The 68436-nt window shown below is 33.9% G+C and overlaps 12 protein-coding genes across 14 annotated transcripts; 6 read left to right on the top strand and 6 right to left on the bottom strand.

Annotated features, from left to right (window-relative positions):
- On the bottom strand, nucleotides 1600-2284 carry LOC108662951. Its single transcript, XM_018125062.1, has one exon. The coding sequence runs from the start codon at nucleotides 2079-2081 to the stop codon at nucleotides 1809-1811; it is 273 nt and encodes a 90-aa protein (XP_017980551.1). The 5' UTR covers nucleotides 2082-2284; the 3' UTR covers nucleotides 1600-1808.
- LOC18593806 lies at nucleotides 3707-4416 on the bottom strand. The gene has a single exon (XM_018125060.1). It carries the CDS (start codon nucleotides 4182-4184, stop codon nucleotides 3897-3899), a length of 288 nt encoding a protein of 95 aa, XP_017980549.1. The 5' UTR covers nucleotides 4185-4416; the 3' UTR covers nucleotides 3707-3896.
- LOC18593805 lies at nucleotides 6536-7391 on the bottom strand. The gene has a single exon (XM_007021181.2). The coding sequence runs from the start codon at nucleotides 6947-6949 to the stop codon at nucleotides 6677-6679; it is 273 nt and encodes a 90-aa protein (XP_007021243.1). The 5' UTR covers nucleotides 6950-7391; the 3' UTR covers nucleotides 6536-6676.
- LOC18593804 (diacylglycerol kinase 5) lies at nucleotides 7406-14586 on the bottom strand. The gene is made up of 13 exons (XM_018125031.1): nucleotides 14069-14586; nucleotides 12644-12851; nucleotides 12414-12536; nucleotides 12123-12251; nucleotides 11496-11581; nucleotides 10587-10710; nucleotides 10390-10438; nucleotides 9498-9580; nucleotides 9065-9129; nucleotides 8304-8378; nucleotides 8092-8179; nucleotides 7838-7954; nucleotides 7406-7756 (listed from the first exon to the last, which is right to left on the bottom strand). The coding sequence occupies exons 2-13, from the start codon at nucleotides 12836-12838 to the stop codon at nucleotides 7424-7426; spliced, it is 1467 nt and encodes a 488-aa protein (XP_017980520.1). The 5' UTR covers nucleotides 12839-12851; nucleotides 14069-14586; the 3' UTR covers nucleotides 7406-7423.
- LOC18593803 (transcription repressor MYB6) lies at nucleotides 23567-25312 on the top strand. Its single transcript, XM_018125040.1, has 3 exons — nucleotides 23567-23789; nucleotides 23937-24066; nucleotides 24325-25312. Exons 1-3 carry the CDS (start codon nucleotides 23657-23659, stop codon nucleotides 25127-25129), a joined length of 1068 nt encoding a protein of 355 aa, XP_017980529.1. The 5' UTR covers nucleotides 23567-23656; the 3' UTR covers nucleotides 25130-25312.
- LOC18593802 (probable serine/threonine-protein kinase abkC) lies at nucleotides 27801-32445 on the bottom strand. The gene is made up of 5 exons (XM_007021177.2): nucleotides 32266-32445; nucleotides 30437-31775; nucleotides 29930-30199; nucleotides 29120-29275; nucleotides 27801-28200 (listed from the first exon to the last, which is right to left on the bottom strand). Exons 1-5 carry the CDS (start codon nucleotides 32301-32303, stop codon nucleotides 28081-28083), a joined length of 1923 nt encoding a protein of 640 aa, XP_007021239.2. The 5' UTR covers nucleotides 32304-32445; the 3' UTR covers nucleotides 27801-28080.
- LOC18593801 (ubiquitin carboxyl-terminal hydrolase 14) lies at nucleotides 34960-41882 on the top strand. 2 transcript variants are annotated; one of them, XM_018125013.1, is made up of 20 exons: nucleotides 34960-35190; nucleotides 35579-35750; nucleotides 36370-36482; nucleotides 36590-36923; nucleotides 37175-37269; nucleotides 37811-37944; nucleotides 38027-38083; nucleotides 38193-38270; nucleotides 38594-38648; nucleotides 38733-38768; nucleotides 39162-39242; nucleotides 39536-39734; nucleotides 39854-39911; nucleotides 39985-40107; nucleotides 40294-40382; nucleotides 40465-40554; nucleotides 40775-40945; nucleotides 41031-41155; nucleotides 41269-41404; nucleotides 41491-41882. In XM_018125013.1, the coding sequence occupies exons 2-20, from the start codon at nucleotides 35606-35608 to the stop codon at nucleotides 41667-41669; spliced, it is 2298 nt and encodes a 765-aa protein (XP_017980502.1). In that variant the 5' UTR covers nucleotides 34960-35190; nucleotides 35579-35605; the 3' UTR covers nucleotides 41670-41882. The 2 variants fall into 2 exon arrangements, with proteins under 2 accessions (XP_017980502.1, XP_007021235.1); XM_007021173.2 differs by having other exon boundaries at nucleotides 34960-35221.
- On the top strand, nucleotides 42461-43924 carry LOC18593800. The gene is made up of 2 exons (XM_007021172.2): nucleotides 42461-42942; nucleotides 43210-43924. Exons 1-2 carry the CDS (start codon nucleotides 42688-42690, stop codon nucleotides 43774-43776), a joined length of 822 nt encoding a protein of 273 aa, XP_007021234.2. The 5' UTR covers nucleotides 42461-42687; the 3' UTR covers nucleotides 43777-43924.
- On the top strand, nucleotides 44898-49598 carry LOC18593799 (tRNA (guanine(37)-N1)-methyltransferase 1). The gene is made up of 9 exons (XM_007021169.2): nucleotides 44898-45751; nucleotides 46237-46335; nucleotides 47034-47153; nucleotides 47269-47435; nucleotides 47609-47679; nucleotides 47843-47985; nucleotides 48375-48486; nucleotides 49012-49124; nucleotides 49264-49598. The coding sequence occupies exons 1-9, from the start codon at nucleotides 44951-44953 to the stop codon at nucleotides 49405-49407; spliced, it is 1770 nt and encodes a 589-aa protein (XP_007021231.2). The 5' UTR covers nucleotides 44898-44950; the 3' UTR covers nucleotides 49408-49598.
- LOC18593798 (protein SPOROCYTELESS) lies at nucleotides 54901-56730 on the top strand. The gene is made up of 3 exons (XM_007021168.2): nucleotides 54901-55530; nucleotides 56093-56290; nucleotides 56412-56730. The coding sequence occupies exons 1-3, from the start codon at nucleotides 54970-54972 to the stop codon at nucleotides 56622-56624; spliced, it is 972 nt and encodes a 323-aa protein (XP_007021230.2). The 5' UTR covers nucleotides 54901-54969; the 3' UTR covers nucleotides 56625-56730.
- On the top strand, nucleotides 59370-62958 carry LOC18593797 (universal stress protein PHOS32). 2 transcript variants are annotated; one of them, XM_018125054.1, is made up of 4 exons: nucleotides 59370-60286; nucleotides 60611-60687; nucleotides 62458-62505; nucleotides 62617-62958. In XM_018125054.1, the coding sequence occupies exons 1-2, from the start codon at nucleotides 59629-59631 to the stop codon at nucleotides 60619-60621; spliced, it is 669 nt and encodes a 222-aa protein (XP_017980543.1). In that variant the 5' UTR covers nucleotides 59370-59628; the 3' UTR covers nucleotides 60622-60687; nucleotides 62458-62505; nucleotides 62617-62958. The 2 variants fall into 2 exon arrangements, with proteins under 2 accessions (XP_017980543.1, XP_007021228.1); XM_007021166.2 differs by lacking the exon at nucleotides 60611-60687 and having other exon boundaries at nucleotides 59376-60286.
- Nucleotides 64584-66313, bottom strand: LOC18593796 (YTH domain-containing protein 1). The gene is made up of 2 exons (XM_018125043.1): nucleotides 65718-66313; nucleotides 64584-65092 (listed from the first exon to the last, which is right to left on the bottom strand). Exons 1-2 carry the CDS (start codon nucleotides 66258-66260, stop codon nucleotides 64802-64804), a joined length of 834 nt encoding a protein of 277 aa, XP_017980532.1. The 5' UTR covers nucleotides 66261-66313; the 3' UTR covers nucleotides 64584-64801.

Genomic DNA, 68436 nt, shown 5'->3' with positions numbered 1-68436 from the left:
TCGGTGTCAAATTGTCAAAAAAAATGAAATAAAGAGAGTTGAGAAGATTTGAAGTTTTGCTTCGTAAGTAATAACAACATTTTAGATATTAAAGTGTAACAAAATGTTTTTGAATATGACGTGTAACAACAGTATTTTTTTTTAACATGATGTGTAACAACCTTTTTTAATCATGACGTGTAATATGTTTTTGTACATGACGTATAATAACAGTATTTTTTTAACATGACGTGTAACAACCTAACCATGGCGTGTCATATTTTTTTTACATAGCATGTCACATGTTTCTGTATATAACGTGTTATATGTTTCTGTATATGGCGTGTCATATGTTTTTGTCTATGATGTGTAACAACCTAATCAGGACGTGTCACATATTTTTACACATTACGTGTAACAATTTAATCATGTTGTGTAATATATTTTTGTATGTTACGTGTAACATCTTAGCGTATAATTTTATTAATAATAATTTTATCTAACTTGATTAAAAATAATTAAAATTATAAAAAAATTATTTTTAAAAATATTTTATCTTTAAGAGTTATTTAAAAAAATAACCCTTTCTTATATAGCGAATGATGTGAGAGATGGTGGGGGGTGGTGGAGAAAATATGGGAGGCCAAAACCATAGGCAGTTTTATCAACAGTTTGGGAGACACCCATATTATTATTCTAGGAGCCAAGTCCATTTTCAGGAGTAGTTTATTTATTTATTTCTTCAATATCATGTCTTTGCACCTGGACAGTGACAAGGAAAGAGACAAAAGTGTGAATGGAAAAAGAAAGATACAGTGACTAAACACTGACTCAACTAAGGGGTGGCCTCTTGTTTTTATTGTCTGGCACCTGGCAAGTGCAGTTTCATGGAAGCCCCTGATTTAGCTTCGGAAAAACCAAATATAGTTAAAACAGGATGTTGTCATTTGTCAGCCTGTAAAGGGGAGGAAAAAGGGGGCAAATCTTCCAAAATCAGCTTTCAGAGATTTGAACAAACTTCAGAAGGATAATGGCATAATGTCATCAGATTCACCTAGACACTGTTGCTTCTGTAAATTTTGATTGGTAAATTAGCAAATCTTCTAGTTAAATTTGGTGAATTTGTCTGATCATATAAATAATCAAGCAATTCAGAGATCATAAGATTTTCCTAGTCTTTTAAGTCTGAATAACATGATTTCTTAAGCTTTATGATCTTAAAAAAAGTGTATATTAGGACTGTTGTCTGTTAAAAACAATACTAACAATTCTTTGTCCATGGAAATGGTAGTACTAAAGCTTAAGATGCAGCATTGGCATTGCAGCTGAAGTTTCTAATAATTTGATATTCTTCTCATTGTCTGCATACACAATAGGAATCGAACTATGAAATTTTGGCTGAATAGTCTTGAACCCAAAGGGTTCTTTCTTTTTCCTTTTAGCCTTCTGATTACAAACAGAACTACAAATCTTTTGTTACATAAATAGAGCACCTTGCTGTTCTTTACACCCAAATCCACTGCTAAACTTGCTGATCTATGAATGGTATGCCTTTAAATCCTAGTAAGTTTCAAGCATATTCTTTGCCTGCTGAAAATAATTTTGGGTCTATCCATGAACTTACCATCCAAAACCATATTCAATTTCATTCCATTTCTGGCAGCTGGGCTTTCTGGCCCTCAAGTTTTAACACCAACAAGCCAAATCTTGAACCAACCCCTACTCATCCAATATCCAAAAGCTGAACCAGTAACAAAATTGGGGAGGCAAGGAAATATATTCTACTACGATAATATTTAACAATTTTCATTACATGAACATCCACAACACTAAAATCTAATAGTACTAGGACCCCAACAGCTCAAATCCATGACTTTTCTCATTCTCTCTTCAGATTTACTCATCAACTTATTTGAAGCAGCTGCTGAAGAAGAAGGAGAAAGCATCTTGGCCTGATGCTCAAATGATCTGATACTGTTCTTGATATGTTGATGCAGTGACCTTATAGTATAATTCCACCTACATATCCCTTGGTCTTTCAGTGCCTCTACTGCACCTATTGTGGCTGCCACAACCCAGACTTTCCTTTCTGCTCCACTCATTGTTAGAAATTCCTTTGCCTGCAACTATTGATTTGCAGAGGGTTGATGTTTGTGTTGAATTGTTGATATTGAGATGGAGAAAAGAAACCGGGTTGTGTTTAGTATTTATAGAGGAGCAGAGTTTGAAAAACAGTAGGCGGTTTGAGCCAGAGATCAGGAGGTAGAACTGTGGAAAGGGCCCCTGGTTTTTGGAGACAAATGATAAAAAAACCAAGTGCTTGCTTTCCCTACATTTCTTTTTAGTTTGTAATCATTAAGTTTGGGTTGCGGGGCAAACCTTAGACTTTTTCCAGCAGGAAATGAGGTTGGTGGGCCAGTTTTTTATTTCTCTTAAACAAGAGAAGATTTTAAATTTAATTTAACGACAAATATATTTTTTTATTAAAATTGTTTAAATTTAAATTTTATTTTTTAAAAATAAAAAATTAAGATCTAAATATTGTTTATAGAAAAATGAGATCTTAATATGATTGCTAATTTTTTTATCATGGTTTAAAATAATATTTTGTGTCAAAATTTTATATGATTGTGATATTATTTATTATACGTAAGATCTAAATGTAATTATTAAAATTTGTATAAAAATTTAAATTGATGATTATTAATACTTGATTTAAACTTAAAAAATTACTGAATCAATTATATTTTGAGAAGTTGTGAAGTAAAATATTATTTTTTTATTTTTCCATTACAATATTTAACTTGTAAAATTAAAGCTTAATCGTTCATACAAAAAAAAAAAGCAAATACTATTTGACTTTCTCCTAATTGTTTGGTACGTAAAGGGGATTGAGTTAATAGCCTAATTAATATCGGATTAGATGAACATTAATTCTCAGAAAAATAAAAGAAAATTAAGAGATAAGAATTAAATTTCTTTTCTTTTTTTTTGAAAGGCAAGAATCAAATTTCAGATGTATAATTCCTTGATTAAGAGCCCAACTCCCTAATTAATATTGCTACTAATCAAGTGAGCCAGCTATAAGAGTAGTATTTATTTGTTAGTATTTTTTTTCACTTTTTAAAAAGTTGCTATAAAGAAATAAAAGGTAAATATTAAAATCATATGATTGATTAAAAAAATAGATAAATTATTATAATTTATAGTATCAATTTATAAATATAATTAATCTATACAGAAATGAAAATCATGTACATTAAATGGAAAAACAATAGGCAGTTTTATTAACAGCTTGGGAATTGGTAGAAAGTGGAATGAAATCCCTGGTATTTTAAATACCAAGAAAAAGCTTTCCTGCTCATTTTGATGAATTAGTCAAATAACTCAACACCCTTTTATGAAGAATTTTTCAATAGTAAGGAAAATTTCAAGATGAAATTTCTAGAAATTTGCTCATACAAATTGGCATTAGTTAGCTCAAATATCAAAATTTTCATCTCTTTTTATCCAAAATTTTAAGCTAATATTAATAGAAAATGTAAAGCATTTTTCTCAGAGCTAAGAAAATTCTCATTCTAGAACCATGGTTGAGCTTGTTAGCAAGTATTAACATCTGATCAAATCAAGCTCTGTCTTCAAGTAGAAGACTTTGGGTTTGAGTTTTGGAATGAGGGAGTTGCTCTCAACTTGTGTAGAATCCAATCAATGGAGTAGAAAGATCAGATAAAATGAAAATGTTTAGACTGAATTTCCATATATTTAATCACTTGATCTCCAAATCAATACATAGAGCCAAATCTTGAAACCATATATGAAAAACATAAAAAAGAAAAAGAAAAATTAAATACATCCATAGAGAATTGAGATTGTCTCTCTTCGTTTCTCTCTGCCAAAAATTTCTATGATCCCAAACATCAGAATCTAACAGTATTAGGACCCCAACAGTTCAAATCCATGACTTTCCTCATTTTCTCCTCAGCTTTCCTCCTCTTCTCCTCCCTCAACTTACTTGAAACAGCAGCTGAAGAAGAAGAAGAAGAAAGCATCTTGGCCTGAGAAAAGGACCTGATGTTGTTCTTGGCATGTTGATGCAGTGACCTTATAGTATAATTCCACCTGCATATCCCTTGGTCTTTCAGTGCCTCCACTGCCCCAATTGTAGTTGCCACAATCCAGGCTTTCCTTCCTGCAGCTGCACTCATTGTTAAAATGGGTTTGATACTCTTCTCTGAAAGTTTAAAAGATGGAGATTTCCTCAGGTTTTTTTCCTGGTGAGGTTCTGATCGAGCTTGGGTTGGAGGAATGAAAGTTTGGGTCCTTTTATATAGTTGGGAAACTACAGGCGGTTCAAGCAAAGCGAACAAGGAAAGAGAACCCGTGGTTTTTGGAAACAAAACCAGGTGCTTTGGTGGGCTTACTGCTGTTACTAGGGTGGAAAGTACTTTGGGATTTTCGATGCTTTCACTGGCATAAACTAATGGCTTAAACGTGTGACTGAAGGTTCAAGGAAATCTAACTTTCCTTGCAGACCAAACAAAAGAAAAGTTGTGTCCTCTTTCCCTGCTTCGGCGTTTTCCTTTTATAGAAAATGGCTATGTTCTAAACCTAACTGTGCATCAGGATTTGGACCATCTGCTTAGGTGGATTTAGTCAGTAAATCATGGAAAAATTTTTGAAGGTTTGGATTGTGCCCTGTATTTGACATGGGTTTTCTTGTTTACTATTTAATATATAGGTGTTTTGTTCAAACTTGAATCAATCAGTTAGAAATATAATTTTGACTCCAACTTAAATTTTCTTATTAACCTGCCATGAACAAGACAATTTTGAGCGACACACTGTTAAAAAATAGGATTTTTCAACTGAATATTTCGTCGACAAAACTCAAAATTACCTCGATAATGCTTTAGATATATGGTGGCTCGATGTATAATTTAAATCCAAAGCCAAACTCAAATTCATTTCAATTTTTGGACAGGTACATGCCAAAGGCTTGAATAGAATCCTTCTAAACCATGAAAGTTACATTAAAATCTAACTGTAGGAGGACCCCAGGAGCTCAACTCCATCACCTTTTTGATGGACTGCTCAGATTTCTTTACCTCAGGTGGCAAAGATGGAGAAGAAAGCACCCTGGCCTGATCAGGAAAGGAGCTAAGATTGTTCATGGCTTGTTGGTGCAGTAACCTTAGACCGTAATTCCATCCACAGATTCCTTGGTCCTTCAATGCCTCCACTCCAAAAATTGTAGCAGCCACAATCCATGCTTCCTCTGTTGCACTCATTGTTTCCCTTTATAAGTTTTTAAGTATGGTGATAATGAAATGGGACTGATCATGTCCCTTTTATATGGGTTGGTGACCAAATATATTATTACATAAATGAAAGAGTACTATAAAACTATTGGTAGGTTGATTTACCGTATTTGTCAAACACTTTAGGGAAAAGTTACTTTTCTCCTTTTAATTTTGGACACAAAATCAAAAACTTATCGTAAAGAGGTAGTGCCTTTTTTACATACTCAATAGGTGATTCATCTAATCTCTTCTTGATGTGATATTTATTAAAAGATTAAGAAAAGTTACCATTTTCCTTTTTATTTGGACACAAAACTAAGTGTTTATGTTTTTCTAATATATTTAATAGGTGAAGGAAAGTTTATATTTATATACTTATCTCTTTCGGACATGATATTTGTCAATAATTTAGGGAAAGTTACCTTTTTCTTTTTTATTTTGGACACAAAATCAAATGCTTATGATACAAATTTATGTTTCTAATGTACTTAATAGGTGGAGGAAAGTTTATTTTTATATACCTAAGTCTCGTCTTGTCTCTTACTGATATAATATTTACCAACAGTTTAGGGAAAGTTACCTTTCACCCATTTATTTTGAACACGAAACCAAGTGTTTGTTTATGTTACAGGCTTACTTTTCTCATGTACTTAATTGGTGGATGAAGGTGTATAGTTATATAATCCAAATCTACCTTTTTGATATATTTAATAAATGGAGAAAAGTCTATATTTATATACTTGAGACTCGTCTAATCTTTTATTGATATGATATTTGTTAATATTTTAGATAAAATTACCTTTCTCCCTTTTATTTTGGACACAAAGCCAAGGGCTTAACTTGTTTATTTTAAACCAGACCATTGGTTTATTGCATCTAATTAAGAATTGAGGAAAATTCTTTTTTCCTTCATAAACCATGTGGTCTTAACCTTAATTTTGTTAATTAATATAATTTCAATTCTTATGGTAAATAATATATAGTAGAATTCAATTGGGAAAATTAGGAAATGAAGCAAAAAACTAAATTTCTTTATAGTTAAATTAATCTTAATATAGAAAATAATTAATTAACTAATCGGTATGGGGATTTTTAGTCTTGAATTATTTTTTTGTGCTGAATTTTTATCAATTTGGAAACAATAATATGGGGATTTTAAGTCTTTACCTATCTTCATGTTAATTCACTAAGAGTTAAATTCATGATCAACAAAAATAACAATTATATAACCAAATTTATCCCAAAAGGAAAAAATAAAAAAAAAATATGCAGAAAGTCCATTCTAATCTCAAACTCAACATTTGAACAATTTTTTTTAATTGTTCAAGTAATGTAATATTTAGTGCAAAAATGGGCATTACATATATACAAAAAATAAAAAAAGATTAAACGGGGGTTTAATTAGGACCCCAACAGCTCAGATACATGACTGTTCTAAGTGATTCCTCTGACTTCTTCAACTTCTCATCATCCCTCAGCTTCTTACACAAAGCAGAAGAAGATGAAGCAGGAAGTTTTTTCTTGGCTTGAGAACATGATCTGATGTTGTTCTTGGCATGCTGTTGGATTGACCTTAGAGCATGGTTCCATCTACAAAAACCTTGATCTTTCAATGCCTCAACAGCTCCAATGCTAGCTGCTGCTACCCAAGCTCTTGTTGAAGAACTCATGGTTTTTCTTTTCTATGCCCTTTTGAGAGTAATTTGAAAAGAAAGTGGAAATGGGATCTTTTGTTTTCTGGTTGTTACTTGATTTGTTGAAGGAAATGGGGGGTGGGATGAGAGTTTCTTATATAGAGGAAAGTGTTGGAGAGAAAACCAGAGATGGTATTTGCCTAAACAAAAGGCTAAAAAGCCAGCCGATGGTATAAGGCTAAACAAAAGGCTAGTGGTATTATAATAAAATAAATGGCTTATCTGTATCCGACAATGGAGACAATAATGAGATAATGGTGGGGGTAGGAATTGCTATGGATAAATCCCCAAGATAAGATTGTTGGCTTGCTTTTCTAGTTTCTTTGTATATGGGAGCTGAACCCTTCCCATCCAAGTCATAACATTTGTCCTATTCTAACAAGGTAAGAGTAAAAATCATCCCATCAACTAGAAGATAAAAGCAGGGGCAGTAAATCAGATTGGAGGAGCTTAACTGAGGTGAGTTATGTCAAATTCAGTAGGAAATTTGAAAGAATCAGCTGCCCCGAACTTTCTTTTTTCTTCCCAATCATCAGGAGATTCTCCTTCATCAGTACTATCTTCATTATCCTCGTCGCAGCAACTGGTAGGTGAAGAGGGATCGTGCACACTTTCGGATCTGCAAAATGGGGTAGCAAGCATGCTTACTTGACCAAAGTGAGATATTTCAACAACAACTGTGTCATCATCTACTGGGAGGGGTTGTTTCCATGGCTCTCCATCCATCCTCATAAACATGTGATCGGCTGCTCCCTTGTTGAACTCAAAGCGGACGGCGTTGGCCTAAAATGTAGACAGATCCATCAGATGGGGAAAACTAAGATCAGAATGATGGAAGGCAGCTACAATGGCTTGGCATCCTACCTGTGCTAAACGAGTCCCATGTCCGTTTGGAGCAAGCAAAACAAGCCCATGAAATACATTTCTAAAACCGACAATCTCAATCATGCCATCATCCACAAAAGGAGGAGTAAAGCCTCTCTGTGAACCAAGAATTTAGCAAAATTGGCAATCAGAACCTTCTGGTGAGAAATCAGTCCAAATCTAACTACAATTTCAGCTATGATTATAGTTCGGATTATAGCAGAAGATATAGGAAGTGAGGAATAAGAACAAACATCACGGTATTTCTTCCTGTATGGTTTTCCCCATGGATTGAATCCACCAGAGAAACTAGGCAAATTAAGGCAGACGATAGACTTGATGCTGTATAAGAAAGAAATTACAAGTATAAGGAGAAGTAGGACTACAAATGAGAAATCAAAATGTTGATTATAATTATAACAGTGTATCCAGGCTATACATATGAAAAGAAACACATAGTTTTGACCTGCGAGGTATGTTGAGGTCCTCCCATTGGCCTTGTTTCTTCATAATCATAACCTTTGTTAGCTGAGCTATGTTCCTGTATTGAAATTAAGCCATTCTCAAACTCTGGCAACCAAACAGAGGGCAACCATGACTCGAAGAATGAATGACATCCTAGGGCGCAAGAAGCTTACCCAAGAAACAAAAGAATACAAAATAATCCAATGGGAGCAAATAGAGATCAAAGTTGAATGCTCAGTAGTGACAACTTAACCAGGCAATAAATGCACTAACAGAAAGCATACATGGTATCATTCAGCAGAAAGACATGACTGATAAGCTTATGTAAATAAAGCTCTAAAAAACTGAAGACATGACTGATGAGCTAGAAAATAAAAAATATCTAACATATATGAAAACTTCATGGAGTAGAGCGCAATAATCTAAATACAAGACCAATGATACAACCTTGCAGCATCATAAAACTAGCAGGACCTTATTAACTAGATAAGTAGTTAGCCAAGTGACATGACCAATAAAAACAGAAAGGCACACGAATCATTTGCTTGATACTGAACCCACAAATTGATTATCAGTATCTTCAGTTCTTCACAACTGTAACTCATATGAATACTATACAATATGGTTAATTTTCCCCAACAAGCATTATCAACAAAATTAAAATAAATAGCCAGCTGAGAAGCGTTAAATATCAAGCCATCATGCATGTTCTTCTAAACAGGATGGGAGCTATTATTGCCAAACATCTGTAAGAAGACTCACAGTGAAGAAGGATGAAAAGGAGACGAAAGCCATGATTGAGTACATCCAAGCTTTATGTAAGTACTCTGCTTCACCACAAAGAAATGAGAACTCATATAAGTTACAGAATAATCTTGAGGATAACGATACAAGGGAAAGGAAACTTATAGATAGCTTAAAAGAAAAGATCCTGTCATACACTATATTATTAGTAAGTAAGCTACAACTACAGCAATACATAAAAGTAGTATATTTATGCAAACATGTATGAAGATATCTCCAGTCTGAATACACAAACATGTGTGAGAGAGAGAGGGAAACTTGTATAATCAGTATTTCATTTGTTTTTTCAGCTAGGAACTTAAAAGTATTAGTAGGACTACATATGGTTCCAGATAATTAAAGGTTATTCCACATATCAAAAACCTTTATCACTGCAGAAACATATGTTTACCTGATTAATTAACTGATTTCTGAATTTTTCTGGGTGCAATTTCCTCTCTGAGTGAAATGCATATGATATTTGAGCATCCATTCCTGACCAGAACAAAATCTTATTTAATAGTATTAACAACCAGGTAGGTACCAAACAAAATTTCACATGTAAATAATTTGGGCCGACTTCATCCTTTTAAGATTTTTGGAGTATAAAGCTTTGGTAAATTAAACTACACTATGATACTTAAAGGTCTTATAGAAACTTGAATGCCCTTAAAGCCTAATCATAATAATCAGAATAAAAGTTTTTCTCACCAAGATCTAAATCTAGAAATGGAGGTAACTAACTACAAACAATCATATGCAAAAGCAATACAGCTGGGCTAATGATGTTCTTCATTGTGAGGCTTACTTCCATGGCAAAATCAGCATAAAAGTTTTAAAAGAGAAGATGGAAAAATTATATGTGGCTCCACGAAGTAATCCTAAGTGTGCAATAATTCTATTTCCCATTGAATCACTCTACCTCCAAAAATGCCTCAAATGACCAATTGCATGATATATATAGTGGGGGGAAACCATCTCAATATAATTGACTGTTCAAGCTTCTCATGCCCATCATGTCAAGGCCAAAATGCTATGTTCGAAGGATCTATATATCAGGTTAAACTTGTAGAAATGCTATGTTGGACTGTAAGGGCTCAAGTTGAAGACAATAACAGAAGGAAAATCACTGACTACTACTTTCACCAAGCCAAGTCCTAAGAAGCACCAGAGTTTACACAACATGAGATGCTTGGATGAGTAATACAAAGGTACAAATCTGTATATCTACATGTCTTTAGAAAATAAGAAATTTTTCCCTTTTTAAAATTATAAAAATTTTCATACTAGATTATATTTCCTACCCATGCTGAAGTAGTTCCAAAATCCTCCACGGTACGTGTGATAACCCTCCTGAGAAGTGAGAACATCCAAAAACATTTTTCCAATAAGCATAGAAACAACCCACATTCATATGAAGCATGTAAATATTAAAGGGGAAATCAATCATGTAAGAATGATGATTTGAACCCCCACAACAGAATAGAAAACAGACACATACCATGTTAAGTTTGTCTGTCTGAGAGATGCGATGAAATGCATGCAAAGAATGGGGTAGTTCAAGAGGTGCAATGGGATCACAGGAACCTTCAGTAGGGGCCCTCATTCGCATGATAATATGCCAGCTGAAATTTCATTGAATGAACTGTAGCATTAGTAATAAAAGGGAAAATATATTGAAGCTTTTAGCATGTAAGCAACTGAATTTCTTTTTCCATTATGACATGGCAAATTATAACCATAAGAAAGTGAAAGTAAAGAAAGAATTGCTAGTATAAGTATAAAACCACTATTTAATCTAGGTTCAACAAGTAATGAATTCTATTCACGTTCATTTAAAATTTTGAAAAGTTCTGGCAGAGATTATCTTTCTTCTTGTTAAGCTCATAGTAATGCACAGTTCATATTTGCAAAGCCACATCATATCACATTAAAGGCTTCAGAGGACTATGAAAGATGTCAAAAGGGTATGAACATATGACAAAAGCCATTAGGAAGATGTTTTGGTGGCAGAAATTTTGAGTGGTCAAGTGAACATGGTTTAGTAAGATATTGCACGAAACAAGCATAAAGCTCATAAAAAGTGTGGCGACACAAATATAATCCACATGCTGAACTCCTTAATTAAAGTTTCTAGAAACTAGATGCATGTCAAAGTCATCAAAAACTATCTCTTGCATTCAGTAGGGGTCGCTCAGGCAACTTCCATATTTCACTCCTTCCTGAACCTTCAAATGCAACTCGACATTGTTCACAAATAGAGGGTTCTGCTTTTGGCCGCAACATGATATGGGAAGATAAAGCGCTACGAATTACTTAGCAGGAAATAAAAGATATGTAAAAGCATGTGTGTCTGTTTTTATAGTAGCTTGATGAAAACCAGGAAGACAACAGCTAAGGAGTTTATTACCTGTCAATTTTCATTTCCTTTGCATTCTTTACTTGTTCCAAGAATGACAATACAGATTGGCAGTCTGTACCAGGATTTTTCTTTCCCTGCAAATTAACCAAACACAAAGTGTGACTGAGATGAGCCAATACTTCCAGTACATACTGTATGTCAATCGTAAAACAACCATTTCCAAAACAGCGTACACTAGTAAATGATCTCTAGAACAGAGCAACTAATTATTATCATCCATTCATCTAAGGAGATTGAAAAGGCAGTTTGGCATCAATGACAACAATAAAATGAAAATTTAGCAGCATAGGTTTACCAATTTCCAGCTTAAAAGGATTATGCTTGTAAATTTTTGTTTCTTTCTTTGCCAATACCAATTGATGAGAGATTTGACAATAAAATGGGGACAAAAACAGAAAAGAGAAATCATCATTCTTATTAATACAAAGACATTATTCCAACAATTAGACACATTTTGTGATTTACATGATAGATGACACCATTATAAGAGAAAAACAAATACAAAAAATAAAAAAACCAAGCTGCAAACCATTATGAACTGACAATTAATAAAATAAACTACATTGCTTTTCAAAAATAAAATAAACTACATGAGACAAGTGAGCATCATCCTACCCAGCCAAAAGAAAACGGTAGGTTGTTTCCAGTTCCCAGAGGCACTGTAGCAACTGGAGGTGGCTGAGGCAGTTTAAGATCAGATATTACACCAAGAAGCCAGCCAGCTGTACCATCACCACCTGCAACCTAATAAACAGTCTAAGCATATATTAGAAATAAAATTTAGATATCAACTGTGTACATAGATAACATGGATGTATGTATATGTGATGTATGTGTATACATCTTAGTAAAGAAGACAAACAACCTAATAATAATTATAACCAGTTACTTAATATGTCAACTCACGATTATTCTCAAGCTATTCTGAATAGCTGGAGCCAAAACATCCCCATGCTGTTCAAGTGTCCCCAGAGTGGCATAAATTTGGTGTAGCACCTTATCAGGTTTCGTCTCCCTCAAATCAAAAACCTGAGAATCAATCAGCCAAGTACCAATTGATTGTGAAGATGAATACTCATAGTCAAAATTGCATTGTCCTCTAAGAGCAGGCAGAGGTAAATAAACAAAACAAATACCTGGTTTTTGTTAAGAACAGAACGATACGTAAGAAGAAGATCCCCACCAAGCTGTCCACCACTTTTGGAGTTGATAAACACTAACACTGGACAAGAAGGTATCCATAGTGGTTTCTTTGGTTCTGATCCAGGAACCAGTATATAATCTGGAATATAGTATTCAGTCAAAATATTGTCTGACATAACATCACCCATCCCGGCCTCCCAGCTGTAGGTTACATATATCAGAAAAGATCAACAAATTCAGAATACTATTATAAGTCTGCAGCAATCATGTACGTGCATCAACATTTTGCTTGTGTAACAAAAGCTAAGAAACATAAGACTTCGAAAGAATAAACAGAAACTCGGGGAGTAATACAAAAAATACTTATGCCACTCAATGAGCACTACAAACCCTCCATGAAATCCTTTCTCTCCTTTCGTTTAGATATAATATATAGTTGACAATTGGGAAAAATTGCATAAAACTTGAAAACAGGGATAGCTAAGCATGTAATTCTTATTGCATTTCACCAAAGAAGTGTCATTTCACACCAGAAACAACCCAATTCAAGGAATTTAATCAAACAGGGAGAAGATTTTACTATTTACTGATCCAAACTATGGAACATATTCTAAATTTCAGTTATTTCTTTAAATTAAATTAAATACATTAATAATCAGCAACAAAAAAATACTTAGAACCTTCTAGAAAGAAAACTACGAATATATCTAGCCATGAGTTGTGATCCCAAGGACAATTCAACCAAGCCCTTCCCAGGGAAAAACGACAGCTTCTTAATCAAAGCCATTCTCTTCTATCATAAAACCGATAAAAAAACACTCAAAAACCGCAACTAGAATTAAGCACGAATCATCAAATGCACGATTCCTCTTCGCTTTTCCCTCAATTTTCCCTCTCTCTCATATACTGAATCAGCTCAAATAAGCTAAAGAGAACAAGCAAAGGAGCTGAAAATCTTCAAAATGCACGCTTTTTCTTCGTTTTCCTTAGTTTCTCTCCTTTTTCAGAAGAAAAATGAATAAAAAACGCAAAAATAAGCTAAGAAAACTTCAAACGCTCGATTTTCTTCGTTTTTTTCCCCTCGCTTTTTCTGTCCTCTGTTAGAAAACCGATAAACAAACCCAAAATAAGCTCAAAATCTCTCAAAATGCTTGATTTCTCTACGTTTTTCCTTCGTTTTTCTCTCCTCTATCACAAAACGAATAAAAGAACGGCAAAAGAAACTCAGAATTCTCAAATGCGCACTTTCTCTTTGCTTTTCCCTCGCCTTTTCTCTCTCAAACGATAACAACGCAAAATCCGCAACAGAGAAAAGCAGGAAAATTTCTAATCCACGTTTCCTCTGCTTTTTCTTTCCCAAACAGAATCATACAATATTCAAATTAAAAATTTAAAAAAAAAAGAAGCCAATGCTTTACCTGAAGAAGAAAGAAACTGTATCGTACTGTGGAGGAAGATAACCGTAGGAATCCAAGCTCAAGATTCTAAGCAAAATCAACAAGCCTTCTTCTTCTTCTTCGAATTTAATTTATTATAATATTCGAAACGCGGATTGGTTAGAAAGTAATCAAATGTCAATTAAATACAAACAAATAAGAAAAAAATATCGAAAGAGGAAAGAAGCTTCGGCTTTCGCTTTTGCAACCATGGCTGCTGTTGTCGTTTTTTGCTTCTATTTTCGTCGTTTCGACGTTTACCATTTCAAAAAAACCTTAAGAAGCAAAAAAGCAGCCAAAACTGGGAAGGACTTTGATTTCTTCAAAAAGTTAATGTTTGGCCAACTGAACGAGGACAAGAGCGATCGGGACGATAACTAACTGTTGTTCAGTTCGGTAGGGTTTAGGATTTGTTGAAGAGAAGAAAGAATGAGGGAGGGACACGTTAGATGAAGGGCGAAATGGGGAGAGATGATTGGTTTGTTTGGTTTGGGGAAGTCAGGAGGAGTTGTAGTGAATTTGAGTCCGTTGTAACTGAAAGCAAAGGAGGAAACGACGTGGCGCCTTCGTTGTTGTCGCGTGTAGGTCCAGTTGGAAATGACCACGACTTTTCCATTGACTTTTGTTGACCTTTTAGGTTTGACTTTCTAGGGCCCAAAAAGGACCCTTTGGGCCCAAAATGGCCTGATAGATAGGCCCGTAAAATTAATTAAAGAAATTTATGGCCCAGCTCGCAAGCTCTTGTTAGAAACCGAAATATAGTTCAAACCAAAATAATCGATGGAAACAAATTGAATTTGATTAATTCAAGTAATCTATTCAATTATTTTGATTGGTTTTTTGTGTCCAAAATTTAAAAAACCAATCATTAATAAAATATATATTTTTTATATATAGATAGTATTAATATGTTTAAAATATATTTAAAAAATACCTTTTATCGAAATAACCAACTAGATAAATCGATTTCAGTTATTTTTGACTTTTTATTATAATTCGGGTAATTTCAATTATTTTTAATGGGAATAGTTTATTTAATTTTCAAAATTTTAATATCGAACCGATCAAACCCAGCCAAATGATCATCCATGTTCAAATTTTAAGGAATCCAATTTAGGTCACAACTTCTTTACTTTTAGTAAGTCTACATTAACATTGACAACAAACCATAAAATATCTAATTTTCTATATTTAACTAATAATAGCAATAAAAGTCCTCGACATAATTTGTAATTTTGTGGTTTTTAATAATGTTTATTAAAGACTATAAACAGTGGGGTGGAAAAAAATAAAATGATACTTTAATTATCCTTGAATAATTGGGGCTATGTGCATCATCATCATCAAAGTCAATGACATGTATTTAATATGATTTGTTCACAAATGAGAATGATAAGTGAGGAAGCAAGTTCCATGTATTGGACTAATCTTTACCTAATTAATAAAATACCAAAAAGTAATAAATACTTCTTTGTAACCAAAGTCTTTTGAATTAATTAAGATGATTATTGTTTTCTATATGCACCACAAGTGGAGACATAAGGCTAGGGTTAAGGTTTCAAGATATGACAAAATTGTTAGATGAGGCCATTTGGTAAGGTTTGATTTGATTTGAACTTTGAACAACCTTGAGCTTTCTTAGTGTTAAAGGAGATAGGCTTTACTTAACAATTTGATATTGACATTGAGTTGAACTTGCTTAATAGTAAAGACCTAGCATGGGTGATTGTCGGTAAGTTTCGGGTTTAGGGTTTAGGGTTTATTAATAAGTTGAAATTTTTTATTGAAATTTTTTCGATCAAAATAAGTGGGATTTTTTTATAGTGTTTTCAAGTCAACTTGTTTGAATTTAACCAAAGAAAGAAGGCTTTTTTTTGTTTTTTCTTTTTTAAAGTTCTTTGTTAATTATTTTCCAAGAGTTTGCTATGTATTTCAATGATTTTTTGACCAAAAATAAGTACATGACAAAATGGCTCCGTAGAAAAATAAAATTATCGTTGAAATCATATCTCAAATTTTTTTCTTTTTTGCATTCGAACACGTAATATTATAACAACTACCTAGCTAGCAACTATTATAAGTTAAAAAATCCTATATCTAGGATGAAAAATCCATTAACATTCCATGGTTGTTGAGGGACTGAACAAACACTTTGAACATGAATTAACAATAATTAAGGCATTAAATACCTAGATTTAGGACATTTTTACTATCAATTAAGATTTTAAGGTTTAATTACTATTTAATATGATATTGTTTTAAGAGAGAGTGTCTCCAATGGCACGACAAGAGACTAAATTATAATATCTAGCAGTGCTACTTCAACCATACAAAAAAGAGAAGAATATATGCATAAAATATGCTAGGCAGAGTGGGAAGCTATAAGACAGATTTTGGGATTAATTAAATATTTAATTCTTTACTAACTTATTTGGGGTCCCATTGCAAATCTTAGTGATTCTTACCTTTTTGATAACATCCATATGTTTATAAATTTTTTAATCTTATCACTTCAAAATTTTGTTAGTACTATTCTTTTACATTACATGGATGGCATATCTAAAAAAAACCCAACAAAATGAAAAAGTAGAATACTTAAAAAAATCACAAAACTATTCAAGAAAATTAAATATATTTTTATTTTTATTATATTCAATCAAACCCTTTTATTTTTATTTTAGATCAAATAATTATTTATCATTAACAAATTAATTTATTGTTAGTCAAAAAGTTACATGTCATTTTATACTGCTTGATGTAATATGACGTAATGGCTCATCTGTCAAGTAATTTTCAATTAGAATCTTAAAAATTTATACTCATAAATAAAACGTATGTACTATATTTTTCATTCAACGAGATGTAAAAAATAAAACTAAATATTGGAATCTTATTTTTTACCAAAAAAATAAAATTTTATGTACCCCAAAAGTAGGTTGATCCTTTAGTTTAAAACATAATCATGTAATATGAAGCTAGCTATGTTTAATATGTTGTCATGTATAAAGGGTTGAATTTCAATAAATCATGATAATAAGGTTACTCTGTCACTTATAATACTTCATCGCATATATAATAGGGATTTTTCAATAACTGATGATGCATAAAATTTAATAATTATAAGTAAATTGCGTTATAATCATGAACAAAAAGATACACACAATATACAAAACCAGTATCTTGGTCTTGATAATTAAGGTCAGAAATCTATAATGGTATAAAACTTGAAACATTGAACCTGTCTCTTGTCATCATGACCTAATAATATATGATTCTATGTATCCAAATAGTGACAGCAAATTAGGTAAATGCTTCAGTATTATCACATGCATATTTAATTTGGTTAACAAACTCTTCAATTCTAGTTTGACCTGCAAACAATTTCTGCAGCCGCAGCCAGCCTGCCTTCACCTCTCTCTCCCTCCCTCCCTTGTCCGGTTACAATCCATCCATTCAACGCCCACAAAAGCAGCAATCACCTTTTCCCAATCTGCAGTTGCGGCTATGAAGCTTTGCTTCATGTGACAGCCCCATGCTCTGAGATATATATATATATATATATATTGTCAGAAAGTTCATGAACTTATACAGCTGCATGGCTTCAAAGCCAGGTGTCTTCTTCTACCTGTGAATTTCCTTCTAAAATATGCTTAAACAAATGGGATTTGAATTTGATTGATGAGTTTGTGCTTGATGATTCGATTCCATGGACTGTCATAATCTTTCCACTTCATATCTATATACATATATACCTCTCTAGAAAGTTTGCAATCATATATTTAAAGGCCACGAATTTCATTGGACCTATCATTTTTTTTATTTTCACACTCAATTATTATACAATTAATTAATAATTTTTAGCAAAAAAAACTAATAAAACCCGTATCGACTGTTACGTGGAGTATGTTTTCACATAAAATAATTTATCTAAAAAAAATGTGATTAATTGATAAAGGTTGCCATCCACAAGATTATTGCTAGGACCACAGCTAGTCCATATCTAGCATACGTCTTTGCATGTTTTATATAAACCCTAAAATATAATAACCATACACGTATATTTGAGTGCAAAATCTAGAAAAAAAAGTATTTGACTAATTAAAGTTTCGTTTGATAAATTAATATATTACAAACATATAATTATTATATAATTTCATAATATTTTAGGCAATTTATCAAATTCGAGTACTATTTCAGTCAAAGTTACGCCGGCACAAGTATTGTACGTATAATTATTATATAATTTACTATAATGGGTAGTAATTTTAATTCTTCAACTGCTGAAATTGGAATTTTCTCTATACCATAATAAGTATTATATGTATAAAATAATAGTGTAAGCATTATACTATTTGAAGGTACATTTCTAAACCTTGTATATGTATACAACCTATGAATATTCTCTAGCCACCAAACATGTAAGGACATGATGTTTAGGTTATGGTTTTCAATATTAAATTCAATGATATGGTATTTCTTTTTCTAGTGAAATTACATGGTATTCTAAAGTTGAATAAAATAGAAAATCGTATAGAGTTACAGGTCATTTTCATGAATAATGCAATTAATATATAAGAGCATATACATATGTATGATATTAATTAAATATTTTATAATAGACAGAAGCAAAATCAAATTTTGTTTTAATTAAATGACATGGAAAACTACAAAAGGATGAAATTCAATTTTGTTATGTGTCACAACTTTGTAATTTTTCCAAAATTTTCCGAATCCGACATATATATAATTATTTATTAAGACAAATAAATTATTTGAGATTAGGTGTGAAGAATAAAAGAATTATACTAATAGGGCACATCATATACAGAAGTTGATACTGTTTAGGTAGGCTACCCATTATTAAAAACAATATACAAGTATATATAAGATGTTTATTCAAGGTCATGAAATAATTAAAAGGTTTAAGCCAAGATTAGTAATTCCCTTACCATAATAAATATACAAAATAACTTTAAGTACTTGAAAACCTTGGTTTATACCCTCATAAAATTCTTCGGGTTGCTGCTTACGTAATTTCGATTGAAAAAGGGTTTAATACCTAATTAATAGAACCTAATTGGGTTCAAGTAGATTAATAGAACCTAATTGGGGTTCAAGTCATTCTCTTGAACATCATTTTCAGTGTTCTAGAAACTGCTTGGAGTGGAAATGAAGGCAATTTAGTAATGGAGTAGGAAGGTTTAGCAAGCAAATGAGGTAGTGTGTATGTATGTGCTTAGTTAACAACTTCTTTTTCATTCTCAAAGCCACTTTTTTGAAAAATCTATGAGATCATTGGGAAAACTTTGCAACACTTAAATAGTCATATTTGCCCTTCCTAAGTCCAAGAAGCAAAAAGATATGCATGTGTTGGGATTAAAATATATCCTTCCACCTATACTTACTCACAAATAATTGAAGTTCTAATGTAATTCTTTGATATAAGACTTTTAATTGGTAAGACTCTCTAAGATTTAAACAACTAGATAGATAAAGTATTTCTCGCAATAAGATCGTAAAAAATTTCTTACATGCATAGGGTCTATCCGGTTCATGTTTTGTTTTTTTCGAAAAATAACAAAAAGTAAAAGTATCCATCGAATGAAACTTAATTATTTATTAAAAAACTCATTTTGATCTTTAAGGTTTGGATCAAATACTATTTTAGTTAAATATAAAACTCAAGTGAATAAACACGGGTTGGAAATTAAAAATTACCTAAAATTCTTTAATCCGAACTCGAAAAATTACAATTATTTCAAAAGGTGAGAATTGTCAAATCAAAAAAGAAAAAAGAAAAAAGGGTATTGGTTTGTATCCTTTGTTAAAATTTTGTGATGGGGTTGTTGAAACCTCCATCATAATGGCTGCGAAAAACAAACCTAGTGCAAATCTTACTTGATGAGGATTAAATAATGTTGGACCAAAGCTTTGTCCTTTTTTATTGAATAATAATGTGGGGGGACCTTGCTGTTTTCTTTTTTGTTTATCTTAGCCTTATCTGATTAGAAATTACATGCTCTAAAATTTTGACCACAAAACCATTGAAATTTGCCTCATGTTTGCGACAAAGTTCCACGTTTACTTAACTTTATTTCCAAGTTTTGTCAAGACAATATTACCGAAGCCAAGAAGCTTAGCCAAATACTTGCCCAAGCCATGGCTTTGTCTATCCTCTACATGCTTTGTTATAAATGTTATTATATAAATACACATGTATACATATATATATATATATATATATATATAACGTAGTAAAAAATTTTATTAATTAATGGTTTTTATTTTTATCATACATATAAAGGTTAATTAGGGACTTGGTTAAGTAAGGAAAGGTAATTCTTTATTATCTCTCGAGTTTTATTTTTAATTTTTAATCATAAGAGTCAAATTTGGAAACCCATTTTTTTAGTATACAAGTTCGTTATAATTCAAATCTATGTATACACATCCATAGACATATAAAAATTTTCTCCTTCTTGTTCTTTTTTTTATATATAAATATATCTGGCATTCAGTTATAATATAAAAATTACAAAATAAAAATATTTCATCTAATATATAAAATTTCGTTCTTTTCTTACTATTTGAATGTAAAACGTAAATAAAAAATTTGACATTGTAATAATATTTAAATTTGCGTGTTTCATTGGAAATTATTTATCATCCTCCTCTAACTAAAGAAAAACTAAAAATCTAGTAGCATTTTGTTTATTGTTAGCTAACCCCTTCTACTAAAAACTTATGCTTGAAAACCAAGAAATTTATTTATGTAAAATTGAAAGATATAGAAAGAAATTCAAGTCAATATTATTGGCATTTTCACAAAATACAATTCTATTGCTTTCCTGTCACTGCTTATTGGATTTGATGTAAGGGCTGACCAAGAACAGGAGCCAGTAATGCAACTTAAATTAGGAGCCAGTATTGGAACTTAAATTGGGAGGTATTGGCTTCTAATTAATGATGAGTTGATAATTGAAAATGATGAGTTCCCAAGTTCTTGTCAATTGTCACCTCCCCTTTCAAATCTCAAGAAGGAAAAGAATAGAGAATTGCTCCTTCTCACTTCCTTTTTCTCTTTTCACATCTGTCTTCCAAGTCTCCTATTCTTGTCACTTCATTTTTGACTTGGAAACCCATTTTTGTTTCAAGCTCAAAATTGGAAGTTACACTCACATTAAATTCAATGAACTTAGCATCCAAAGGGACTAACATCATATGCCATTGAAAGTTATGGTCATTCAATTCTCAAAAGTTACCATCTATTCCCTTCTTGATAGCTACAGTTATCAGTCCCATCCCCTGGATTCCACCAAACCATAAATGAAATCTAGCTGTTGATGAATGTACAAGGTGGCATGATTAAAAAATTATGTATTCATAAATTTAAAGTTTGTTCGTGTTGTCAGTGTTGAAATTAAAAAAAAAAGAAAATATAATATTATTCGTAGTTGTTTATGTTTGAACGATCCTTCCTCATATGCAACTCGTCAAAATAAGATAAATTTTATACCCACAATTATTAGTTGTAACATGTGGAAAAAAGATCTAAGGTATTAATTGAGAGTAATGTGGGGGTTCTGAAAGTGGATCATGCTCACTGTTTGAACAAGAGGATGCAAGCTGGGGGCAAGAGTCATATGATGGGCACATGACTTATGATAGCTGTATGACCCTCAAGTTACTTCAAATTCACCAATGTAATATTCAAACTTGTGCCCCAAACTTCTTTTGACAAGAACAGCTCCAAGCAGTGGAAAAATTTCCACACAGCTCATTAATTGCATGTACAAAATTTTGGGTGGGACCTAACTATGAAGAACAATTTCAATCCACATAACCTGGACATGTGGACGGTTCCTGTGGGCATCAGATCGCTATGAAACAAACAGCAGCAGTTCACATTTCTTCTGTCAAACTAATACACCAAGGGCATATATAGAGCATATCTTTCTCCAAGAAATTACACTGTGGATTTAACCCTTTTACAGAGCCTCCTTTCTCCTTTTTCTGGTCTTGGTGAGAGTTCATGCACTTTGCTTCTAATTTGTTACATAAAGTAGAAGCAGGCACTGGAGACATTGTACCTTGAAATAAGAATGGTCAAACAGCAGAGAGAATTGCTGTTGTTCCTGTTGTTAATTCTCAGTCAAATTCAAGCTGGATGTCTTTGCCAATCAAAAACTGTGAATGGGATTGGGATTTGAAGATGAAATCACTTTAGAAGTAGGATGGGAGTGCCCAAATTAAAGCATTAGTCCAAACTTTGGTCAAAGCCAATCATATCAAATGAAGCAGTTATACATAAAAGAGCTTTTTTTATTCCCTGGAAACTGTTTAGAGCCAAATTGTTCATGGAAATTGTTCATAGTGAGAATCAAAACTTTCAGTTTGAATTCAATCCATCATTTCCCTAACTGATTTATTCTCCTTTCCAAATCATGACAGCAAAGTAGAAGAACTACCTACCCATTGTTTTCATACTAAAACCTTTGACTCTCACTCATGGAAATTTGACCTGATTAATTAGGATTACAATCTTAATGATTAACAAAAATTAAGAGAATTAATATATCGTAAGGAAAAAACACTTAACTAAGGAAATGCTCTATTTTATAGTTAGTACAGTTGAGAGAAAAAACATTTGAACATAATATCTTTTTCAAAAAATGTTATAAGAAAATTATTATTTGATATCACCGTAATCATATTCGATGTGGTGATTTAAGTATTTTAAATCTCAAGTAATTGTTTAGAGATGAAGATTGGTCATATAGAGAAATCTACATTTCATTTTCAATGATAGTATGACAAGATTTAGTTAGGCACTCAATCGATTGATACAAGTGAAGTTAAGTTCGAATGACCCATCTCCATTACTCCTATATGTTACCAAAAGAGAAAAAAGGGTGGAAAGATGAGCTAGCCGGCTTAAGTGAATGAACCTCAACTGAGCTTATAGAGCCATGCAATGGGTGATGAGGTCCTTTGGTCATCCATCCTCCTCCTATCACGTGGCAGGAAAATGTTGGAGACAGCTAAAATACTTGACTAAAAGGAAATAAGGTTTTCATTAGTCAAATGGAGGGAGGGAAAACTTTTTTATTGTTTGCAACATGTGTCAACCTGTTTTAGGAATTAGAGACAAACAAAGGCCTTGACCAAAACATAGAAGAGCCCAAAAATGTACTGTTTACCAATTTAATCATTGTAAAAAACAAAAATCTTGAAGTTCCCACCAATGGGTACTTGCCACGTTGGAAAATGTAATTTCCAAAATACCCTTGAATTGGTATCAAAGTTTGTTCTTACCCTGCCCACAAAGAAGTAAGAAGATAACTGTTCTAATGTTTTTGTGTGCCATGTTTTTTTCTTCACAGGAAGACACGTTTCAATTGGCCGGTACCGAATCCCATTGACTTTGCTTTGCTTTGCTTTTCTTTTCTTTCCTCTATTTATATATACTCTTCCTCTTCCATGCATTTCATGACTTTGCCCTTCCAAACTTGAATCGGCTTCTTCTTTATATTCTTTGGTTTTGTACTAAGGGTCTCTCTATCTTTGGCAATGGCGAAACCTCCTTGTTGTGACAAAAATGGATTGAAAAAGGGTCCATGGACTGCCGAGGAAGATCAAAAATTGATCGATTATATTCAAAAACATGGGCATGGGAGATGGCGTACCCTTCCCAAGAATGCAGGTACATCGAATTCGAAACTCGTATACCCTAGTTTTGTAATGTTAATATACTTAAATTGTCGAGTCAAATGTTCGAGTTTAGTTCTTCTGCGTGATGTTAGTATATTAAGAAATGGGTTTAATAATTTCTTTGTATTGATTTATATAGGGCTAAGGAGGTGTGGGAAGAGTTGCAGGCTCCGATGGACGAATTACTTGAGGCCTGATATCAAGAGAGGGAAGTTCTCAATTGAAGAAGAGGAAACTATAATACAATTACACAGTGTTTTAGGGAACAAGTGAGTGTCTCTCCTGTTTTATGATCAACTGATTGATAGTATGTCTTAGCCTGTTTCCCTTCTGTTTCAAATTTTATACTAAGAATAGTTAACTTAACTACCTACTTCTTATGGACTGAGAGAGCAAAAGTCAATGGTGTATTATTTGTTCAAAAGAAAAATAATGTACTTTCTTTAAGCTTTTTGGGGAAACCACAGAATCAAACATGTCTTGTTTACTGTCTGATTTACTCTTTGTTTGTTTCACTCTTGACTTAGGTGGTCTGCTATTGCTGCTCGATTGCCTGGGAGGACTGATAATGAGATCAAAAACTATTGGAACACCCACATCAAGAAGAAGCTACTGAGAATGGGGATTGATCCTGTGACTCATAGTCCCCGTCTGGATCTTCTTGAACTCTCCTCACTTCTCAGCTCATCTCTCTACAATTCTTCTCAGCTTAATCCAGCAGGTTTGCTTGGGATTGGACCGATGTTCAATCGGAACTTCCTGAACTTTGCCGCAGCTCTACTGTCATCCCAAAACAAGACCCTGGAAATCAGTCCTGAAAATATTCAACAAAACCAGACAGGGAATTTCCAATGTCAGAACCAATATGAAACCTACCAGGCAAACCAGGTTCAGAATCCCATGCAAGGTTACACAACATCACAAGCCAATTTGAACCATTTGTCCACAAACCCCAACAATAATCTAAGCTGCCAAATGTCTCTACCAAATCTGTGGCCAGAATATGATAGAGAGAATGTTAGTATTAGTACACCAAAGGGTTTCTTCCCCATGCAAAACTATGGCTACCATGACTCTATCAATCAATCCATCACCAACTCTTTAGCTGAAAACCGGTCATGTTTTTCCGATCAGAACAATATCCCAAATTTGAGCCCTTTCGGATCACTCCTGTCCACACCTTCTTCCAGCTCAACTCCCTTGAATTCACCATCCACGACATATGTCAACAACAATGGTAGCAGTACTGAAGATATTGAAAGAGACAGTTACTGCAGCAATATGTTGATGTTTGATGTCCCTAATGGATTAAATGTCAATGGGTGTGTGTAATATTGAAACAACTTGCTGTCAAAAAACCAAAAGTTAGATTTAAAGTCTTTTCTAATTGTTCAGATTTTGACTAGGGGATTGCATTTTGTATCAATCTATGTGAATCTTTTATATATTATCTTTGTAGACCATTTTTCCTTGTCATTGTTGTTGTTGAATATAATTAGCATGCTTTTCTCTTCTTCTTTTTTTTGTCAGTTAATTGCTTCATATTCGCCAGGCCTATTATAAGGTTGAAGTTATGTAGTTCAAGTTGACATTTCTGCAAAAAGCTTATTTTTTAAACAAAGCTAGCTAGGGAAAAATGTCCTTTTCAATGGCTAAGGAATAAGCAAGTTGGCTGAGGAATTGCTGGGATGGAATGCAGCATTATTTGCTGTTAGGTGTGCATCATTTCATGGGGCCAAGTCACCAAGGAGAAACAATTCTATGTATGTATGCATATAGACTAATCCGCATACATTCTAAGTGTTTATTTGACTTAATTTATTTTTAACTTACCTATTTCTTAAAACTAGAAGCTAAGTCAGACAGTATTTTATAAGAAGTTTTTAAAAAAAATAGCTTAAAAAAAAACTCCAAATAGGAGTGTTCTCTTCTTTTTTTCCTTTTTTCAAAAAATTCTCTCCCAAAAAATGCCTCCTCCCTCTCTCCCTTTCGATCTCCTTCTTCTCTCCCCTCTCTGCAAATTATTCTTCTAGGTTTTTTTGTTCTTACAAAAATTAAGAAAAAAATCCAAATTCAAAATTACGTTCAAGTATTATTTTTTTTCTTTATGTTTTGTTTTTCATTTTATTTTCTATTGTTCTTTTTTTTTACTTTGAAAACTCTTTTTATTTTTTGATATTTCTCAATTTATTGTTTGATATGATAATTATGTGATGCTTATTTGTTCTTTAACTTCTTTCTGGTGTATATAATATTTGTTGATTATAACTGAAATAATTAGTTAAATAAGTCAATTATTGTTCTTAACGTCAATTTTGTTCAGCTCCAAATGTCATAAATTTCAAATCATTCTTTAAAAAATAACAACAAATATTTTTTGATATTCTTCTTTTATTTTTCAGCAATTCATAATATTATAGGAAAAATTATATTTTTTTCACACTCATTTTTTTATTTGATTCAATTTTTTTCCTAATTTATTAAATTCTAAAATTTTTTTTCTGATTTATTAAATACCCTTTATAGTAACTTTAATCAAAATTAAAGTTTATATAAGTTGTTTTACTAAATAGCTTATCTATAAAAAAGAGCTTATAAAAAGTAAATTTATCAAATAGTTTTAGCTTAATTTTAAAAACTATTATTTTTTATAAGAGTTTTATAATAACTTTTAAACGAAAAAAAAAAAATCAGGCCAAATATACTCTAAATCTCTTACTTAATTGGCAGGAGACTTTCCATAATATACAAATTTAGTTTAAGCGAAAAAAACCTGTACAGTTATAAAAGACAATTACTACTCAAAAAGCTATTGACGATTTTACTCAAAATCCTATCTAGTTGCCTCAAAAAATAAATCGCAGCTTACTGGCTTTAAAACAAAAACTTGGTTTTTATTTATTTTTCTAGTTATGTTTTATACAAGATAAGAAATTAAAATAAAATAACTATTAATTATATAGTTGAATAAGCTTTTTTCTATCATATATGTATTCAAAAGTTTATCTTTTTTTCTCTTCCAACTTTTTTTTTTACTACTAAATGAGAGAATAACTTTTCCCAACTACAAAATATTGATTCATTGAATAAAAGAACAAATTTCCCCTCTATGGTGTTGTTTGATAAACAATTTAAGAAAATTTTCAATGATTTAACTTTTCAAAATTAATCCGATGTTCTTAAGAAAAAATTTCCCCATAAAAAAAACGTTGAAAACATTAAGTACAGCAGAAAACTACTTAGCTTGGTAGAAATTTGTAATATATTACCTAAAAATGGTTTGAGCTTATCTCGATCTTAACATTTTTAATGAAAAAATTTCACATCAGTTAAAAGTTAATTAAATCATAATATTATTTTCTCGCACTTATAATTTTTTTTTTCACTTTATTTTTTTCCTTTCCGACCACAAATTATTATATGGTAGAAATTTTTTTTTTACCTTTGGGTAATTCCATATTTAGAAAAGACAAAAACACTCAAATTGGACTTGATATACCAAAAACAAATTTGGTAAATGGGAAATAGAAATTTGCTTCCCTAATTCCTTGACCCGACTAACACGTGTCAACACTCCAAAAAGCATAAATTTTTTCAATTTTTTGCACGTGAGAAACAGAATAAATTAAATAAACACGTAGCATCCCCTTAGAAACTCCAAGTAATCCGCCCAAAAATGGTTGTCTGCTGTCGGATTCTCGTGGAACCAGTCAAACCGTTGAATCAACAGTCCAAGTTAAAACGTGAACGCAACTTCAACACTCATCACTTTTTTTTTTCTTTCACTTTTTGATCAACATTTTTTTATTGGTCAACATTTCCTTAAAATAGAAAATGAAATAAAAAAAATACCCTTTGTTTGTAATTATGTACAGAACAATTTCTTCTACCAAACATTCTCGATAAAATACTTATAAATCGAATACTGTGATATCATTTTTTCAATAATCACATTCGCAATAATCACTATACCACACCGAAAGCATTAGAGAGAGATTCTAGGGAAAAAAGAAACATTAATATTTTATTTCTCCTCATTTCTTTATTGTACATCCCACAATGTTCTTGTCTTACATTGGAAACCATGATTTATGAGCAAATTAACAAGAGCAAACAATAAGGTCAGCCAGCAAAACTGTAATAAAAGATGGTAAAAATCAAAAGAAGGTTAAAACCAAAGATGGAAGACAGTAATTATCTCATGAGTGTAACAGGTAAAGTGTGTATATCCTTTTGGCTACTGCTATCAAAACTTTGAGCATAAGGAGATGTAACAGACTCTTTTAAGGTGCCACAAGTCCTTCAATGGTGTAATATAGAGATTCAGCCCAGTCAGCTTTAAATAGCAACGTCTGCAAAGTGCGCATCACATCCAGTTGAGGATCAAGCTTCCTTTGCCATCCCTGGGTTAGAAAGCCAAAATTTGTGTCTTAAGTTTACCAGTGTTAACAAGAAGATGTTTAAGTGATCAGTGCATGTAAACATTCATTTGACAAGATGAAAATTTGGGTGAGGGTCTACGAGAAAGTCTCAGCCATCATGATTATCAACAGAGTACTTTCATGCTGGCTACATGGTTGTTGTTGAGATGTTCAAGAAGACAAAGTCTAACATATTTTTTCTCATTGTGATGAAAAGAGAAAAGTAAGAAAGAGAACTTCAATAAAGCCAATTTTCTTCTAAACTAGGTTATGCTATAGAAAAGACAATGACCCTCCACATATGACATGCCCACCCTGCCTAAATTCAAATGCAGAGCTGTCCAACTTTTGACCTGAATCCATTTTTCTCCAGAATACAAGCACTACAGCTATTAAGCCAAGCATGTATGCATGCATCTGAAACAGTTCTCTTTAAGATTGAGAAGATCACAAATGGCACACGTGGATTCCATAGTGCCAGAAATCCAGGTTTTGGACCCCAATCACTTGCAGCATGATGAAGAAGGGCTGCAAGTTGTACGGTTTTCCTGAAGTTGTTCTTTCTCAAAAATGGCTGAGAGACATGACATGTTTAAGGAATATAGAAATGACAGCACACGGCAATTCCATATGTGTCAGTAGAGATTCCTCGAATGAGTGCGAGAAAGAAAAGAGCTGCAGTTTAGGAAATAAAAAAGTCTACAAGGTTCAGGGTATTTTCAGAAGTTCTTTCTCAAAAATCACTGCGATGTGACATGTTAAGGAATAAAGGAGTGCCAGCACATTCCATGTGTATTATTAGATTGCATCAGCTGTCCCACCCAAAAAATGAAGAAAAAGAATTCAATAACTTTCTTAGGGAGAGAAGACTATGATAAGTAGCAGGAAAAGACTACATTACCTCAAGAACCAAGGTGGTAACTATTACTGTGCAAACATTGCCATCAATGTTGACTTTATGACGTCTAACATGCTCAAGTAGTTGCTGTATGCACTCCCCTGGATGGATGAACTCACCATCTGGGGAATCCCAGAGATTGAAAGACTTTTCAACATCCTGTTCAATAAAATATAAATCTTAAACAATATTAACAGATGTGATTGTAACTGTAGAATAAATCATCCTATAAAACACAAACAATTACTGCAGGATTGAACGAAGCAAAATCTTGAGTGGACCTTAAATCAATCCATTATTAGGTTGATTCTCAATAACTTTAAGCTTGGATTTTATTTCTTTTGGGGTAAAATGCAGACGAAGGCCTAGCATTTAAGCTTAGATCTTTAAGAACACCTTACTAACCTAAATCCATTTTGCATTCCAATTATCTATAGCAAGTCTCCAAGGCAATTAAACAACAAAGTTTTAAGTGTCAAGAATAGAAATAAAATGCATGGTCTATGAGAAGGCACTCCATTATTAGAAGAAGGAACTTCGTTATGGGTATGTCCGCTCCAAAGTCAAATGCAAGGAAAGTGCAAATAGCAAAGATGGCTGATGAGGCTATGAGGTTTCAAACAATGTCCGATAACCCAATGCAATTTGATAACATTGATGTATGTTTAAAACAAAACATGGTAAAAACATGTAATATGTTACAATTTCTTGGATAAATAAACTCTTAAATTGACAGACCAATAAGCATTCATGGTGGCATACAAGATCAGTATGTTACACCCACCAGAAAAAGCTTTCTAGCAAATGCATTACCTCTATAAAAGCCTTTGGATTGGGGCAATTTTGCTGTTTAGATAATCTAAGTGTGCACACTGCAGCACTGCGACCATCTCGAAGAGCGACAGCCTTAAAAAACTCCAGTAAATTCATTCGATCTGTCTTAGAAAGTTCAGCTGTCATACCCACATCAAGTAAGATAACATGGGGCCTTGAACTAAAGAATTGTTTATGTGATGGGTTGATATCTTTCACACGGACAAGAATATTTCCAGGATGCATGTCGGCATGAACAAAATTATCTACCTGCAGAGAGAAAGAGAACCCAATAAGTTCGAATCCAATCTCTAACATTTTAGCATGACTTATGTATACACTTTCCAGACACATCACAATCTTAGACCAGTACAGGACTACAGTGGTAGAAGAAACTGTATGAACAATCTAATACAATGCAACTCAGCATTTATAATCACCACTATAAGAAGAAATGTAAAGAAGAAAAGATGGAAAGAGTGAACAAGAGAACATGAGATATTATACCAAAAGCATTTTTAAAAGTGCATGCGTCCCGATGTGAGCAAGGGCACTTTTAATCCGTTCATGTCCTTCAAGCTCATCAACATAGTGCAAAACACTTTCTCCACGTTCAAAAGTTTCTACCAGAACAGCAGGGTGTACCAAGGGGTATAGAGGCTTTGGAAATGAGACATCCTTCCATCTGCGGAAATTGTAGATAAAACGGCTTAGATGTGCAGCTTCCCTTGCAAGATCAACTTGAGACATCATGTAAACAGCAAATTGTTGTAGACTTTCATCCAATCTCAACCATTTCAAAGTAGGGATGAACCTTGAAATTTTAGCTACAGAATTAATGATCATAAAGTCCCTTCTAATTGCTTCACCAACCCCTGGATGCCGAACCTTTACAGCAACAACAATGGGCTTGGTTTGTTGACCAGGGTACCTATACTTTAAAGTTGCTCGATGAACTTGAGCAACACTTCCAGATGCCAAAGGTTCCTCTTCAAAACCTGTGAAGATATCCGTCAACTTTCGACCGAATGCATTTTCAACAGATTTCTTTGTGAAAGCGAAACTATGTGATGGAGCTTTTGTGTGAAGTTCAGCAAGTACAGCACAAAGATCTTTGGGAAACAAATCTGGTCTAGTTGCAGCCCATTGACCCCATTTTATAAATGCTGGGCCTGCTTTTTCCAGTGTATGGTGGACTATATGAAGCCACATTTTCCTGAATTCAAGACCCAGAGAATCCACAAAAGGAGCCATTGCTATGGAGGGTGAAAATAGAATAGCTAGATAGATAGCTCTAAATAACAATATTACAAATTCCAAAACTAAAAATACAAATGACGCCAAATAAAGATGTCCATCTTGTGCTTGCATAAAAAAAGTATCCTTTGTAGAGAAGCCTTCTGCTTCTGCCCATGTTTGTTGGGTCCAGGCAAGTTCTCCAATTATAAAGGCCATAACACCAGGAGCTACCAAGTTCGACCTGCTCAAAGCCAGACTCACTGCACGGGCAATTCTACTAATCGGTGTCACAGCTGGACTGCCAAAGGAAAATACTTGAAAAAGCCTCCTCCAATTAACTTGTGCATTGTCTGAAAACACATAGCTAGGCGAAAGGGCATGGAAGCTCTGGCCCTGATAACTCTTTGATAATCTTTCTTTTACTTTGTAAATCACAAAAGGCGAATCTTCTCTAAATGAATGTCTATATTGTGAGTATAACCTATATAGGGAGTAAGGGAACTCAACTTTTGGATGCACCCCATTGTTATTTGCTTTCCGGAAGCTAGTCTTCCAGTTTGAATGAAAGGATCGGGCAACCCTCCTAACATTTACATAGCCCAAAAATCTGCATAGTTTTAAACATGTTTCAAATTCACATTCCCTTCCAATAACCTAACAAACTGAGAGGATAATACAAAAGAATAACCAGAAAACGAAACAAAAAATTACACTATCTATAACACATTAAAAAAAAACTTTTTCTTTTTTTAATTTTATATCTACACTATCCATTACACTATTGAAGATGAAACGATGAAAACATTTGATCAGAAATTCATAATACTATCACATGCAAGACTGAGATTTCCCGTTTGGTTGCTAAGAAAACGAAAGAAAATTAAACTAAACTTTAACAAGAAGAAAAAGCAGAATCTTCAATCAACCAAGCCTATTGCAAGTAATTAGCTCCATTTTCTTATTTCGGCTATACTTTTCAAATTTCGATCAATATAATAAAACAACAAAAAGAATACGAATTTTGAAAAAGGAAAAATTAGAAATAATTTTTTATAAAAAAAAACACTTGATATAGAAAGTTCTAGAAGGCAATTAACCTCGACATGGCTAAAAACGCCGCTGGTTCAACCACCATTGCCTGTAGGGAATGCTTTGGCTTAGCCGTGGCCACGATGATTGGCGGCGGAAGATTGGCGCATGTTGGTCACAGTGGAGTCGCACGTACCTGGGGAAATGAGGCAGAGAGAGAGAGAGATGCCGTTGCTGAGGAATCGATCTCCAAGTGATGATGTGGCCGCTAGTGTGGACGTTTAAGGGTTTTTTTTTTTTACTTTTTTCTCTAATATATTTTATATTTTTTATATATTTCAATTTTAAGTAGAGTATCAATATCTGATTATACGCGATAAAACATTAAAAAATAAAATTTATTTTAATTTAATAATTATGTCTTAAAAAATGTCACAGATAAAATGATAAAGTTATGGTGTTATACTAATTAATCTACTCCTAAAACTTAGATTAATATGTGATAAGTTTAGACTTATACAATTACTAAATGTCAAATTAAGTTTTAAAATCTAATCAAATCAAAATTAAATAAATCTAGATTTTTTTAGTTCAATTTAATTTCTTTAAACTTCTTCCACCCATTGCACTCTAATTTCGTTTACTTTCTTACTCACTGGCCTTCAAAATTATCTCAACTACACGTATTAAATCAACCGTGGTTCAATGCTCAATTCCATAAAGGATAAACATCCCTTTGATTTATTAACATTGGCTTTCAGGATCATCTACACTATAAGAACCTTTCATTGCTTTTTTCGATAACTAAAATTTAACTTTGATAGCTATCATTATCTGCGCACTAATTTTATCTTTTTAAGACCTCACTTTCTAGACGATGCAAATTATTATGTAAATTCCATCCCATTATGGTTATGTCACTTTGTAATTTTTACCACTCTATCATTGGTAGGGGTGTGCAAATTGAAACTAAACCGAAGTGAATTCGATTTTTTCAGTTTGATTAATTTTGTGTTCAGTTAAATATGTTCAGTTACAACGATTTAATTGGTTTGATTTTTGATTAAAAAATTTCCAACTAAACTAATCAAACTAGAAAATGCTTATACAAAAAAAAAAGGTAATTTTATTGATTTCACGAGTCTTTTTTTCAAATGAATTCTAACTTTTATTATAATTAAGTTAAGGTGTAAAGAAATTATACTCAGAATCATGCGTATTTGAACTTAAGTAAATCAAACATTGTTTATATCTAACATATATCTAATTTTAGTATATTTTTCATAAGTTTAGTTTTCGATAATCAAACTGAATTAATTGAAGTAGTTTGGTTTTCAATTTTTTTATTCAATTTTAGTTTTTTAGAGGAAGTTTGGTTTTTTTCAATTTTGAGAAATCTAGAACTAAACTAACCGTTCTAATAATTTGCATACCCCTAATCATTGATAGAGTATCTGTACCTTTTAAAGTTTAAAAAGCTTAATAATATTAGACTCTTACATATTTTTGGGACATAATTCACATTACCCAAAAAGCACATAACTCTATCCAATGTAATTTAAAAACCAATGACTTTCACGTTTAATTTATCATCCAAAGTCAAAATCCCAAGCTACCTTTTCTCGAAGCTATTATCCCACACTATTCTATCTTTTCAAAGACTCACCTTCTACACGATACAAATTATTATGTAAATTTTCAATTATGTTACTTTATGCAACTTTTACCATTAGTAGAGTATCCGTATTCTTTGAATTGTATCTCTAATAGGTTTAATAATATTAGATTCTTTCATCGCTCAAAGCATACAATCTCATTAAACATTTTTATCTAATCTTTTTTTTTTTATAATTGGAGAAAGAGGGATTCAAACTCTACTATTTGACAGGAAGACAAAAAATATCATGTACCAATTAATGAGACAAATGTTCGGATGTACATTTTTATTCAATCTTAAAACTCATGATTTTAATATTTAACTTATTATCGAAAGTCAAATTTCCAATTACTTTTTCTCAAAGCAAATTAAAATAATCATTTTAAAAACATAGATGAGTAACACAAACAAGATTTAAACAAAACAATTATCACGTTTTTTCCCATTACCTCCATTCCAATTTCATGGAATAATCCCATTGAATATGCTCGTATCCTTTACAATGAATGCATTGAATATTATTGAACTTAGACTTGTTACCTTAGATCCCTTCCGAGTTTACTGGCTTTTTCGAACCTCAACCACAAATGTAGAATCAATGAAATCTCTACCCCTTTTACATGTTTTTTCTAAGTTTCATCTTGTTTATTCTTACTCTAAAATTATTATATATTTTTTTCAAATTAGAGATTTTACAAATACTTCATAAGAATCTTAAAGCAATACAAAGAATAACAAGGACTTCTCCTCTTCCTCCACCGTAATATCGCTTGTTTGCAATTGATCAATAATTTCGTAAAACTCGTTCATATGCTTCGTAAAATCTTTATTCTCTTTCATCTTAAACGATACAACTTTCATCTATGTTATAATTTACTAGAAAGATTTTTTATCGAATAAATCTTCTTCGAATTTATCCACAACCCTAAAATATTACTTTTCAATAACATTGTTAAATATAAAAAATAAAAATAAAAGAATAAAAAAAGAAAGAGGAAAAAGAAATCCCCTCATTTTTCATTTTTTTCTCGTGCAAGGAGGTTTGAAGTTGATTTGGATGAGACTTGCTTCAAAAGCTCACTCTTCTTTTGTTTTTTTCTCTCTCTGAAATTAAAAAAAAAAAGAAATCAAACTTTCGGCGAAAAAAAGAAAAAGGGTCTTTGCATTTGCTTAAGCTTTAGGGCAAAAATCTTATTCCTTTCCTCACTTTCTCACTCAAAAAACCAAACCAAGAAGAGAAGAAGAGAAAAACAATGGAGGAGATAAACCCTATGGAGCTGCTCCGATCCAATCTCTCTCGGGTTCGGATCCCCGAACCAACCAATCGTATATACAAGCAAGAATGCTGCCTCTCGTTCGATTCTCCAGTACTATTTTTTTTTTCTTTTTGAGAAGAAGTATTTTTTTCTGTTTGTTTCTCAAGAAACTGCTAGATTGCTGCTGACTAGTATTAACTCAAACATTTTGTTGATAGACTATGTTTTTTTTTTAATACCGTTTTGATGTTTCAACTTTGTTTTGCTTATCTGTTGTTTGGCTTTCGAGAAAGTTTGCCTGGAAATTTCACTAGGTTCTTGAATCAAATTTTACTAGTTTTTAATCACATTTTTCATTTGTTTGGCTTCCGATAAAGTTTAGTTCGGAAAATTTAGTAAAACTCAATTTTTTTTAACTAAATTTTTTCCTTTCTCTGATTAACCGTTTTTGGTTTGTTTGTTTTGCAGAGGTCAGAAGGAGGATTGTTTATTGATATGAATACATTTCTAGCGTTCGGGAAAGGTTATGTGGTTTGGAACTATGAGAAGACTGGAAATCCAGTTTATTTGCATATTAAGCAAACGAAAAAGTTGGTTCCGGAAGATAGGCCTTCCAAGAAACCTACACTTTTGGCTATTGGTACTTTACAATATTGTTATCTTTCTTCTTATACATGTTGTGGTGTGGTAAATTTGTTTCTGCATAGTTTTGATTTGCTTCTCTTGATTTATAGTGTGTTCATGTTCTTGTTCTGCTGGCAGTTTTTTTGGGAAGAAATGAATTTGAAGGAGTTGAGAGTAGTGCTATTTTGTTTTGCACTTAATTTTTCATAAAGTAGTCATGAACACATATCTGACACATCAAAGTATAGAAATTTGGTATGAGGTCCCGGGGCTCCAAATATAAGGGAAGACGTTGAGAAAACCCATGTCAAACACATATTCACGTCTCACACTTTTGAGTCTTATCAACATGGGTTGAGACCATTTGGCAATGAACTTCCCAGGCCAAATTATCAGAGTTAAAGTATAAATGGCGCTTGCAACTGTTAATGAAAAAGTTGTGCAATTTTATCAGAATGTACTAACATGTTTAGAGCTATTGCGTGTCTGATGCTGCATGTAGAACTCATGCAAACGAGAACTCCATATTGATAAAAGTCAAAATTTTGAAAATTAAAAAGTTTTCTGAGTGATTGTATTTCCTTAGTACTATCTATAGTGGTGAAACTGATTAATCTGTGCAATTTGATTTGTAGGTATTGATGGTGGATTTGACAACAATGAGCCTGAATATGAAGAAACTCACAATATAGTCATTTTGCCTAATTATGTAGCTCTTCCTTTTCCATCTGTGGAGTTGCCAGAGAAGGTATTGATTGTTTTATTTTTTTTATCTTTTAAAGAATTTTAATTAGAAGAACAAATTCTCCATCTTGGACAAGAACCTGGCTTGGTTACCCCATATGAATACTGTAGGTAAGGTTGGCAGTTGATGCTATTTTAATGGCTGAGGGTGCTGAGCGGAAAGAACAAGTTGCAGCCTGGACAGCTGATAAGAAGCAAATAAGTGCATATGCAATGGATTTGCGGCAAATTGGAAGTGTTGTTGTTCCTCCATCTGGTTGGAAATGTACTAAGTGTGATAAAACAGAAAATCTCTGGTTAAATCTTACTGATGGAATGATTCTCTGTGGGAGGAGAAATTGGGATGGAACTGGTGGCAACAACCATGCTATTGAACACTACAAGGAGACTGGCTATCCTCTTGCTGTAAAGCTTGGGACCATTACTGCTGATCTGGAAGCAGCAGGTAATGCTTCCTTGTATTTCCTTGTCTGTGTGTGTTTGTTTCTGGTGTCATTTTAGTAAGCTCTTAATGATCTACAATTGGTATGAATTATTTCTAATCTTTGTTACCCATGAGATTTTAACCCTTCATATTTTTGTATTAGAATTGTGGTTTTTGGCACTGCAATGCACTTTTGATGATTACCTTTTTTTTGAGCGTTGGTGGTAATATTTATCAGAACTTACCACGGGTAACTTATTGTGGCAGCTCAGACGTTTTCTCTTACCCAGAGGATGATAGTGTTGTAGACCCACTTCTAGCACAACATTTGGCATATTTTGGTATTGATTTCTCATCATTACAAAAGGTTAGCTTTTTCTGTTGATTAATCATATGTTGCCTACTGCTTGTTTAAGATCCATGTACATTATGATGATGTAGTTGCATATGCATATTTTGTTATGCAATTAATTTCTATTGTACTTTTTTATTTATTATCCATACCGATTTCATTTTGCTCTTACATTCAAGCAGTTGCCCAGAACTCTTAAGTTTGATGCACATTCCCTTTTCATAGAACCCCCTTAATGATATGTTGACACATCTAAACTTTTTCATATAATTATTGCATTTTGAAGTGATAAATTTCACTTAAAATGAACTGTGTTATCCTTAAGTTCCTTCACTTTTGCCGTGGTTGGAGTTTTCATAAACAAATTTTGCCATTTCACTAGAACTATAGTCTGTATAACTCTTGACGGGCATTAACTTGAGTGGTAAAGGAGTGATATGGTTACAATAGAATGTACGTCTCAAAGCTTACCAGAAGAAAAGATAAGAATAGGATTGTAGTGTTTATAAATGATTTACGGTCTGATTAGAAATTAAAATCAATTCATTGTTGCCAGACTGAAATGACGACTGCTGAAAGGGAGCTTGACCAGAACACCAACTTTGATTGGAATAGAATTCAAGAAAGTGGACAGGAAGTGGAACCAATATATGGACCAGGTTATACAGGTCTCGTGAATCTTGGAAACAGGTAATGTTGATCATGATGTTGCAGTACCAATCATAATATAATCTTTTGATGTTTCTGATTACCTAAATTTGTTCTCATGCAGCTGCTACATGGCAGCAACCATGCAAGTGATGTTTTCAACACATTCATTTTGTAGACAGTAAGTTATAATGTTTGTACATTTAACTAATATCATAATTTAGCTAAATTAGGAATTTACTATACTTATTTGCCTTTCTTGTGTTTTTCTGTTTCAATTATGCTATCAGATACTATATGAACCAAAGCTTAAAAATGGCTTTTGAGACAGCCCCAGCGGATCCAACGGTAGACCTGAATATGCAGTTGTAAGTTACCATTGTTATGGTCATTAATTGCTCAGTTTCAAATTCTTTTGTGTCGAAATAGTTTCCTTAATGTTGGTAGTTATGATGGGGTTTATTGCTGTATTTCTTGACAAATAATACTTGTTGGTCATTTATGTATTTTTTAGTATAACATACAAATAATTTTCTTCTCATTTTGATATGTGTGGAAGTTGAGTTTATTGATTTGGTATTTCATTGCCTTTTGTTTTATTCTGTTGTGTATCCGATAAGTGGTTTAATATTCTTTGCATCTTACGTCTAATATCCAATGAGTATGTAACCACTTTCTGGTCGTATGGCAGAACAAAACTGGGACATGGTTTGCTCTCTGGTAAATATTCTGTTCCAGCTTCAGAGGTACAGTGACAATATCAATCTGTTTGCTTAGTAGTTTGTTTTTCCTGATTAATGAATTAATCAATTAATTTTCTGGTCATACAGAAAGATGGAACTACTGCACCAGCGATAACAGATGCTGTAAGCTTCCCACTTAATATCTCTACTGAGTTTGGTCTGATCTTGGAGGTTTTTAGATGATGTCACTGAGTTGCCGAGTATATTGTAATATAATTATATTTTCAACCTGGAAGTTTTTGATTGAGGCATAGTTTTACTGATAGAATTTGTGCCATGCAACTTAGATATGCTTAATCACAAGTGTTTGTCTTAAATGCTTAATAGAATTTGTACCGATAGAATTTGTGTCATACAATATTCTATTATCTGTTTATACAAGCGATGTAGCTTTGAACTCAATGCTTGTCAATAGAATTTGTCTACTTAATAGTTCTCATATATATTTATGATCCTGATAGTGGCCTTTTAACTTCTCTTTTCTCTTTTCATTTGTCAACCTTCTGAAAATATTAGAAACAGGAAGGGATCCCCCCTCGAATGTTCAAAGCAGTTATTGCGGCCAGCCATCCTGAGTTTTCTACTATGAGACAACAGGTATGCTAATCTTACTAATTGTTCTATCAAATTATGATTTTGTTCCTAGCATTAACTTGAATTTTCCACCTTTCCACTACATGTGAAAATGGTTCTTTTGTTTCCATACAGAAGATGACTTAAAATTCTCATCTTAGATATAGCAACGTGACAAACTGATCCTATATATCATTGCAATCTGGGCTACTGTGTGTTATTTTTATCGTGCACAGCATCGGATGTGTCTTGGGGTGCATGGTGTTCTCAACATGTAGCCTTCATTTTCTCATCTGGACACTTGAATTATTCTGTAGGATGCCTTGGAATTCTTCCTTCATTTTCTTGACCAAGTTGAACGTTCTAATGCTGTGAAACCTGAACTGGATCCCTCAAGGAGTTTCAAGTTTGGTGTTGAAGAGCGTATTTTGTGCTCGTCTGGAAAGGTTGCTTATAACAAAAGGCTTGACTACATTCTTTCCTTGAATATTCCACTACATGAAGTTACTAATAAGGGTAAGTTTTGATTTTATATATGTGCATTTATGTATGTGTGCTTGTGTGTAATTAATTTATATCTATATTCATGTATTAACAAGGTTAACATTCTAATGATTTACTCCTTGAGAATTCAGAAGAGCTGGAAGCTTTTCACAAAATCAAAGCTGAAAAGATTTCAGAAGGGAAGGATGTGTAAGTTTCAATGATCTTATATGATACTTTTAGCCTTCTGTAGACCTTCTTCTTAGGATGCTTTGTTCCACAGATCTAGTGATGAAATTGTACGTCCAAGGGTACCTCTAGAAGCATGCTTAGCAAGCTTTGCAGCTCCAGAGGAGATACCTGAATTTTATAGCACTGCATTGAAGGCTAAGACAACAGCTATCAAGTAAGATTTGTGTTCTCTGATGGGGTTGGTCAGCCCTCTGTTAAAATTTATTATTTTGGAAGGTCCAGATAAGCATGTAGTTTACTGATGGTATTTGTTGCAAACTAGCAGTCCTAGAGTATTCTTTTATTAATGAATATGAGTGTTCTGAGGTTTATTATTTCTCTTTTGTATTTTATGCTACAGGACTGCTGGTTTAACTTCATTCCCTGATTATTTGGTATTGCACATGAGGAAGTTTGTCATGGAGGCAGGCTGGGTGCCTAAAAAGCTTGGTAGTTTCACATGGCTTTGTTATTTGTTGCACATTGCCTGTTTCTCCCAAGTTGTTACTCATCATATATATTGTCCATCCAGATGTCTACATAGATGTTCCTGACATTATAGATATCAGCCACATGCGCAGCAAAGGCCTTCAACCTGGAGAGGAACTGTTGCCAGAGTCTGGTACGTAAATTAATAGATTCCATTTGGATAATTCATTTCAAATAAAAGTGGACTTCTCTTATCAGTATTTATTACCGTATAAAGATGCTGCTGAATGAGTTCAATGTTGGCGACTGTCTATTTAATGATAATGATAACCTTAATTGAGAAGTTGATAATGTAAAAGGGAACTATTGATTTGTAAAATTTTTTATTGGCACCTTTTATTTGCACTGCATAGCTCCTGGGAGTGAGGCGGAATCAAGTCAGCCTGTGGCCAATGAAGAGATTGTCGCCCAGCTTGTCTCAATGGGGTTTAACCAGCTTCATTGTCAGAAAGCTGCCATAAATACTTTAAATACTGGTGTGGAAGAGGCAATGAACTGGTTGCTTTCACACATGGATGATCCAGGTATAGAATTTAGCATTATCGATATAATCTTCAATCTTCCTGCAAGGATCTCTGTCAAATGATAATTAGTGATGTATCTTTTCAGATATAGATGCTCCTATCTGTCATGGGGCACAAGGTGCTGGGGCATCTGTAGACCAATCAAAAGTTGATACTTTGATTTCATTTGGTTTTCAAGAAGAAATTGCTCGAATGGCATTGAATGCATCGGTACAGTGTTTACTGCTTTTTTATTTCTTCTGAGGATTTGGAGAGTGTGGTTTTGTAATCAGTTTTCTTATCTGTTGGAAATCCATAATTTTGAGGTATGTACATTTTTACAGGGTGGTGACATTGAAAAAGCAACAGATTGGATATTTAACAATCCCAATGCCTCTGCTTCATCAGACATGGATACTACTACATCAAGCAGCAGCGTGCCTACTCCAGTTGACGCAGGACTGCCCGATGGAGGAGGGAGTGAGTCTCTCTCGAATCTTATTCGTCCTTTTTATGCGCTTCATAGTCGTGCATAATGGTTGTAATGCAATGCTTTCTTAATGCAGGATATCGGCTTTTTGGAATAGTGAGTCACATCGGAACCTCTACCCAGTGTGGCCACTATGTTGCTCACATCCTCAAAGATGGTAGATGGGTGATATTCAATGATAATAAGGTTGGGGCATCTATCAATCCACCCAAGGACATGGGCTACTTGTACTTTTTTGAGAGGATTACCAGCTGAAGTCAGAAGGCAGTATAGAATTTCTCTTGGAAATCTTTAGGCTTCAATGTCATTGGCACATTCAAAGATTGTAATCTCTCTATATCCCATCATTTTGCCTAACACATTTCATTTTTTTTTATCTTTTCATAAATAATTTTGATTATTATTTTTTTGTTTTTTTTCTTACTTTTTATACACCTATTTATTTATTTTTATTTAATTTGCACCAAATCAGACGTTTTTTTATTTATTTCTTTTGAAGCTCTTTTAAAGCACATTTCAAAGTCAGTTAGGGTCATCTCTTTTAAACAAAGTCCAAGTCAAAGTCAGTCCATTAAGTCAAATAATAAATACAAGTGTAATGAGCTATTTTAAATTACTCCAAAGAAATAAAAATGAGCTATTTTCTTCTTCTTCCATGGGTTATTATCCTTTATTTCTATCTCTAAATTATATAATTATAATTAAAATAATATTACGGGTTACATAATTGAAAAACATGTCTTTTGATCTTGATCTTTTGAAATAACACTATAAGCAGCGCAAATAAAAGACATATATATATATACACACGTATATATTCTTGATGTGAAATTAAAATATTATATTTATATTTTTTAATAAATAAAAATAATAAATTACTTATTTTTTTATCAAAAATAAATATAATAAAAAATTAAAAATGAAGTTTAATAAATAAAAAAAGGAATTTTTTTAACTCAAGGTGTGAATTATATAATAAATAATTAGAAATTAATTAATTTACTACATTTAAATAACACAAAAGGTTTTTCCTCCTCCTCAACGGAGCCAATAAAGAAGCAAAATCGTCGCTCCTTTCCCTCTCTCCCATTAAAACCAACTTCTTCCCTCGTTTTCTCAGGTTCTCCGAAACTCTCTCTCCAAACGAACAGTCTTTCCCCCTAAATCCTCGCTATTTCCACAAACCTTGACAAAAACGAAAAAAGACATTTATTTTCTCCCCGCCCTTAGAAGGACACTGCATGAACTTAGCAACGTTGGAAGAAGAAAGAGAATGAAGAAAGTAAGTAAGAAGAGGAGTAATGGTTTCTGCATGTGTTTCCATCCTGATGATATGGAAAGAGGTTTCGCCGTTGGACCAGGAGAAGAGCAGTCGGAGCGGGTCAACCCGTTTCTTTCTCCCGCCGTGGACATGTGTTCGGACGATGTAGACAAGGATTTTACTGTCGGTTCTTTCGGTCGGAAATGCAAACTTGGTCGTCGGAGTTTCTCCCGTTATGTCAAAGCCGTTTTCTTTGAAACTTCCCTGGTTAGTTAGTTTCTTATTTTTCTTCTTCATTTAACCAAATGATTTGACCGTTAATTTTTAATTCATTTGGGCAAGTTAATCAAATTATTACTCAAATTGATAAGGACACTCTCCCCTGTTCTTGAAAATTAATAGTCAACTTTACTTTTCTTTCCTTATATTTTAGCGTAATTTGTTCTGTAATTAGCAATTGTTAATGCTAATTTTTTGTTCTTTGTTGATGGAATGTGAACCTGATTGATTTCTTTGTATATTTTCCATTGACAGATGATGAAAATGCGAAACAAAAAATTTGGAGAGAAGCTCCAGCGGTCTCACAACAGTGTTAAATCCAAACCCAAGAAAGTTTCCCATCCAAAGTCAATGGAGAAATCATGTGAGGATAATCCCTCAACCAGAAGTTCTACATTTGCATCTTGTTTATGTACAACATCAACCACGAATTCATCATCATCCTCATCATTATTATCATCATTAGCGTCGTCAAAGTGTTCATCATCATCATCACTCTCATTACCCGAAAAGCTGGAAAACAACATGCAAGGAAATGTTGGAAAGGGCTGCTACGGTTATAACGTTAGTATGTGTTTGCTTCTCGTTACCCTGTTTGTTTTGGTCTTCTGGGGTAAGCTTTGTGCAATCTTTTGTACTTCAACCTGGCTCTTCTTGGCCACTTGTTGGAGTATCAAGCTTTCCCCATCATCTTCAGGAAATTATGCAGTTGAGCATTTTCCTGAGATTGATACAGACAAGTTTTACAAGAAGAAGGTTATCATGGAAGGATTACTAGAAAGGAACCATAGTTCAATTCCTCAGCCTTTACTGAAACAATGATAACCCAGATCAGAAAGTATCAGAAACCCTTTTTCTTTTTCTTCTTTTCAATGCAATTTTTCTGGCAGTTTTTGCCTATCCTGGGGTTCTTGATTTGCAATCTATAGTTATCAGAAATCAGGCATTTAGAGCTATTTTTTTCTCTGAATTTTATGTTTTTACAGTCACAAGAAATGGCAATTGTACAAATATTTACACAAATGTTACAATAAAAGAACAGCTTGATAGCAATGTTTACCCACAGATGCTGGCATGTATGTCTTAGTTTACATTAGCTGTTAACAGCTATCTTTTGGGGTTTACTTGAATGGATTTATGAATACATGTGGCCTAGGAAAAATCCAAAATTTGGAGATGAAAGAACTCTGGACCTAACATCATCAGTTTGATGGATGATCTACAAACAACCAAAGATGGCTGAAGAATTAGGAATGCTTTGCAATTTTCACCACCTTAATCTATTATTGGACAAGCATGCCAGTTGTTAGCTTAATAGATCATCTAAATATAGTGAATTTTTTTTTTCAGAAGTTTATGTTTTGGTATTGAATTACAATGGCATATCTGCCGTTTGGGTGCTTGTCTTTTTTTTTTTTAGTCTGTTTGTGACTATAATCAGGGCAAAACTTTCACTAAATCAGCTTTTGTTTTAATCCAATATAGATTGCTAGAGAAGCTATAATGTTGTGTGAAAGCCACCCTTAATTTGCAGATTGTTTGCTCATGCAATTCTTTACCAAAAGAATTTGAGATATAATTGTAAGAATGATTGCCCCACAGTATTTAATTTTCTATATTTATATATAAGAATTCTGTAAATTAATCCATCAAATGCTACAATGTTATTTTTTGATAATTTTTGATAAAAAATAATATGATTTTTTTTATTAAAAGAATAATTTATTTGTATATATGGTTATAGGACAACCATAAAATCCATTTTAAAAAATGGGGACTTATAGTCCAATATTTAGCACAGATTCATACAGTGACTTATAATAAATAAAATGCAAATTAGCAATAGTTTTATGTCCAAAATAAATGCAAAAATATTTCTCAAAAATTAAATATGAGAAAAAGAAAAAGAGAGAAAGGGCCTTAAACCCTGTTAAACCCCCTTATCCGTTATATTCCCTCCCTCTGGCAAGATCCCCACTTTAGTACTTCACTAAAAATGGTGACAACGAAGCTTCTCCATCTGAAGCCAAACTATCTTCTTCCTTTGACAATCTTCTCTCCCAAACTCTCCTCTTTCTCTCTTCCAAAACGACCCATTCTTTCTCTCTTCTCTTCCACCCAAACGGAAACCGAAAGCCAAGCTTTCTCTTACGGCCCTTCTCTTCACAAAGGCAAAATACCACCCAAGACCCCTTTTCAGACCCAAAATCAAGATACCCATCAACCAGAAGAAGAAGAAAACCTCATTGATGAAGAGAACTTTACTAGAATTTTCCATCTTGCCGCCCTCCGTGTCCCTGCAAATGACTGTTTTGCCCTTGAGAACCGTCTCAGGGGTCACCTCTTGAATTGGCCAAGGATTAAGAACATTGCCAGGGTTCCCGGGGACGAAATCGAAGAAGAAATGATGACCCTTTTTGATAAAGGAAAAGATGGTGAAGAGAACAATGGGGGAAGTGATGGAGAGTTTGAGTCTTTGGTTTTGTATAGGGAGAAGTTGGTGAAGGAGTTTAATTATAGGGGATTTGTAAAGTTTAAAAATTTGGCTAAGATTTCGCGGCCAGGGAAGAGGAAAAGGAAAGAAAAAAAAGGGGATGAGGAAAGCAAAGGAAATGGGAGGAAAGAGTTTTGTGTTGTGGAAGTTGTGGAGGAGGAAGAAGGAGTTGAGGAGGAAATGAAAGGGTTATTAGGAGAGGAATTTAAAGGGCAGAGAATATGGAAAGGCTCAACAAGATTGTTGCTTTTGGATGAGAGGTATGGGGATAAAGGATCGCAGGAGTTACCTCAAGCAATTAAGGTAGTAATTTGGGTGTTTTTCTATTCCGAACTAGTTTTGATATTTTTATTGAAGCTTGTTTGAGTATGATGTTGTGATTTACAATGAGTTTAGTTAATGATATGATTTGCTGAGATGATTATAGAATTGTTTCCTAATGTATTGTAAAAGATTAGAAAGATGGTACTCAGCTAAGGCATTAGTCTTAAGTTACTTTAGTGCTCTAGTAAGTTAAGCTGGAAAACTTTGAATTTATTTAATGCATTCATGTGAGGTCAGTACACTTTGTTTCTTTTTTTTTCATTAATTTGTTGAAAAATTATTTGCTGCTCTGGTTGTTTCCCTCTTATTCTTCTTCTTCTTTTAGTTTTATTTTTTTTATGCCAATGCTCTTCGTTTCTATTTATTTCTGAGGATATATAATTTTAATGCTGTATCAATGGTAGGATTTCTATTTTGATAGATGTTCCTGTTTTTAAATATCTAAAACCCATCCTATTTTTCAGGCTGTGTTGGTTGAAGAAACCAAAGAGAATAGATCATCGCCTATAGAGCTCGTGAGATGCAAGCTGACTTTGTTCTATGATTATTGGCAGATGAATGAGGTATGTCGCACAAGAGCATTATATAAAGTCCATTTTTCTAGCTTCAGTTCTGATTCCTTATTTTGTTTTGGACTGTTAAGCCTGTACTTACTATTTTTTATGACAACAAAGAGGTCTTTCAAGCTTACTTCTGTTATCTCTCAAAGAGAGATTTCCTAGGTGTCTAAGATTCATTTAAGTGGTTGTTGAAGTTAGGGTGTCTTGCACAGAAAATATGTTCTTCTTTTCATCATTCCTGCCTCTGTTTTTTTTTTTTCTTTTCCATTCTTTCTCTGTATGCTTGAATCTTTGAGAAACATCATGTTCATCTAAATCTGGAGTCACCCTACTCGTAATGTTGTGAAAAAGTTTAGAAGCTGGGAATGGCAGCATGATAGGCAATAATATAGAAGACCATTTAATTTCAAAGGGATGAAGAAACAAGATTTGTGGAATCACGTAGCATTGTGCAATTATAATAAATTATCAATTATTTCATTAAAAGTCTGTATGTACTATTCTGTTACATGCGGACCACAAAAGTATAGACCTCTACTAACTTGCCCAATCAATGAGAACTAACTGGCTAAGAGGAAAGAGAAAAATGGGGTGTAGGTAGTTTTTTTTTTCTTTGTTTTGATCCCATCTCAACTAGTCAGACTACGATATAAATGTTTGCAACATCAATGGAGACTTTAAATCTTATGCATTGCTTGCAGATATTGGAGGCCTTGTTACCAGAGGGAATGATTATCCCTTCAGCCTTTGAGACAGTTGGTCATATTGCACACTTGAACCTGAGAGATGAACATCTACCATACAAGAATGTTATAGCAAAGGTGCTCGTTATAGATATTATTAATAATTTTACCATTGTGAAGATATGTCTACGAATTTGAAAGTGAACTCATTAATTGTCTTCTGACAGGAGATGGTTGTTTTCCACTTTGTCAGGTGGTTCTGGACAAAAATAAGCCAAAGATACAAACCGTTGTAAATAAGATTGATGCAATTCATAATGACTACAGAACAATGCAGCTTGAGGTTTTAGCTGGGAATCGCTCCTTGGTCACTACAGTAGTTGAGAATGGACTGCGATTTCATGTTGATTTAGCAACAGTGTATGTGATGCTGTCCATTCAAGCGATAAGAAATTTAACTTAGACTTCTTAATGTTTGTCCTCCAAATGAGGATTAAAGTCAAATCATGTCCGAAGAAGATGCAAGGGGCATATAGCAGAGAATAATTCCATGACAAGGGTATTCATGTTCCACTTTTGCCTCTTGTTTGCAGGTATTGGAATTCGAGGCTTGCAACTGAGAGACAGAGGCTTCTGAGTGGCTTCAATCACAAGGATGTCATCTGTATGTTTGCATCTTGATGTTGTTTGGGATTATATATTACAGAGAATTGTTGTTATAATCACTGCAAGGCTCTTTTATTTCCAAAAATTTTGTGCTAGTTAAAGATTTTGTAAGTGTTCATATCAAGATGCTTATATGTCTGAACTCTTTTTGTAATTGGCAGGTGATGTATTCTCTGGGGTTGGCCCAATTGCTATATCTGCCGCTAAGATAGTAAAACGTGTCTATGCTAATGATTTGAACCCTTTTGCGGTTGAGTATCTTGAAAGAAATAGTGTCCTCAACAAAGTTGAGAGGAAGATTAAGGTATGATTGAGTCATTTGTACCAGTAACATTATGCTAGGTGATTCGGTCAACTAAAAGAATTTATGTGCTGCATATAGTTCTTTAACTTTATCCCTATAGACATTTCACTTGTTCCTTATTCCTTTTGGGTGGGTGGGGTGTCACAATTTGTCTTCAAAGTTGATAAGTTAAACTAGAAATGACTCTAAACTCCTACCAGACGAGGTTTAGAGACCATGGCTTAATAAAATATAAGATGAAAAAGGTAATTGAAAAGAATGGTTATCACTGATGCTGCCCTGACCCAGGTAATTTATATCTTATTTGATATTGCTGTTTTTAAATGTTTGATTTTCTTGTGAATAGAATTGTATATTTCATAGTGAGGATATTTTGTGTCACTATCTAGGTTTTTAACATGGATGGAAGAAGATTCATCAATGCTATGTTTTCTAGTGAGAAGGCTCATTCTATTACACACGTAGTTATGAATTTGCCAAATGATGCAGCAGAATTTCTGGGTAAGTAGTCATCTTCAAATGGCTGGCATTTTTTCACTTTCTTTTGCTTTTCATGATAATAAGACTGTCTTTAGTGAATTTCATACTCCTACTTACATTATTTGGTTATTTCTACTTGTTTGCCATAATCTCTTGTCACATTCTTCCAGTTGAATGTTAAAGATCAACACGTTGATGGTAGTTTTTTTTTTTTTTTTGAGAAATCACAATTAGGATTACGTTAGTTATGTGAAGGCTATAAACATAGACTTTTGAAATGACTGATGGAACCAGGATTTAAGTTTCAATGTGTACTACTCTGGTCAAAAAGGTTATTAGATGATGCTTCTTAGCTGATAAATAATGTTTTCCAGGGCCATTTTTGGCTTTGGGAGGGATGTTAACTAGAAGTATTTGTTAAAGTCTTCAGAACCTTCTGAAGTCATGGTGGTTGATAGTGGTTATTGGTCTCACAGTATGTTAAAATGATCTGGAGATATCATGCAAAACTTTAATCTCTTTATATGTTTTGGCCTTGAGGAACAGTTGCATTCAGGGGAGTGTACAGAGATCAACCTAGAGATAAAGAATTCAGCTTCCCAATGATTCATGTTTATGGATTTTCGAAAGCTCGAGATCCTGAGTTTGACTTTCATGAGGTATGGTGCTGAAATCTCATAATGTTTGTGTGTCCATATTAGCTACTGCTAGTCCTGTTGAAGCATTTAGGTGGAATATATGGCCGCTATGTTTTCTGTTTCTTTATTTCATATCTATTTTTATGTTGTGTTAATGCAGCGGATACGAATTGCCTTGCAAGAGGTTGCAGTTAATGTGGATATGCGTAGGGTACGCCTTGTTGCACCCAGAAAATGGATGTTGTGTGCATCATTTATCCTTCCTGAGAGCGTAGCCTTTGCAGAATCTAGGTTAAATATGTAGATAGATCAATTTGTAAAGCAGAGAATGTCATAACATCAAGTTTTGTATTATAATCTTATTCATTCACTTCCAATGATTCTATCCCCTTACATTCTAGTTTCACTCCCCCAAAATAATGAGAGCTATATACTTAAATTGGCCTAAAGATGGAGGAACTAAGGAATGAAGATATTTGAACTTGTGGCATTGAAGTTCTCTTTTCACCATTTTCTATTCAAGTGTCCTGTCTTCTTCTCATCCTTTTTTCTCCTACCTGATTTCTTCATTTGTGTAAATCATGAACCATTAATACTGATGATCTCCCTTCCAACTATTAGCCAACCATGTACCAAGAGAAAGAAAAAGAAACAATTCAGCCAACCAAAAAACCTGAAGAGAAAAAGAACTTTTTGAAGTTCATACCCTTCAACAGCAGGATGTTGAAAGCAAACAAGTAAAAGTTGCCTTCATTTTTGTCTTCAGCTTATATGCTTAACCAGAGCAACAGAAACAGTTGGATAACGTGTTCCTTTCCAACTTGCTTCTTACAGTGGAACAAAAGCAGGAGCAGTAGCTGTTTCTGATGTTTGAATGATGCTCCAATTTGACAAGAGAATAGAAGATTTCTCTTGATAGTTCTCAACTTCCCTACTGTTTCTGAAAAGCGTAGGAGTGAAAAAGCAGAAGGAATATGCTTTGGATGAAAACAACAGAATCTGCTTTGGAATTGAACCCCCCAGCAACCCATATGAAAGGTACCATTGAAACTGGCAAAACAGCATATAGAGTTTTTTGTTTAGGAAAAATGTGATTTGAACCTGTTTTCTTCAACAAAAAGATACATATATTTATTATTAAATCATCAAATATTCGTGTACTTATTCTTTTTTTTTTTTTTTTATCTAAGAAAACAACAGAAAAAGAAAAAAAATTATAATACTGTTGAATATGGTACATGGTGGTGGGGGTTTAGAGAGTGGACAGAATTTTGATTGCAGCTCAAAAACATCTTACAGTTGCAGACACACCTTACTTTCCAGTGTCTTTGTTTCACAGTACTGTTTTCTTTTTCATATGCAGGTACCCAATACAAACACAACTAACAGCTGACAGTGACCCCTTTTTTAACTTTCCATGCATCACTTTACACCAAATTGTACATAAATGCTAGAGAACACCCAAATATTTCATCCCCCACCAGATTGTTTTGTCCCTCTTTTGGACGGTCCAGATTAACCCTTCCCCAACCTTTCTGCAGCACCCTGTTGATCCTGTCCCTCCATAAAATCTTAAAAAAGCCAAAGACGAATGTACCATGTTGGGGGCACAGTGGTAATATAAAGTTGGAGAGTGGGGTGAAATACAGAGAGAGAAAGAAAGAAAGAAAGAAGCAGAGAGCAAAATCTCAGTTCAGATTGAGATCTGAGTAATTATTGTATTGCTCTTATCTCTATCTGACTGTGGTCCATATTTATGAGCCCTTTTGATTTACAGGGGGGGGAGGGGATGGAAATGTGAGGGGGAGAGAGGGGATCTTTTGATCTTCGCTATATTTTTTGCCTTAAAGAGTAACATCTTTCACAAGTTGCATAAAAGCCAGGGCCAACAGTTACTCTAACCTTTGGTTCCTTATAGCAACCTTTAAGATACCTTTGGGGATGAAACCAAATGCTTACCTACTCTCCTCATTTACTACAAACCCCTTTTCAAGATCATCAACAATTTCCTTGTAATTTAAAATCAATTCTGTATTCTAATTGAATCCATGTCAAATTACAAGTAAAGAGTCTCAAGATGAAATCTCTTTTATATCATATTTTCGAAGTATTTTGATAATGAAATCATAATATGACGTTAAAAAAAAAATTTCAAAGCTTAAAATAGAAAAATAATCTAAAAGCGGACATGAGGAATCCTTTTTACCAAACACCATGATCAATAGGGGTGAAAAAGATGTTGATATTCGAACAACTCTTATCTTTGTGTTTGACTCTCAGAATCTTGACAATGGCAACCTTCTCAATCACATTCCATTAGGCAATATGATGCCATTATGCATAGTCTTAACTCTCTTTTCCCTCTTGTATCTATTCTAAAAGATTAATATAGTTGAAGTGTAACTTGTAAGTATGAAGTTGTGGGTAGATTATGAGATTGCAATGCTAATTAATTGGGGAAAACAATATGTATAGTTTGATGTCTTTTTAAGAGCTATTTGTCATAGAAATACTAAAGGATTGTGTTATATGGTCCCCATTTTGATGCAAAAAGGAGCCCCATAGTTGGGGTCATAGTCCTATATATATATATATATATATATTATATACACACACAACAGTAGGCCACCTTACAAATAATGCCCAAATCCCCAATCATTTCCATGCAGGGCACAATCTGCTTCCCAAACCCCTAGAATCCTTCCATGTCTGCCCAAACCCAGCAAGGCCCTTTTCTCTTTTTCATATTTAAATTAATCCAAAATAAATTCCAAAAAATTAAAAATTAAAAAATAAACCCCAACCCTCTGATACACGCGCTTCCACCACCTTCACACGTGCCAAAACTCCTCCTCCCCCAGCCGCCTACCCCAACACAAGAGGTGGACCCCACTTGCCACGTGTCATTGATGGGGGGGACCACCCCATGCGCTTTTTGAAGGTTTTTTTTTTTCTCTCACCCACTATGCATATGCCCTAAGATCTAGAGTACTAGATCAAGGCTTACAGAAGGGCAAAGGACAAAGGAGGAGAGTGGAGGGACCCATTTGGTCACGTGGCAGGTCATTATTGGTCAGGATTGTCACTATCTTAAGGACGGCGGAGGGAGGAGGCAGGCAGTCCGTACGATTTCAGCTTTTTCTTGCATTGCATGCATTTGTGTGGGGGAGGGAGGATGGGGGAATTATTGAGATCTTCAACCAGAATCATATCAGAATTACACATCTTTGGTTAGTCACGCGGTTTCCATTGAAATTTCTCTTCTTCTTCCCCTTCATTCGTTTTAAGCTTTCCATCTTTTAGCTCTAGCACAAGATTTTGGTGCCATAGATATACTCATATCAACCCCATGATATACCATAACGTGATAAGACTTAATTGTGCTCTTCGGGTCGATAATTTCGGTTGATGATCTAAATACATTAATGGGTTTCAAAGGTATAACTTTTTTTTGAGTCGTATTTAATTGTGAATATGATATTATATATGTACATATGTATATGGGATTAGAATAAAGAGTTAAATATTATAAAGGTATTGGTGCTTTTGATTAGGGTTTCTTTTGAGAACTTGGTGCCTTCCATAGGGTAAGGTTAAGGGAGGGGATGGTGACCCTCCCCATTATTTGGCCAATAGCTAATTAACTAACCATTTGAAAAGAAAGAAGAAATATGATTGATTGATAGAGTTCAAATGGTTAACTTTGAGATGGGAATTTGCCATGATGGGGACATCCTAAGGAAAATGCTTTCATGTGATTGGATTTGAGGGAAACTTTGTTTTTATCATCATTGCTTTGTAACAACTCCATGAAACAATTTTTGCCATAAATTTCCAAGTGGTGAAAGAGAAAGTCCAACTTATATTCATGGAATAATATCATTGATCATGTTAGGAAACTTGGGTGAATAGTTTGAATAGTTGAATGCAACACATGGTAAGCAAAACAAAAGAAGAATGGCTTTGGGATGAAGAAGAGGTTTGATCATTTAGTTCATAACCAAATATAGGAATATAGGTCCGATATATGTCATGTGTTTCTAGTTAGAATGTAACAAAGAGGGGGGAATAAGAACAAGTCAAAAACCCATTTTAATTAACTATGATTATGCTTTACTAGCTAGTTTTACAAGGACCCATATTTCAATTTTGCTAGATTTGTGACCACTGAGGCATTGATTATAATGTTATTCCTGTTACAATATCTAACAAATGAAAGACAAAAATCATTTCATATGTATAATAAACCCAAGCAAGGCATGGAAAATCTAAGAGTAAAATTACTTATCATTGAATTTATATCACAAAAGGAGAAATAATTAAAACATTAATGACACATCCTAGTCCAATATATTGGCCATAGTAGAAACTAGCACATGGAGTCAGCTTTTTGATGGTTTCCAAATATGAAGAAAGGGCCATCATTGCAACCCTACAACATAGGCAGATTCACATAGATCATGACCAAATCTTACTCTATATGATTGCCCCTTTGCCCCTACACCCTTTACTCACAATCCTTTAGCTTCCCACCAATGTTATCACAAAGATCATGCCCATTAAATTCAAATGCATTTAATCAATTAGTATGTAAAACAAAAAAAAACAAAAAACCCATATAGTAAGATCATATCATTACTTAATTTTCATTGAAAAAACTATCTTAAGACATAAGTAGAGCAGAGAAACATATGGGGATAGAGACTCCTTCTTGTGCATTTTTCCTTATAGAAACCTGATAATAATTTATGCCGATTATTTTTAATACCGGTTACGTTACATCGTACGGGTAATTTTTTTTTTCTTATTTAATTCAAAAATATTTTAATTATTGGAACCATATGATGAGCCAAAAATTGACCATGATAACAAGATGATGACCATGTCCATGAATTGATGGAAATATAATTACAACAAAATGGACAAAAGAGCAAAGGATTTATATATGTTTTTGCATGAAAATGAAAAGCCCTAATCCTTCTTTGCTGTTTTTGGGTAAACTGACACTGCCAACTACTTTAAAGGAGTTGTAATGTCCTTGTGTTTCAGACCGTGCCCCGGTATAGTCGGTGTATACCCTCTGTACCTGACACGTGTCTGTGGGTAGTATGCTGTCCACTCTCTTTAAGCGCGTGTGTTGCGTTTTATCTCAGAACAGGATGCCCCGTGTGTGTACGCGCATTGAGATAGCCTGGTTGTCGTTTTTCTTGCATAGGGATTGGTGTGTTTTTTGTGGCTGGGAATGCAAAATTTCTATGTCTCATGCTGGTTTTACTGATTCCAGGAAGGAATTCTCTTTGTCCTTTTTTTTTAATGGAGCAAAAAGAAATTTGTGAAAATTATAGGAGAAATTACTAATATTTTAATTTAAAAATAGTAATCCAACCAAACCGTATTTTGGAAATTTGGCTAAAAAAATTGAATTCCTTAATTCAATTTAAAGCAAATGCATTTTTGGATTCCATCTTTTTACAATAAGATGGTAAATTTGGCAGCGGATAAAACAAGAGTGGAGATAGCAATTTCATTAATAAAAAAAAAACAAAATAAAAGACTAAAATACAAAAACAAAGGAAAAGTAAAATAGCAGACCAGACAAGGCCATGTACCTTTTAGCATTTCACAGAGGTAGATTTTGTTTTGGTCTGTTTTTCTTTTTTAAATAAATTAAATTAAATTAAATTAAAAATTTTCTCTTTTTTTGAATTAAAAAAGAAAATCCAAATCTTCAAAATCATCGGTCTATAAAAACCCCATTCTTTGATCACCAAGCAAAAGCCAAAGACATAGAGAAAAAACTTTCCTTTCTCTCTGGCTTCACTCTGTTTGATTGTTCAAGCCAAAAAGATCAACCCTTTTTTTTGTAATGGCTACTTCACTTACACTCTTGACTCCAAATACTAATAACCCAACAGCAAAAGCCTTGGAAGATGAAGCTAGACCAGCTGTGGGGTTTGTGAAGAGCAACAAAGGAAGGAAACCAACTGGGAAAGGTCCATACCAAAAGAAACAGCCACAAAGAGGCATGGGAGTGGCTCAACTTGAACGTTTAAGGCTCCAAGAAAAGTGGAAGAAAATGACTGAAGCAACGACAACAACGATCACTACACCAACAACCCAGTTTCCTTCTGACCCTATTGGGACTACTAATGTTCCTGTGCTTCATGGTGTAGCGAACTATGGTGTTCCCATGATGATCAATGGTGGGAATGGGGGTTTATTGGGTTGGGGTGACACAGCTGGTTTGGTGATGCAAAGGGCTGTTGGAAATGGAGGGTTTGGTGGGTTGAATGGTCAGGTTTTGGTTGGAGCTCCTGGTAGTGTTCAGGTTGCTTGTGGTGCTGGTGTTGTGGAGGCTTCTAAAGAGCTCTCTTCAATGCCAAAGTTACAGCATTGTAAGCCTGATCGTTGTGATGTTTGCTTTAAGGTCTAGTTCTTTTTTTTTTTTTAGTTTTTCTTAATTTGTAATTTGTGCTTTTGGTTTTTCTTTGTTTGAAGTCTAGTGTTCTTGGTTTTTGGTGATGTTTTATGTGTGGTTTCAAAGAAACGTTAGAAAATGTGAAGGAAAAATAATATTTTGAAGCTTGAACTAGCTGGTATTGTTGATTCTAGTTTCTAGTTTTTATGTTTGACTCCAAAAAAAAGAAAAAGGGAAAAAAAGAAAGAGGCTTTGAATCTTAGTTAAGCCATATAGTTATGTGTGTTAAGTTGGATTAAGGATGTCTTGAGTCCTTTTGTTTGGCTTGGTAGAAAATGTGGCAACGCCAAAAGAAAAGAAAAGAAAAAAAATTAGGTGTCATTTCTTTGTTTTCTTGGGATTTTGTTTAGAAATCACTCAGATAAACCTAAAAGTCCAAAACAAGTACGAGTCAGTATTTGTCTCGGCCTTTGTTGAGTAATTGTTTTTGTTGTTTTATGTTTCTAGTGATTGGATTTCTATCGTTTATATTACTTATTACTAGTGTCCTACTGACTTTTACATGTTGCAGAAGAAGCGCTGTAATGGGGACAATGTAAGGTTTAATGGAGGGTTCAACCAATTTGGACAAATTTTGCCCAACAAAGGAGACCATTTTCTAGGATGGAACCAGGAAAACAATCAAAACATCAATGAAGAGATAAATGGATTCAGTGCTAGAGCTGCGAGGAGTGCTGCAGCCTATGCAGGCCACATGAACATCAATGAGGTGATAATTAAATTGTCTCAACTCCTTTCTTCTTTTCCCTAAGGAATAGAGAGAATGTCTATATGATTTTGTTTGTTTATTATTTTTAGGTAAGATACTTAAATTTTGTCTTCTGATGCAGACTGTGGAGGTGGTGGCAATTCACAGGAAAGGAAGCTCTATGGGCACCGGAAGTGTTCTCATGGAGTATGAATTCTTCCCAGGGAAAAGTAGCAGAAGCACTTCTTCCAAGGAATGGGAATTGCCTGCAGAAGCTTCAGTTGCAGTGGGTGGTGAAGCTTCTTATGCTAATGCTTCTAATTGTGTTGATTTGTCCCTCAAGCTTTCATATTAGAACCACATTGAAATGTCTGGTTTTGGCTTTGTTGGTTTACTGTTACATTGATTTGGGTGTAATTAATGAGTTTGAACCCAAATCCCAAATACAGCTTTAAAGTTTCCCTTTTGTTGTTAAACTTACATCTCTTACTAAATTACTGCAATATATATTGTGCTTTCTGAGAAATCCCTCTCTCTGATTTTGTCAGTTATTGGCTTAATTCTCTCAGCTTTAATGATCTTGTCATTATTTCTCATATCATCTCTATACCTTTTCCTAGTGAATCTGTTGTGGCCCTATCTGCTGATGCCTATTAAAAGATCAATTCAGAGATCTATCCTTTTAGGTTTTTTGAAGTTTGTAGATGTCCCACACATATATTTCTTATGATTAAAAAGTACGGTTTCTGTGTCTTGATACATATCACAACAAAGTAGTGAACTAATTAGGACTAACCAAGCCAATTACTATGGTTTCTAATTTGATTTTATATTCATATGTTCCTGCCATTGTAAAAGAAACTGCAATGCATTGGCTAACAAGATGGCTGCCATTACCATAGAAGATATGTATATTGTAGACTGGTAAGAGTGCTTGCATGGAAGCACCAAATACTATTAAAATTTGGTGTCATGAACCTTACTTTGTGCTTGAAAATAACTGCAAATCAGTATATCTTCATTTGGCATGACCCGGTCATGCATGAAAGGTCATCTATATATATGTTCATCTGATATCCCTCTGAGCTTTTACTTTTAACTTGGATCAAAAACTGGTTTCCCGAGTTTACCTATAGATCATATACTAAGCAAAGAAAAATAAGTTAAACCTGCATACAGGCTGGACAGGAAATGGCTCAAAACCCGAGCAACCAACTGTCGCTTTCTCTCTTTTTCTTTATGTTGTAATTTGGCTGAGGCTGAATAAATAAATAGAGGGAGTTACTATCCTAGAGTTAGTGTACACCTTTTATGTGCTGAAACACAAGGAGGGCATCTCTGGCTTGCTGTTTATGGGAGTCAAGTAAACCATTCTGGGATTGCATTAAAAAATGTGAAAGAAAAGAATAGATAAAAAACTATCACTGTTTCCAGGAAAGAACATATAGTGAGTAAAGCAAGGGGCTTGCTCGAAAGCAAGGGCATGTTTCTCCTAACGACACTGGAGATCAGAAAGTGGCTGCTGCTGCTGCAAACAAAAAAAAACACAAAGGCCTAAGCAACAAAAGTACAAATCTGTGAACAAGTAAAGGTGTAAAAATTAAATATGGATGCAGGTGGGAGACTGATAGTCTGATGCTGATCAGTAGAAGTAAGGCAGAGTAAGTGTTGAAGGCTTTTTTTTTTCTTTGGGCTATAACTTACATTTGATTGGATGCCCAGTGATTCATCCTGTCTTATTCATCCCCCAGCTTTTCCTTTTCTCTTCCTCTTTCTTGTTATTTCACTTTTGGCAAAAAAAAAACCAAGCACATCTCTCCATATTTTTACCCTTATTTGTTCATGTTCTGAAATATGTTGTCTAGAGTTATGATCTTAAGCAACTAAACTGAAAAGAATATCAAGTAACAAGAAAATGTTGGAATGCTAAAGGGAATGGAACAAAAAACAAAAAGGGAATTGCATTGGCAAGTAAAGCATGAAAGGAAACTGCCACAATATTGAGGAAATAATAATACCACAAAAAATGGTGTAATTGATACTAGATGGTACCCATTTTTCTTTTGAGCGTTTAGAATTTTCATTTTGGGGGTTAAAGCTTAGGAATGGGTCAGGTTGGTGTCTATTTATATTGAAATATCCGAAAGCAAAATCGCTTATTATCGAGGTATTTAAAACTTAATTGATATTATTATAATATTTTTAACTATTCGTAGTGTAATAAAAATTGATTAGTGATATCCGTTAATTGTCCAAATTTGTTGATAGGATGGATGTTCTATTAATAAAAACCAAAATTAATTTTTAAAATTCTATAATAAGTTAATTGATGGCCACTTGACAGTTTTCGTAAAGTAATTAAAAGTCACTTGATATGATTGTTCATTACCTTTTTTTCTTGATATGATTGTTCGTTATCCTTTTTTGTCAAAAAACTAATTTGATAAGTTGTGCAGTGGTCAAGTGTTTAAATGTCTTGGAATCCTTTTACTTGTTCGATGTGAGATTGAAACATTTTAATCTACTTCCTTTAAAGAATTGGGCATGACACTCTCCCCACCCAATCCGATGATGCCTTTGACATCTTCAATCACCTTGCTTGCTTTTCTAATAGAAGTGCTTGGCATGGATCGGATCAAAATTATTAACCACCTTGCTTGCTTCCCCATTGAAGTATTTGGTATGGATGAAATCAAAATAAAATATGTTTTGATATCACTTGTCACGAAATCATTATTCTTTTCTCAAAAGATTAACTTAATAAATTATATAGTATTCATGTTAATAAGTGTCTTAAAACCCCCTCCTTATCTGATATAGGATTGAAGCATGCCAGTCTATTTTCTACAAAGAAGTAGACGTGACATTAGTACTTGATGTTGTAGCATTGTACAACTCTTTCCTCAATGAAGATGCTTTATGGTGACATTGATTCCTCCAATCCTGGCTGATTTACTTTCTATTGTTTGGTCTCGAACTATTTCATTTGATAGATGTTGGGCTCAAACGCTCTGTACTTGACCCTAATCTAAGCCCAGCTTAAACCCAAGGCAAACCCAGATTCTATTAGCAAAAAATCTCAACACTAACCCCAATTCTATCGTGAAAGATTTCCCTTGGAGCTCTTTTTCACTTTTTCTAGTCCCACTCTGCACACTCAACTTGTTCCTTTATTCCCATTGCTCTTCCAATACCATCAACTGTCCAACACTGACATCTTAAGAAAACCTCCAGAACCTTCATAAACGCAGAGCTCTCCCTCAGTTTATCACAACAACAACAAAAAGCAAAGAAAAAAATTCCCAAAGAAGGAAAGAAAAGGAAAATAAGAGAAAAACTCCCCAGAAAAGGGAAAGAAAATGAATCCCTCAGACAACAGTGACCACCCTCAACTCCCAACAATCAAGATCCACCACCCATCCTCCCCTCACCACCCAACCTCCACCGCCACCCCCACCGCCGGCGCCCGCCGCAAGATCGGCGTAGCCGTTGACCTCTCCGAAGAATCCGCCTTCGCCGTCCGCTGGTCCGTCCAGAACTACATCCGACCCGGTGACGCTGTCATCCTCCTCCACGTGTCACCCACCTCCGTACTCTTCGGAGCCGATTGGGGCCCACTCCCCCACACCCCACAAACCCCGGAAACCCCGCAGTCCCAAAAGCAGCTGGAAGACGATTTTGATGCCTTCACGGCTTCAAAGGCGGCGGATTTGGCCAGACCCTTGAAGGAATCAGGGTTTCCCTTTAAGATTCATATAGTGAAAGATCATGATATGAGGGAAAGATTGTGTCTTGAGGTGGAGAGGTTGGGGTTGAGTGCTGTTATAATGGGGAGTAGAGGGTTTGGAGCTGAGAAAAGAGGCAGTGATGGAAGGTTGGGAAGTGTTAGTGATTATTGTGTGCATCACTGTGTTTGTCCTGTTGTTGTTGTTAGGTATCCTGAAGATAAAGATGGCGGGAATGGCGAGCCCGTGGTGACGGTTAAGGAGGCTGAGGTGGAGGAGGAAGGTGGCAAAGGTTAATCGTTTTTGAGTTTTTTTTTTTTTTTGTATGTTTGAGTTTGATTGAAAATTTGGGATCTTTGTACTTGTTTCATTGCTTAATTTGGGTGGTTTGATCAGTATTTTTTTTTCTTTATTGCTTATGTTTTTTTATTGTATTAACCGATTAATAGGATACAGAAGCAAAGTCACATCATATGATCCATATAGCGATCTCGCATACTAATGTAGTTTGTTTTGGTGTTTTGTGACTGAATTTTGGGCTTCTCGGCAGTGTTACGGTGTTTAATCGGATGAAATTGGCCTTTTTTTTTTGTTGATTGTGTTTTTATTCTGTTAGATGACGAGTAGGGCACAGTGGCAGTACATGATCCATATGGCTGACCCATTTATCGGGAAAAAGCTCAGTTTGTTGTGGTAATGGCTAATACAATGTTTAGGTTTGGTCTTTTTCTTAGTATTAATTAGTTTGTCTTGGTATCAATTTAGGTATAATATGATCTATGTCGATGATCACATATTGGGGAAAGGGTTAGTTTGTGTTAGTTTTTAGTTATTTGAAAATTGGTTTCTTGGCATTTTTTTTTGTTTAATTTGGATGATTTAAGCAGTTTTTGTTACATTAGCTGATAAATAGGTCATGGTAGTATAGTATGATCTATACAGCTGATCCCATGTTGTGGCAAAAAGATTTGGTTTATTGTTGTTCTTGTAGCCTATATATTGTTTAGTTTACTTAGTAGTATTAGGTTTTTATAAGGGTAGGATTTGTTTTGTGAGCTGGATAGGATTAGTTTTTTCCCCTTGAACTTTGTTGCAGATAGGTAGTTAACTGAAAAAGGGATGGGTTATGGACAGTGGGACTAATGATTTAATAAAGACAGCATATTAGGTACTTGGTGTATAAGCTTATCATACATGTCATTGCTAACTTGGTGTTGTAGAGCATTGCTTAAATAAAGATGTGTAATAGCAATTGCTGCATTGTTTATTAAGTAACCTAATAGGTGTAAATGAAGGAGCTCTTTTGCAGCTTGATAGGAAAATTTTGGGAGCTAATTGAAATGGGGAGAAGTGATTCACAATGAAAATAATTTAATAAGGAGGACAAGATATGGTACTGTGGTGTGCTTGGTATTTGAACTTATAATAGGGGTTGCTGCTAGATTAGTGGTATGACTGGAGAGGATTGCATATATGTGATAAAGACGTGTGGATAGCAATTGCTACTGTCTTTTATTAATCTGTTAAATCTGTGCATGCATGTATGAATAAATGTACAGTTATTAGAGAATGCATTAACTAGCAAGTTTGGCCTGCTCATGGAGGTGCCAGGACATGACGTTACCGTTGTAGGAGATAATAGGAAGATGTTTTGAGCTGTTGTTTGTTCACTTAAGACAAAGCAACTTGATGCATGAAGGAGTTGGAGTATTTCTAGCTGTTGGGATGATCATTTGGAGCTGAAAAGTGCTATAAGAAGCTGTTTGTATGGGAATGCTAATGGTTTCATAAATCATAGTTACTTTAAATGGGAGAATATGGGGAGATAAATCACTTGTGCTTTTTTTTGTGGAATTCTTTGTTAAAGCATACTCTTTTTTCCCCCATACCCATATTCTGGGGAACTTTCAGAAAGAGGATGTGCCAATTAGGTTTTTATTAGAATATGCTTCTCTTTTTCATATATGTTGCTTTACAACATACCTATTAGAATGTTTGATCTGCTGTAGCTGGTAAGTATGGTGGAAATATATGGATTAATCTGATTTGGGAAGTTAATTGGGACTGGAATGATAACTATTAGATGTTAAAAGATATGCCTAGATTATAAGAAGGCTTTTGCATTTGGGGGAAGCTGTTTATGTATCAATTGATGACAACCATTTCCTCCCACTGTCTTTCTTTTTTTTATTTGGGCTATTACTTGTGAAACACAGCGGAACTGGAACCTATGGAATATAGAAAGAAAATGATCCGTCTGTATAGTATCCTGGTGGAAACATCTAGAATTACTAAAGATTGGATTCTCTGTTATCAAATCTATATCATGTTCTAGTAGTAAAGCATCCTGAGTTTCTTCATAGACTTTGGTTCATGTATAAAACTTTTATTAGTTGTCGAATTATAAACTTACACCATATTTTGTAAAATTGATGTTAGTATTTGTTGCTTCTTTAATTGCAGATGCTTAGCAAGTCCCTGGTAATTGCAGCTTTATCCTATCAGTATCAGGTTTGTTTCTTGGCGTTGGAAATATTTTTCAGGAAAATGTTATTTGTCATTCTTTTATGCAAACCTGTTTGAATCTGATTTTTCTTTGATCTTGCTTTTCTTGTGTTATAGATAGCATAGATGGCTGTGAGTCGATAAGGATTAGCTGGGACAAAGAGAAGTCATCAAATCTTTGGTGGTTAATGGCACTTGGTTAAAACGGATCATAGGATTTTCTCTTTCTACTTTCATCTCCCCTTTGCATGACTCTATCGATGATGTTATTGTATGGTTGATGAGGTTTTTTTTTTTTTTTCTTCTTTCAATTATGGCACTCGAGGAGATTATTGTGTTTTGCTGTACTGTGATATAAGATAATCCCAGTGTCAACATTGGCTTTCTATTTTATGAGCTGTTTTTGTGGCCATACTGCAGGGCAGAAATATGAAAGTATTTGATGAGCTTCACCTTGAATTCAAGTGTTTTCTGGATGCAGAAATCTGGGAAAGTTTTAGTAACTGCATATTGATTACTGAAAAGAAAAATCTGACTATACCTGCATATCACTAACATGAAATCTAGCTTTGTTGGTCTTTGGGTGATGGTGGTCCAGTTGGAAAGCACATGCAAAGTGCAGATGCAAGTTGATGTTCTAAAAGCCAAGTTCAAATGTCAACCTCAATTTCCCTCAATCCAAGCAGAAAACTAGGGATTGCTGCCCTCAATCAAGGGAGGAAAGGAAACCACTTGGAAATTGGAAGATACCCCTCAATTAGTTTGCTTTCTAAGATTGAGTTCATGGTCATTGTTTCAGCTTTTCAAACAAGTTGTGTCTCTCGGGGATGCCTATATGGCTGCAACTGACTGGCTTAAGAGGTTGGTGATGGTTATTTTTTTCATTAACAATTTGACACAGCTTGCATAGCACTATCTTCTTTCAACTGAAAAAAAATGCTTGGTCAAACTACTCCTTCAGCCAAGGTGACAAATCAGGGAAAAGAAAAGGAAGTCAAGAGATACTTATCTTTATCAGTAGTGAAATAGTCATAAAGCTAAATGTCTCAATTAGGAGAAAGCCAGTTTTTTTTTTCTTTTCTTTTCCTTCCTTTGCTTTTCTAAAATTCAACTTGATTTGATGTGAAGTATAACAAATGAAGACTTTGATAATAGATAAATGAATAAATAACACAAGAGGACAAAAGGAGTCGCCCCCCCCTTGTATCAAATAACTAAAGGGTAAAATATCTTCCATATCTCATATGAATAAAGAAAACCCCAAACCATATGCCATATCAACATCACCCCAAGTTAATCCACATGGGGTTGTGCAAGTGGATTGCCTTTATTATTATTTTTTAAATCCTTCAAATTATTACAACATGTTTAGTATAGCTTTGGGTGGGGTTTTATTTACTATCCACCATACATTTCAATCCTACTTCTTTAGCTCATACTCTATGCCCCCTCCTTGCTGCAACCAGCCACAAGTTTCACCCCCACAAATTTAGTCTAGTCAATCTCATCAGTTCTTATTAGTAGTATTATTTTAAGTTTCTAATAATTAGGTTTGGCACCTAACACTACCTGTTCTAATGAGAAGAAACTATTATTTTATTTTGTGCTTCACAAATTCATACAAATAGATAAGAACTGCACCAAGAGTTGTTTTCCCATTCACAACTTGCGTACAAAACACATGTAACAAAGCGTGCATAGATCAAATAAGACAATGAATGAATAGTCATTTTCAAACCCTCTTTCTGTATTCCTGTTTTGACTGAAATTCTTCAAAAACTTTCATTAGATTCATTAATTTGTAATCAATTTCTTAAAGACTATTGGTTAGAATAGTGTTACCGATCAAAACTATAATCTGGTGATGGCAACTATGCTAGTGGAGGATCAGTTTTGCCATCTTTTTGGTAAAGCACGTGTAGCAAACAAAGCATCTATGGCCTGCAATTTTTGAATGGAAAAGGTCATAAAATGCCAACTTGTACCAATATCTCCATGACCATCCCCCCAATTTTCTTATCTTTTTCCTTTTTGTAAACTTCAACGGAATTTGTGTGCATGTATTTGGACATTATGCAATTCTATGCTTGAATGGAAAAATACATAATATTACTAAAAAAAATGTAAGCAAAATTACAACATTGCAACTATTATCATGACACCCAAAAAAAAAAAAACAAAAGAGGAAAGCAAATTCCACCAATTTCCACAATGAAGACAAAGAAAATTGAAATATTTCCAAAAACAGGAAGAACTACCTCAGGGGATTGTAATTTGTGTGGGTTAGGATTGAATAAGAGAATTAGTGGGAAGTGAAATCTAAAGGGCTCTGATCTCTGCTCAACCTGCAGATCCCGAGGATTGTAGCTGATGCATCATTGTCATTGGTGATCATGTGGTTTTGAAGTCTTTTCAAAGAGCTGATTATAGCAGTTGATCTTGACTCTGTTTCACTGTGATCTTGATTTCTAGCTGATTGATTAACTTCACATAATCTTGGTTGCTTCGATAACCTTGATGAGCCCATAGATGTTGCTTCCCCATTGGTTGACCCTCCTGAGCCCACATGAGATGAGGAGCACCCAAACTCATCCTGCATTTGTCAAAAATGCACCCTTGTCAATACCCTGTTTGGTTACTTAGAAAATATATGACCAAGAAAAGAAGAGAAAAAAGAAATTTTGAACTTTGACTCATAAACTCATAAACCCAGATTCTAAATTAAACAAAAATTTGGATACTTTTGTTTGTGATTATCAGAAAGTAAGGGAAAAGAAAAACAAAATATTCAACAAAGTCTCCGTTGATTCCTAAGGGCAGGGTATTCTTTTTACACAAGACAAGATGCTGAAAAAATTTCTATTCTGTGATTAAAAGAAAAAATTTTAATTCATAAAAACCATAACCAAGATTCTAAACTAGTAGAAATTAAACGCATTTTTATTAGAGTGATCGGAAAATTAAGGGAAAAAAACAAAAATATATAAAAAAAACTCTGTTCTTCCTAAGCATGGGATTCTGTTTCCAACAAAATTCTGAAATAGATTCTTTTCCTTAATTCAAAGGAAATATAAATTCTTTTCCTCAAGTTTATATAATACCCTTTGAATTAAAACATTTTCAGATTCAAATATTTGTCTTGAAAAAGCCCAATTTTTTAAAGAAAATGGCTATAATTCAAGGGGAAAAAGCAGAGCAAGAAAGCAAAATCAACATACATCAGAGTAAAAACTTAGATGCTCTCTCATCCTCTTCAATCGTAAACCACCACCATCACCACCTTCACTGCTACTCAAAGAATCCAAGCTAGACACCGGCTTTGACATCGAAAAAGAAGAAGAATCCCCTGACCATGGAACCACTTGATTTTCCCCATCTTCAACCTCCTCTTCCTCTTCCTCTTCCTCCTCCTCCTCCTCCTCTTCATGATCTTCTTCTTCTTCTTCTTCTTCTTCATCGTCTTCATATTCTTCCTCGGATGACTCTTCCTGCTGATCAGTCACTTCACAAATACTGCCGTTGTTTTTCTTGTTGTTGTTGCCGACGCATGACTCGCAAACAGAGACAGCAGGGCTGAGGTTGCGACCCGAGGCAAGCCAGGGAGTTGGGTTTTGGCAGACACGGCAGAGGAGGGTCCGGCTGTGCTTCGCCACGAGGAAATTGGCACCATGAACCTCCACGTCGCAGTCCCAACACAGGTTTGCTTGGTCTGATTCGCAGTGCATTCGAGCCAACCCTTCACACAGCTCACACTTCTTCATTCTTTTCTTCTCTGCTTTTCTTTCTTCTTTTCTCTGCTTTTCTTTCTCTTTTCCTTTTATGGGAAGACCACCCTCACCCCTAATATTTTGCTATTTAAATCGAGTTAAGGGTAGTTTTGTCATTTACTTTTTAACCCACGAGTCGAGTTTGACGATTAAATCGGCTGCCACGTCGTCTAAAATTTTTTTTTTTTTTATTTCACTCGTTGAGATGATGTGTTTAGTTTAGACGGAAGGAGGAGTAGTAACGTGGTGGATGGCTTGACTACGAGAGCCGTTGGTTGAGTGCCACGTGGAGGGCTATGGTGGATGGGCATTTATGCCTTGTCCAAAGATATTTTTTAAACTTGGTTCGGAAGAGATGACTTGGCAGATTCTCCAAATCTATTCCTACGTGGACAAATCGAGCCCGGTATGGGGTCATGAGCCACGTGATCCCCACCTGAGGTCCGAAATCGAATCAATTTTAATGACGTGGCATAGTGGGACCTACCTTTACGTTTATCCACGCTTTTATCCCTCCATCTCCTTGTTTGCCTTAAACTTTATATACATATATATTTATATATATTATTGCAATTTGCACATTAATAGTAATTATTTAAAGAAAATTAAATATTTTTTATATTAATTGTAAAACACAATAATTTCATTAATCCAAAAAATGATTCCACTTAATGTTCCGGGTTTATTTAACTCTTATTAATCGAGAAAATCTCATTTTCACAATTAAATTTTACAATCGTAAAGTCTATAACTTACCAAATTTCTTTATATGATCGATAATATGAACAAAAAAAATTACTAGTATTTGAAAATAAAACTGATATTGTTGTGAACAAAGAAGGTGCATGCTCCTTTGTATATTTTGCATTGTCCTATTAATAATGGGAGTATGTGATAGGACCATAGAAATATATGGGCAAGAATGGACTTGTGGGGTATACTTCCATGGCCGTGGAGCAACCCTCACCAAGCTTTTCAAGACAAGAAAAATGTTTTTTATTTCCTCGAATTGAGCAAGATTTCATTAATTAAAAAAAGGGGTATTTATTGATGTGGCAAAGTTCATGTGAAGATGCCAATGTGGCACACGATTAAGGGAGGAAATCAAGGGGAGCTAGCTAGTTGGGAATTAGGAGCCACAAATGGTGAAGATAGAGAGAGAGAGAGAGAGAGAGCGAAGGGGGGGAATGTGTGGAGGAGAATGGACATAGGGAGGGTTCTTTGCACATAGACTGCCAAAGGGTTAAATGCCATTTAAAAGCAAAGAGGTGTCACCTTGAAGAGTGATGTGGTGTGAGGCCCTCCCCCCCTTACAAGAATCTTCTTACCACCGACCCCAACCCCCTAAATATTTAGCTGGGTTTTTTCTTTGCTTCCTGGGTGTGGGCGTTTGAATTTTTGTTAGGTTTATTAATTATTATTATAGTACTTATTTTGTAGGTTTTTGATTGAGTATCATACTTGATAATTGTAGTAAATTTTTCCAATGAGATCAAAGTTTCAAACTAATAGTTCCTTTTTAGTGATATTTAAACAAAGTAGTTGATGACTCTTAATCAAGCCCTGCCTATAATAACAATAAAAATAGGGAGTTTTATTATTATTATTATTATTGAATATGCATGTTTTAGTTCAAAAAATTAATAAAATTAAAAAGAAAGAAGAATTAATATGCATTTTGAATATATAATTATGATTAATCAAGTGTGGAAACTTGTTTGATTACTCCACTAAAAGGGCATTCATGATCTAATAATTTACAACTTGCTCTCTTGGAGTCATCCCAACAAACAATGTGTGTGTGGAAATAAGTTGGATACTTAAAATAATTTCAAACAAATGGTTTTAGTTGTCTTTGAAGGATTCTTCAAACTCTTTCTAGTTATTCCTTCCTTAATGGTACGTTTAGTTGAAGGAATAGACAGGAATGGAATATAATAGTTATTATGTGGGAATAGAATAAAGTGAGAATAGAATAAAATAGTTATTACTTAATTTAATATGACAAAGTAAATATGATAAGAATAATTATTATAACTTATTACAGTATTTAGTTGGTAACAATAATTTTGAAATAAGAAAGTAATAGAAAATAAAAAGATAAAAACATAATTTATTATTTATATGATATTTTATTTTTATTAGATTTTTTAATATTAATAATTATAAT

This window comes from Theobroma cacao, chromosome 7, assembly GCF_000208745.1.
Source record: "Theobroma cacao cultivar B97-61/B2 chromosome 7, Criollo_cocoa_genome_V2, whole genome shotgun sequence".
NCBI classification, from domain to species: domain Eukaryota; kingdom Viridiplantae; phylum Streptophyta; class Magnoliopsida; order Malvales; family Malvaceae; genus Theobroma; species Theobroma cacao.
This window is presented reverse-complemented; position numbering and strand designations above follow the sequence as displayed.

Excerpts from the sequence above, each read along its gene's own strand:
- LOC18593800 (XM_007021172.2), top strand. The coding sequence starts at position 42,688 with ATGAAGAAAGTAAGTAAGAAGAGGAGTAATGGTTTCTGCATGTGTTTC. Across the intron at positions 42,943-43,209 it reads TTTTCTTTGAAACTTCCCTG|ATGATGAAAATGCGAAACAA; the intron begins GTTAGTTAGTTT and ends TTCCATTGACAG.
- LOC18593804 (XM_018125031.1), bottom strand. The coding sequence starts at position 12,838 with ATGGGTGATGTTATGTCAGACAATATTTTGACTGAATACTATATTCCA. Across the intron at positions 11,582-12,122 it reads TACCGTTTTCTTTTGGCTGG|GGAAAGAAAAATCCTGGTAC; the intron begins GTAGGATGATGC and ends GTTAATTTGCAG. Across the intron at positions 9,581-10,389 it reads TTGGAACTACTTCAGCATGG|GAATGGATGCTCAAATATCA; the intron begins GTAGGAAATATA and ends TGTTCTGGTCAG.
- LOC18593798 (XM_007021168.2), top strand. The coding sequence starts at position 54,970 with ATGGCTACTTCACTTACACTCTTGACTCCAAATACTAATAACCCAACA. Across the intron at positions 55,531-56,092 it reads GTTGTGATGTTTGCTTTAAG|AAGAAGCGCTGTAATGGGGA; the intron begins GTCTAGTTCTTT and ends TACATGTTGCAG. Across the intron at positions 56,291-56,411 it reads GCCACATGAACATCAATGAG|ACTGTGGAGGTGGTGGCAAT; the intron begins GTGATAATTAAA and ends CTTCTGATGCAG.
- LOC18593801 (XM_007021173.2), top strand. The coding sequence starts at position 35,108 with ATGGAGGAGATAAACCCTATGGAGCTGCTCCGATCCAATCTCTCTCGG. Across the intron at positions 38,769-39,161 it reads CACCAGCGATAACAGATGCT|AAACAGGAAGGGATCCCCCC; the intron begins GTAAGCTTCCCA and ends TGAAAATATTAG. Across the intron at positions 39,912-39,984 it reads ATTTCAGAAGGGAAGGATGT|ATCTAGTGATGAAATTGTAC; the intron begins GTAAGTTTCAAT and ends TTTGTTCCACAG.
- LOC18593806 (XM_018125060.1), bottom strand. The coding sequence starts at position 4,184 with ATGAGTGCAGCTGCAGGAAGGAAAGCCTGGATTGTGGCAACTACAATT.
- LOC18593799 (XM_007021169.2), top strand. The coding sequence starts at position 44,951 with ATGGTGACAACGAAGCTTCTCCATCTGAAGCCAAACTATCTTCTTCCT. Across the intron at positions 47,154-47,268 it reads ACAAGAATGTTATAGCAAAG|GTGGTTCTGGACAAAAATAA; the intron begins GTGCTCGTTATA and ends CCACTTTGTCAG. Across the intron at positions 47,680-47,842 it reads CAATCACAAGGATGTCATCT|GTGATGTATTCTCTGGGGTT; the intron begins GTATGTTTGCAT and ends TGTAATTGGCAG.
- LOC18593802 (XM_007021177.2), bottom strand. The coding sequence starts at position 32,303 with ATGGTGGTTGAACCAGCGGCGTTTTTAGCCATGTCGAG. Across the intron at positions 29,276-29,929 it reads ATCCAAAGGCTTTTATAGAG|GATGTTGAAAAGTCTTTCAA; the intron begins GTAATGCATTTG and ends TTTATTGAACAG. Across the intron at positions 28,201-29,119 it reads TTACCACCTTGGTTCTTGAG|GGATGGCAAAGGAAGCTTGA; the intron begins GTAATGTAGTCT and ends TTTCTAACCCAG.
- LOC108662951 (XM_018125062.1), bottom strand. The coding sequence starts at position 2,081 with ATGAGTGGAGCAGAAAGGAAAGTCTGGGTTGTGGCAGCCACAATAGGT.
- LOC18593797 (XM_018125054.1), top strand. The coding sequence starts at position 59,629 with ATGAATCCCTCAGACAACAGTGACCACCCTCAACTCCCAACAATCAAG.
- LOC18593805 (XM_007021181.2), bottom strand. The coding sequence starts at position 6,949 with ATGAGTTCTTCAACAAGAGCTTGGGTAGCAGCAGCTAGCATTGGAGCT.
- LOC18593803 (XM_018125040.1), top strand. The coding sequence starts at position 23,657 with ATGGCGAAACCTCCTTGTTGTGACAAAAATGGATTGAAAAAGGGTCCA. Across the intron at positions 23,790-23,936 it reads TACCCTTCCCAAGAATGCAG|GGCTAAGGAGGTGTGGGAAG; the intron begins GTACATCGAATT and ends TGATTTATATAG. Across the intron at positions 24,067-24,324 it reads CACAGTGTTTTAGGGAACAA|GTGGTCTGCTATTGCTGCTC; the intron begins GTGAGTGTCTCT and ends CTCTTGACTTAG.
- LOC18593796 (XM_018125043.1), bottom strand. The coding sequence starts at position 66,260 with ATGAAGAAGTGTGAGCTGTGTGAAGGGTTGGCTCGAATGCACTGCGAA. Across the intron at positions 65,093-65,717 it reads ATCTAAGTTTTTACTCTGAT|GATGAGTTTGGGTGCTCCTC; the intron begins GTATGTTGATTT and ends TGACAAATGCAG.